We start from the raw sequence: 72,089 nt of genomic DNA on the forward strand, positions 1-72,089 counted from the left end.
AATAGCCAAAAAAAGGCTCTGCACAGGAGGGGGAAAAGGCCTGGCAGCGAAGGGGTTAATTAGTGAGGGTAACTCAGAAAAAAAAAAAAGGAATGACTCATGAGTACCATGACCCATACATCCTCATTGCTTGCATGTTTCAGTCTGTAGTACTGCCCACAGAGGCAGAGGCATTCATCAGGGCTAAGTTAAATCCTTACCTAGCCTCTACATGTGCTTGTGCACACAGGGTCCGATTAGAGAATGCTTTCTTTTTTAATCATACTTTACTAGGTTAGACGACTGCAAAGGATGTATCCTAAAGAGGTATATAAATATAGTGAAATAAAAACATATTAAGTATATGTACACCACTTGCGTGCACAAAAATACAATTTTTGTGCACACTAGTGCAGATCCTGCAAATCAACAAGGCACGCGTGGTGAAAGGCACTGTAGTCACACAGTTGTATGGGTAAAAACATTGGGAATCCAATCTCAACATTCATGAGCTTTAGTGAGTCTGAATATGATAAGTATACTCCGTCTAATCATGGTGACTACCACAAATTTAGCTTCATCCATCATCTTTAGTAATCTGGTAATTATCATTTGTCATACACTCAATCAGAATTGTATTAATTGCAAACAACATCTCTCTTTCTTTGTGCCATTATTTAGCCTGTAAAAAGTCATATAACACGCTTTGTTGTGTTGTTTGGAACAATTTAAACTGCCCATCTCAATTACAGTCATAGTAATCAGGCCACTGCGGTATTCGTAACAAACACACTTAAACAACATTCAGATAACTTACTTCATCAAGAGGTTATGATGGTCCTGTTGCCCCCGCAAATCGCCTGTCGTCCTCCATAATGATGACTGATTGTCAGACTGACTGGGCGTTTTATATGGTTGGCAGACTGGAGTCTCCAGCGAGTTGCATTGTTGCACGTCACACTCTACATATTGGCGTATAGCATCTGACGTCCTTGTGGTGTAGTTGTTGCAGTAGAAATAGGGAAAAGTAGCTTCTCAAGTTAATACGTATCCAAGATCCCTGGTTCACTACCAATTGACTGAGAGGTTGGAGACAAAAATGATGTATTTTGAGACCGGTAAGCAAGACATGATGTATTATGTCTTGCCTATTGGTCTCTGCATCAAGAATAGGTTAAGGTTGATAACGCGTCCAGCCCTTATAAATTACCTGTACCTGGACACGTTGGAGGTCGGTGAATATTTTAACCGAGTCGGGCTCTCCTCATCCTCAATAGTCGAGTCACTCAGATCAATAATCAATAACTGTTGTAATCGGTAATCAGTACTCAATTAGTAGGTCAGTATAACACATCTGAAATCAATAACAGTTGGTATTTCGGCGCACCATAACCTTTCAGTCATGAATAACCACACCAGTTTATTAAAAGTTAGTGAATTTATTTCCCTATATTAACAAAGCTAGCACGATATATATATGTCTCAAGACCAATTGATATATGTATATGAACATTACTAGCTGTCCATAACGGCGGAAGAAACGCAATCTACGCAAAATCTGAATGATGATACACTCTGTTATAGCAATGCAAATCACTAATGTGACTAACTGTATTTGACTAATTGCATACATTCGGTCAGCATAACAAGATTTCAATTCTTCATGATACATTGAATGAATACCTCGACTAACCTCTAATTAGCATTGGCATGTGGGACTTCATGCAAAACGAATTTAGTCAACACAAATTTGGAAAACTTCTAGCTAGGACTCTATCAAAATAGCAGTTGGTACCTAAAAGGAAAAACACAATGCATAATACATTTATCCTTTCATATTTACCAAATACAATCAGCATTCAAGAAAAGTCTTCGTCCTTCAGGTACCGGTTGATCAGCATGGGGCAAATTTCAAAGGGGCAAAGTTAAGGGCAAGCTTCCTTGCAGCGGCAAGGAGAATAGGGCAAAGTTACTGCATGGGCAAGACGGAGCAAATCAAAGTTAAAGTCTCTAGGGTGAGAATTCTTAAAGTCTCTTTCTCTCAGATAGAGAAAAGGGCATCAGGGTGTCGTCCAAAATGGAGTCTGGCATCAGGCTTCAAACTGGCATCAAGGAAAATGGCTGACTTCTCTTTGTCCGGTGGGTTTAAGTAAGAAACATTCCAAATTCTGCAGGGTCTTCCATTGGAGGGTTCATAGGTTGGCTTCAAATTGTCCAATCAAAATTGTCTTTTACTAGCGCCCATTTATGCATACACTGTCCTTGGAGCCTTGGAACACAAATTGTATCATGGTTTGCCAATTATTTTACTATCTGTACCTTCATTGTCCGCACCTGCAGAGACTGACCTTGTATCAAAGGGGATGTAACCGGCCTAGCACGAAACCTTGGAGATAAGTGTACCAGCCAGTTTCTACTGGAAAAATACAACTTCAAGCAAGAATATATATTTCATTAATTCAAGGAAAAAAATCACGCAGTTAGAATTTGAAACCAAGCAACTAGGCCAAAGCCTGTACTAAATTTAAGCTAAGCAAAACAGTTTTCAAACAAGAAATCATGGCATACATTTGCGATTATGACGGATTACTACAATTTTAATACTTCGTGATTAATAAAGCTTGTTTATAATGATGGCGAACTACCCTGAGGGCACAATTTCCCTCGTACATTATTTCTTTTACTAAAATCACACTACATTACACGTATTGATTACACAATTTATATGAATATATGTCGGACCTTCTTTTTCTGCGTCATCAAGGTTACTTATTATGTAGCATGCCACAATAAAGTGGTTGAGGTTTCTTTATCCAAAAATATGTGGTTTCATTCAGACTCATTAAGACGGTTGCTAATACAGTTTGTTGCACGTGTTGCGAGATATTACATTGATATGGAGGTAGTTAGATGTGGACATAACTGGATTAATTTGCTGTAGTGTAATTACAAAAACATTATGCAAGATTATGTGGAGTTACGCGAGGAGCTTAACCCTGCAGTTAGCTTTATTTCCTTCGCACAAAATGGACCCGAGAATGCATTTTGTAATAGGAAGATGCAGCTTTGCTCTAGAAAAATACAGCTAAATGCAACAGAGAATGAATAGCAGCAGCCAGCAGGCACTCAAGCTCTATTCCTATGCTCTTGCAGTAGGTATTTTTGCCACAAATTACTCTAAACAACATAAACAGGCATAAGCATGTTTTTTTTTGTAATTTCACATCTAAAGACTAATATGAAATTAGCAAAGTTCCTCTGATTACTCCGGTATGATTAAAATGTCGCCACAGCCTAGCAATAATATCTTCTTTTCCCCTCACTCTCGTTTGGGTAGATCAAGATGATTACATTTACACTGATACCCCTAGCAATTCTTTTGAAAAAACTCTCATTCACCCTACACAAAATGTCTTAAAATTCCATTCAGTTTTTAGGCAACGTGATTTAAAACATTATTTGCCACACACATATTCCCCAGTATTCCTCAGAAAGAATAATACTATTTTCTTTTTGTAAAGCCATAGAACCCCACCAATTTTCACCCTCCCAGCCTGAATCTTCCCTCTTGTTGTCACCACTGGGGGCCATGGCCCCCAAAGTTATTGTTGCTAGCTACGGCTCTGGATACAGAAATGGCAGAGCCTGGATTGTACGCATCGCACACTAGCCATTAGCACGTAATAATCAAGGAAAAGATGGTTGAAAAGACGCAAGTGCTGCAATCATAGAAATAAATCATGGTCAAAAGTTGTGTCTCTAACCGTCAAACATCTGACGTGAATTTCCGAGTCTCTCAATTTGTAAATTAAAATTACAACAAACATTCCTTGTGCAGGAGATTGCAAAAGTACCCATAATCCATTTACCCATACCCATCATATATTTGAAAAAGTTGTTAAATAAACGTGCTAACATTGAAAAAACTTGGATTGACGGCAAAAGCAGATCCTCATACAACGTATTGTTCCTTCAAATTGCACTCATTTTCTATTAAGTTTCTGATAAAATTAATTGTTAAATGAGTAACCTTACCCCTTTAAGATGGCCACTTCAGTTATACATATCTGAGGGCAGGCTCCATCAGCATGTCTTTGGAAGTCCTTCACTGTGTTATAAAAGTTGCTTCACAGCCAGGAGCCTTAAATTATCATTCACCATGGTGCCTATTCCCTGTGTCTCTACACAAGATCCACAGATTAAACCCACAGTAACCCTCCTAAGGAGAGTATTAATGTGAAAAAATACTGATTACGCTTTTTCTACAAGGTGAAATGTAAAGCGCTTCTGATAGACAAGGGTGTTAATTCCCTAAGGGGGTTGCTGCTCCTCAACTGGACTTGATCAACACATTTAAATGCAAATTACAATGTAAATAGTAAAGTACATTAGGCTTCACAATGAAAATAAGGCCAATATAAAAAATGACCAAGGGTCAAAAAATTACAAAAGGAAAATAAATGGTTAGAATCAGTCAGTTAGTCACTTTAAATCAAGAGAGAACATTTAGCTCAGAATAAAGGGCAAATAATAAAATAGCAGAATAAAGCATCGTTCGTCTCAAATAGAATGAGTCATAAATCGGAGGTCAGATCGACACAGTGGCGTAGCGTGGGTTGTCAGCACCCGGGGCAAGGCAAGTAATTTGCGCCCCCTAACCCGGGGCAAGGCAAGTAATTTGCGCCCCCTAACCCGTGGATTTAGTCTCTTCCAAGATGTTGCGCCCGGTGCGGCCGGCCCCCTCTGCACCCCCCACGCTACGCCACTGGATTGACATAATGTTGCCATTTAAAGTGCGGTGGAGAGTGGAGAGAGTGAGCCCAATCAGCACTATCCCTCCGATTCACGTAATGCAGTTTCCATTCCTGGTGCCCTCCAGGCACCTAAGTTATTAATACAGATGCTACTACTTAATATACAAGGGCATGTTCTCAACAGAAACCACTGTTTCCAATAAGTGAGTTCTTGGGAGCAATCGCATTCAATTAAACAGTGTGACACAGAACTCCAAAGGAAAAAACATCATTCTGTACCTGGAAAAGTGATGTTACAACTCAAAGCAGTATTTACCATGTTGCAGGTGTGAATAATCTGTATGCAGGGTGAGACAGGAACAAAAATAATTACATGTTGAAAAGATGGTTGCAGACAGCACTAACCATTTTGAAATTAAGGTAAAAATTAGCTAACGTTTTCAAAAGCAATGTTCACTCAAACAATGTTATTTCTTCTACATGTTACTTTTCTTTTATCATTGTTAATGCTATTATAGATATAATTATAAAACCCTCTTTCAAGCCCATCTGATGATTTTTGAAATCATCACAATCCACATTTCTTTAGCTATATCCACTTAAGCTATAATTTTCTTTGATTTCAGAATCTTACTTCTGGCTTGCTCCAACTTGTTCACTTTATTATACATCTTGGATCAGATGTCTTCTAGCCCATGATTTTTCAGTTCTCTTTTTTTTCTGTCCACTACTGAAAGCTTTGTCAGACACCCACGATTTGGCCTCCCTTTGATAGAAGGCATCGAAAACCTTTTCTCTGCAAAATAACACTCAATTAAAAAATGTAAACAATTATTGCAGGGTTTAATCTGGTACTATACTCCTATTTTATCAAACAACTCACTAATTTTTTAAAACTCTTTCCCAATGACATCAAACTATAAACTAAGGGGCATATTTATACTCTGTTTGCGCCGAATGTGCGTCACAAATTTTGACGCACAATCGGCACAAACCCTGCCCCATATTTATACTTTGACATCCGACCCCGCGGGCGTCAAAATTCCACCATGTGCGTCATTTTTTGGAAGGGGGAACCAGCCTTGCGTTAATTATATGCAAGGTAGGCGTTCCCTTCCAAAAAATGACTTTAAGGCCTGTGCCCCATATTTATACTCTGATGTCATTTTGACGCACAGGAGGGGGTGGGCCTTAAAAAATGATGCACAGTCTGATGTGCGCCGTTTTTTAACGCCTGGGTCAGGGCAGGTGTTAAGGGGCCTGTGGGCTCGGAATGCCACTATGCCCAATCACCATGCCCAGGGGACATAAGTCCCCTGGGCATGGCCATTGGGCAAGGGGGCATGACTCCTGTCTTTGCTAAGACAGGAGTCATGTCAATGGAGGTTGGGCGTAAAAAAAATGACGCAAATCCGGTTTGAGGCCTGAATTGTGCCTCAGACCTGACTTGCCCCATTTTTTGACGCACAACCCCCATTTTCCCATACGCCGGCGCTGCCTGGTGTGAGTCATTCCATAAATAATGCGCCCACATGGCGCGTTGGCATGGCGTTAGCCGGCGGTAATATTTTTGACGCACAACTGCGTTGGCGCAGTTGTGCATCAAAAAGTATAAATATGGGCCTAACTGTTTTCCATATGAAGATAAAGGCCACAGTTCCTCAAGAACCCTTACCTCACGTACAATGTTGATGAGATTTAAAATAACTTTGTTAGTCTGATTGCTGTTATTGGGTAAACATATGCAACAATTATGTATCCTCAACATGTGGCACACTCTGCCTTCTTTCACTAATAATACTAGAACAAGTCTATTTTGCATAATCATGGCTTGCATTTCCATTATCTCCTTGTTAATGGTTTTTAAGGCACCAACAACAAAAACAGCCGACTGATTCACCAAGATAGATTGTTTTCTGATTTTCCCTTCATTCACACCTATTTCAATGGATAGAATCGTAGCACCAAATTTATCTCCTAACATTTAGTCAAAGCTACACTCTTTTCTCTTTACTATTGTATCATCCCTCTCACAGAATTCATCCATATGACAAACACAGGCAAAATTAAGCCTAAATAGAAGCTACCCCCCAATTATGAGGGAGTTTAAAATGGGCAGTACAACCACATGCATAATAACTCCCCTTGCTAACGGGCCCTCATCCAGTCAAAATCATATTATTTGTAAATAACTTTCTTTACACTCACTCCAAACCATTATGAATTGTTTTCCTTCTGTTTCTTTTCACCTACCTTACACATTTGTCCCTGAATTTTGGGTGCACTCTTGTATTTCTAACCATCTCATCTTCCCTTTCTAACTTAATCTGTCTTTCCACCTCCCACATTCCACTGAAGTTTGTCTTCCATTTATTAAACTCTTCCACAAACTCCTTCTTATCTCTATTCAACCTAATTGTAAATCAGTTAAAAACATTGTTAATTTGATTAATTTGTGTAACGTGTGTAATGTATCTAGACATAGTCCCAGGCTTTCACTTCCATAATAGGAAAGCAAGGCTCATTCTCCAAAGGAACATCATAATTTGAACAATATAATTGAAGAAAATCCTTTAATATAATATATATTATGAACACACTGCATGACAAGGAGTAGGCGCTGGATAGATAATCGTATGTCATGCCTTCAGCAGCAGATGGAGACAGAAAGGTAAATATATTAATAGGATAACTACCAAAAGTAATTGTAAAAAGTTTCAGTAATATTCTTGCCATTAATCATGTTTGTTCTATGAAAAATTCTGCAAAAAATAAAATCAAAACCGAACTACAACATGCTAAGTGTAAAATCAAAGAACTCTAAATTTCATCAAAATGCTTAGATGTTATTCAGTTTATAATTCAATAAAATAGGAGCCAGCTATTTTTACCCAGATTCCTAAATGCAAATCCTAAAATATTCAACTGAATAAATAAGGTACAAAACAAAACAGATTTTAATTTTAATCTCAGTTCAATATTTCATCAGAGCACATGATTATTCAGATATGATAGTTTCTACTTTGATCAGTTCATACATATGGTTGCTTTTTAAAAATGATTGGTTAGCCTGTTAGAATTATGACTTCTTCATCCGATTTTCCAATTTGTTGGGTATGAACTTTATAACACCATTCAGGAAATGCATACTTTCTGTTAGACACACTCAAGCTTTTTTGTCTTTTGACTTCCTGCTGTTCACTGTCACTTTGTTCTACTTTCTCAGTTTCTTCTTGAATTGTTTTGGGTCTTTGATCTTTCTGTTACTCTTTACCTTTTTCATTAACCTCTTGAACAAATATCTTCACAAGACACTCTTTAACTTGAAGTGCTGATGACCATCTGAGATTTACAGTGCACATTTTCATCTTCAGAGCTGTTTTCGACCACTGTGGACACCCTTACTTCATTTGCCACAGATTGAGGATGGTTTTCCATGTGATTATCTTTGCCCATCACATTTAATCAAGACTCATCAAGTGTTCATGAGATATGGAGCTTTAGTCTCAGTCTTTATTTCTTAATCTTGATTTGAAACTCTTGACTATCCTCATCTTAATCTTCCTCTTTTAGCCCTAAGGCTTGATCAGGCCAGACCTGCTGACACTCATCTTGCAGAGACTCAACTCGCATTTGTTCTCCTTCAGTGCCCACACATCAGGTTTGGGATTCGATTTGATGAATTTGTGGCTGCTGTCACCATTCCTTCATCAGCTTGTTTTACTCTCTTTGTGTGCAACTTGTGACACCACTGTGGCAATGTGGCACATTTAACAGTAGTGTGGGTCAAAAAGATCACTTTGTGCTGCCCCTTCCAACAGAGCTCCAGACAGGTCTTGGAGGCATGCTTTTCCACCAGAACCCAGTCTCCAGGGCTGAAGTTGTGGCACTGTTCCTGCCCCACTGGTGTTGTCTCCAAGTAAACTAGATAGGAAATACAATGCACCACATCAGCCAGCCCTTTGCAATACTCTTGTCTGTAACTGCAATGGAATTTCTCGTCAGTTATCAAGGCTATAAAGAGTAGCTCCATGATATTATCCTTAAAAAGGGTGCCACAATCCAATTTGAAAGAAACTGGCATGCCAAATCCTAGGATTCACTCCTTTGATAGTAGTTTGGCTATAGTTAGGCTATTATGTCTTCTATTTGGGTATGTCTTGACCTACATGGAGAAAAGACAAACTACCACTAAAATATACCTAAGCCCGTTACACACAGGCATCACCACACAATCTAACTGCATTTGAATAAATGGGGCAACAAACTTTCCTATGTGATTCATGATCACAGCTGCTTTCTTGCCAACTGCTAACAGCTGTCAGTGCATCACTGCCACACACTGACAGCCATGGACGTAAGATCTATGTTAAAGCAATATTTCAAAAGGTATGAATTATCTCATCCCTTCCCAAAATGTGGAAGACCATGGAGGTGTCTGAATATTGCAGGCTACTGAGTATCTTGCAACATAGACCTGCCATCCTAAAACCCAAGTATCTCTTGCATCTTTGGTACTTCTTTCTCTTACTCACTTTTCTTCTCATTTCTGGGTGCTTCATATTGGAGTCCTCTGAGCTCACTGAATGTCTGAACTGTTGTCCACACCATACTGTTCACATGGTCACTGTCCGTTTTACATGGTTTGGCTACATTGAATGAGCTGGACTCAGAAATCCAATATTTAGTCATCTGATTGGCACATGTGCTGCCCAATTAGATCATGTCATTGCTACTCTTGTGTTATGCACATTTCACAACAGAAATGTATCTAGGTAACTGCAATGCTTCAAAAAGATCTAGAATACAGATCCCATTTCATATTGGGAAACCAGAGTATGTCACTAAACCCCCATGTGACCATAACTGGCCAAAATCATGGATCACGCCAAACCTATACTGGCTTTTGGTATAGATTGTAACACTCAAATCATCAGCCACAGAGCATGTGTTTGTTAAGGCGATCAGCTCAGCTACTTGTACTTAGGTTACAGTGCTCAAGTAGGATGCTTGCATAATACCAGGTGTGATGAAAACTGCATATGTGGCTCTTAAAGTTCCACAAGGATCTCTCAAACAAGATCCATCCGCAAATAGTGCCAAATCTGCCAAGTCAAGTGGTACATCTAATATGTCAGGTCTTGGCTTGGTGCATAATTCGGTGACATCCACAGTCATAGACAAACCTTCCTTCCTCAAGAATCATGATCTGGAATTGGCAAACGTGTTATGGGATTCAGAACATTGCACCTTCTGATGTAAATATTTTCAGCCGCCAATATAATTTGTTCGAACTTGGTCAAAAGGCTTTTAGTCATATGCAGAGTTTGAATATGAGTCAGTAAAATCTCAACTGAATGAGGAACCACCACAATAAGAACACAACCCATTACAATGCCTTCCCTCTGCTGGATCCCCACACTGACTGTTGTGACCCATTTGAGACAACCAGAAAGTGCCAAGGTCACAGAAGCCAGTATAGATGAAATGTAAGTCAATGCTGTCTCACTTCTGTATGATCTGTGCCACCAAAGACAGTGCACACCCATCACGTTTGTGACAGATGAGAAAAATCCTCCTCAAAGTCTGGCATTCTTACTGTTGGTGAACTACAGAGATTGTCTCTGAGCTCTAGGAATGCATAAATGCATTTGTCATCTTAGGGGATCGGATCATTTACATCATTGTAAGTAAACCTCTGTAGAGGCTTTGTCATTAGGAAAGATTTTGGAATCCACTTACGACAGTAGTCAACTATTCTCATGAGCATTCACACTTCTCTATGGGTTGTGTGTGGATTCATTTTCAGAACTGTTGAAATGCACTCTTGGGACACCTTTCTCACTCCCTTCTCAATGTAGTGTCTCAAATACAGGACCTCTTTTAACAGTACTGGAGTTTTTTATGAGACACTTTGTGCTCTTTTGTTTAGACGCCACCAATAATTCCTCAGTATATTGTACATGTACTGAATTACAGAGCAACTGTAAGGTCTCCAGATTTTTCTTGAATATCTGATTAAAGATTGAACAGCTTTCTGTATACCTTTGAGGAAGCCTAGACCATACTGAAGTTTTGTTCATAATTGTAAATGCATCTCATGTAGGAGAATGGAGAAAATGATTGGCATAAGCCTATGCCTGAGAACCACTGCACATCTGATGGGATTAGGAAAAGGATTGTAAGAGGATTCTGTACCACAGGTCAGCATGCAATAACAATTTTATTAATATTTCTATGGACATGTACTATTGTCCATTTTGTAATTTGCTTTTTAAAGTCCCATACTTGAGGAATTACAGGGGCTGTCCAATACATCCTTTAGAATTTCCTGATCTATCATTTGTTTAATCATTGGTGTCATTCCTTACATTTACTCTGGAGTAAGATCATAACGGACCGTTCAGGAATAAACTGTGCCTGGTTTCATTTTCTTCCCACTGGCTCAAAATCTTTTATCAGTTTAATGTCCTTGTCCACAAAATCCCAAACGTCCTCCTTCACTCTACATTTTAAATCAGGAGGGAATTCTCCTTTTGTCAAACAAGGTACAAACAGATCTCTGACTCTTGTGATTTTATTTTAAAATCATCATGTTTATCTTGGGTCTGAATTGTCACTCTATCTGATGTACAGAAAGTTGGGAAATTAATCTTGCACAAAATATCCCTTCCTAATAGATTGTGTCACTTATTAAGAATACATGTTTTTTTTCAATAGATCCTATGTGTACTGGGACATTTCCTGAAAACTGCTTTGTTATCTGCTTATTCGAAAAGCCTACAACTTTAATTTCTTTTCCCAAGAGGGGTAGGTTTGGAACCTCCATCGGACAAAATGTGGAGCAGGTAGTGCCCAGATCAATCAAAACTGATACTGGCTGGCCATTCACTCCACTTTCTACATATTTGCTACTCTGGTCTACCTCTAGGATTGCACCAACTGTGCAATCCTCCTCCCTCCTAAGGCATGGCCATTGTGATTAATTAGGGACAAGTCCAGTTAGGTTTCAGGCTTTGCTAAAAGCTGGGGAAAGCTTTCGTCAGTTAATAAATGGTTCTGTTGGAATTTAGAATTTAGTTGAAAATTATATCCTTCATTTTGCATGTTTTACTGCATCACTGGGGATTCTGCTATTCCTGCATTGTCTGGTCTCTGATTCTGAATGCTCTGCACATGGGTCAGTCCGGCTGTGGTTACCCACTGCATCGCCCTATTCTGACAAATTCAAGGTGTTAAATTGAGGATTCACCAGACCTTAATTCTGTTGGGATTCAGTCCACAATCTAATTTTCAATATGTTATCTTGTTTCAGGAATGGCATGACATGCACTGTTTCAGAGTGCTAATGCTCACATTCACATTTGAATTATCAACAAAACCTCTACCACGATGAGAAAGAACATTTACTGTTTGCTCATGCTGAGCACAACCCTGAATACCAACTCCAGTTCTAGAACACCCATTTTTGTGCCTGACTCTTCAATAGAATCAGTATCAGAGTCTGACACAAAAGAACTTCTCTGCCACTCCTATGTGCCATTTTCGTTTGCACCAACATGTGTTACTGTAATACTTCACATACTTCAATATTTCTTTTACGGACTCTGTCTGACAGCACATCACATTTTGTTGTATCTGAGAGAACTGGGTTCTGGGTGCAAACCACTCACGACCACTGAAACAAATCTACTAAAGTTTTCGCTAGCTTGGTCATCAATTCCACTGCACGGTCGATAGATCTGCATTAGCTTCTAATAATAGGCACAGGCTGACACTTTCAGTCCTTGCATTGCCCTCATACTTTCAGATTAGTTCCCCTCTCTACCTGCTCAAATTTCAATTTTAAATGCTCAGTTACTGCTTGGTATTTGTTCATCACTTCTAGAGACGGACTAATATTTGGGACAGCCCTTGTTGGTTCTTCTGTTAGCCAATTCCCAACCCCTTTACATTCCATTTGAGGGCCTTTGGGAACCACAATCTCAAACAGGGTGTTGAGGTGACATCGGGCTCTCCCATAGGACTTTAGAAGCAGTAACAAGTCTTGGGCTCTCCCCTATGCTTTGTAAATGAAAGTAAATCTGATTGACTCCAAGACACATGGGCCCATATTGATACTTTTCTAGCGCCACATTTGCAACGCTTTTTGACGCAAAAGCAGAGCGAACTTACAAAATACAATTGTATTCTGTAAGTTTATGCCGCTTTTGCGTCAAAAAGCGGCGCAAATGCGGTGCTAAAAAGGTATAAATATGGGCCATAGGGGCATATTTATACTTGTTTTGCACCAAATTTGCGTAATTTGTTTCACACAAATTTGGTTCAAAACTAACTCCATATTTATACTTTGGTGCTAGAATCATAAGTACAGGTAAGTATTTTTATTTTTTAAGTGCCACTGGGGGCCCTGAAATGGTCCCCCCTACATGGCACTGGGTGCAATGGCCATGCCCAGGGGACCCTGGTCCCCTGTGCTGGCCATTGGGGTGGTGGGCATGACTCCTGTCTTTTCAGAAGTCATGTGGTATGCATGGTTTTGCATCAGAAAATGACACTGTGCTGGTTAGAGTCATTTTCTTTACTATAACTTGCCTAATGTCATTTTTTGGTGCAAAACCTCCTTTTCCCATACCGGCACTCCCACCCGGCTATGTCATTTGTTTTTACGCTAGCCTACCCTTTGCGCCGGCTTGCACCATTCCATGAATATGGTGCCCTGCTGGCACTCAAGAATGGTGCATGCCGGTGCAAAACCTTTTGATGCAAAACTGGGTTAGTGCAGTTTTGCACCAAAAAGTATAAATAAGACCCATGCATTAATCCAAGCACTCCTTCTCTCAGGGAATCCAGTAATCACTCCAGTCTCAGGCTTACTGGCATATGTCTCCCTCTCAACATCACTCACTACCTTTTTCTTTTTCACTATGATCTTTCTTTCCTTGACCAATTGTGTTTCTTGAATTTCTTATACTTTTCCCATTCTCAAATGTAATTTACTAATTCTTTAATGTGCAATCTTAAACTTGGCAATCTCATCTACTTTATTTCTTCATCACCCATTACCATTCTGAAATGTGTTCACAAATATTTTCTCCCATTCACGTCAACCTCAATTTCTTCAGACACAGTTTCTCATATGTCTCATGGGCATGCCTAGCAGCTTCTTTCCTTAAATAGCTCAACTCAGCCTCATCACATGTATTCAATTTCCTGATGTCAATCGTGTCCCTCAAAAGTTTTTCAAATTCTGGGCCTGACTCAAAAAGGTAACCTTACACTTTTGTGTAAGTTTGCTAATTTTGGTATTTATGAACTATAAGACTACTTTTACTAATAATAATTTTAGGACTGAGGAGACTCCACACTTGAAAAGTTAGGCCTTGCTAGCAGTCTTTAATCTTACTAATCTTTCTGTCTTTCTTGTCTTTCTCACTCTCTTTAACAATTAGAGGGTAAACACCTACAACTTCAACCATACTTACATGCCATTTTTGCTGTCTCAAATTCCATCTAACCAATTGCTAACAGTATGTCCAATCTGACTTTTCATTCTCTTTTGTTTGCCTTCTCATGTGCAACATGCTCCCATGCATGTAATGCTGCAAATTGAGCAGGTCTAGGGTGGGGTTTCATTTCATACATCACTTATCTCAAATTCACAAGCGTTTTCATTTTTAAGGTACTACTTATGAGGAATTAAATGTTCTTTTAACAGGAGTGTCCGTGTTTCAATCTTTAATCCATAGGCAAGTGTTTAAAACCTTGCTAAATGCCAAGTAATATGAGCTTGTACGTTCAGGTGATAATTTGTCTTCCTTACAAATGGTAATAAAAAGTTTCCTAAATGAAATTCTCATTTTCTTTACTGAAATACACCGTATTGAAACACATGCTACAAACAACAGTAATCCATTAATCTAAACAGAGCATTTAGTGATAAGTAACAAATCCCAGCTCAACTCTTGATACTAACCAACAAATCCAACTGCGGCAGCTAATGACATATGATAATGAATCACAGCACAACTCTCAACACAATCGACTATTTGCAGTGTATTAATTTCAAAGTTTTACCCAATCACAGCACACCTTTGCATAGTACCATACAACACAACCAATAAATCACAACCCGATTTGCCACAATTTAATATCTGAGTTCAGCCCATTTAAAATGACTAAATAATTAACAATCCTTGTCTGCTTCATCTTTAAATAAAAAAGGGAAACCAAATCTCTTCTAAAAGAAGCCACACAAACAGGGGAAACACTTGGCCAATGGTAACATACTCTGATTAGTGCATTTACTCCTGTGTACCAAAAAATAAACAATCACGATCTGAATTAAAATACATTTACAACTAGACCTTTAGTAAATCCCTATGATGTGCGGATGTGGCTCTTCAGAACATACCCTTCAACTTCAGCAGAAAAGCTTCAGCAACAAGTTAATATCTCAGGAATTTGAATTATTGATGAAATCTCATAATCTATAGAGCAATCACTAAAAGCACATTCAATAAACATGAATAAACGTCTAAAATATAACTGCACATGCATAGCCCTCTTGGAGACAAATAGTTGGCACAAAATAAGACAAAAACATCAAAACAACAAAAACAAGAACTCTTGCTATTCTGCTAATGAAAACTGCATTTCCAAGGAGTTAGACCTGTCAGCTTTAGGGTGGGCTTTCTCTAAATACTTTTCCTATTCCCCTCCTGTTTGCTGAAATTTGTTTTTGCTGGCTTTACGAGACGGTGCTCTTTGCCACTGTGCTAGTCAGTGTTAAAGTGCTTGTGCTCACTCCTCAAAACATGGTAATTTGGCCTACACCTCATTATCACATTTAACTTACTTATAACTTCTTAGAAAAATGGTACAGCATGAACCCCGGGTCTGTTTATTTAAATGCTACTAGTCGGCCTACAGCACCTGTTGTGGTACCCTAAGGCCCATAAGGCAGTGGCAATGTATTTAAAACGTTGGACAGGCACATTTAAGGGTTACATGTCCTGATAGTGAAAAACTCTTAAATTTGTTTTTCACTACCGTGAGGCCTACCTCTTTCATTAGATAATATTGGGTTACCTTATTGCAGTTAATAGGTGATAAGTTTTGTTTGGGTAGAGGTACAAATGCCATGTTTGCCCTCAAGAGATTTGTAATTTAAAATCCTCTTCAATGGTACAGTCCGATTTTAAGTCACAAGTTTGAAAGTGCCACTTTTAGAGTGTTGGCATTTTCTAACCATTTAGTGCCTGAAGCCTGTTTTCTGTGTCACATAACTGTGAACAGTTGGAAGTTGGTTTTTGTGTATTCTTCCCAGACAGTGAGACAAAGTGGGGCTAAGTGTTGGTAGGATGGGACATCCTGCCAGGATGGGAGTGGCCGAAATGTTCTCTGCCCGCTTACATTTCAAAGGATCTGCCTCAGCACATTCCCAAAGAACTTCACAACAGCCTTTTGTCACCCTAGACATCTCAGAGCCTGGGAAGGGAGGAAGGAAATTCCTGGACCATCTGAAGAAGTGAAAACTCTGAAGGTTTCTTCCTTTTCAAAGCTGGCACCAGGTATAAAAATAGGACCCTCAGACCCATTCTTCAGTGGAACAGCAGAGGACACTCAGAAGGCCTGGCTTGTAGTTCAGAGGACTGCCTTACTGCTTGAATCCTGCTTGGTACTTAGGAGGCATGCCATACTGCCCCCAGAGGACTGCCCTGCTCCTTGAAGCCTGCGTTGAACAATGAGAGGACTTTTCTCCTGCTTGAGGACTGCCTTGGTGCTTTAACCCAAGACTATCAAAGTGACCAGTAACCAAGGGCTTGTTGGCTGGCCTCCTGTTCAGAGTTAGAGAGACATGGAAAGCTCCAGTACTTGAACCCTGCACCTTTACCCTGTCGAAAGTGAATCCTATCACCCAGGTGGTGCCCACTCAGTCCTGGACCTTTGGAAGTGCCCTCAGGACTGAATGGGACTTACATTTCAGCCACAAAGTACTCTAAGAACCAACAGGAGACTAGGACCTACCAGCTCACTGATCCACCGAAGGTGTATCTCCAGTCAGGCTGACTCCGAGGTAGATCCCACTACGTTCTTCTCTGCAGCAGCAAATCCTGGTCAGTGGCTCCTTGTAGAAGAGCTATATGGCCTCATAAAGCCCCTTTCAGTTACAGCCTGTTGTCTTGTCACGCTAGACATTTTCGACTTCCACAAAGTGACAAAGTCAGAATGTAGAAATCTTCACCTCACCTTTGTTCAACGACTCCCTAATAATGATACCTCATCTTTGGAGACTGCTGGTCACCTTGTCATGCTGAATTTTACATTCTCAGACATTTTGTCTTATAATTTCTTCTAAATTTGAAGATAATCCAAGACTGGGCCCAATCCACCTCATGTATCCTGTAGGAAATTGGGTTACTAGTTGAGAGGGGTGAAATCCTTCTTAAGCAGCAATTCTTCTCAGGGTGAAGTCATAATCAAACCCTAAATTACCCTGTCGACCCTCAGGTAGCTTGGCACAGAGCAGTCAAGCTTAACTTAGAGACAATGTGTAAGGTATTTGTGCAACTTTGCAAACAGTAATACAGTGAAAACACACCCCACACCAGTTTAAAATAGAGAGTAAGTTTTAATAAATAAAACAAGACTAAAACAACAAAAATCCAATCAATAGAACCGCGGATATTCAATTTTAAAGATTTTTAGTAGAAATAGAGCCAAAAAGCACAAAGTACCAATTGTGGATACCTGGTGATGGCAGACCAGGACAAAGTCACAGGTTCAGACTGACAACGCTGGAGTGTGAACCAGTCACAGGGACCCACTACAGCCCATTTAACAAAGAACATTAAATCCTGGTTTGCAGAGTATTATGCGGGTCCACGTCGCAGATGTGTCGCACAGTAAAAGCGATGTGTCAGTTCCAAGATTCAGCAAGCCTCTGGTGTGAGGTTCTGTATCCTCATCAAGAATCCCATTAATGAAGTGTTGGAGTGCAAACATTATTAATAAAAATTGTGAAATTGTGCATTAATAAATACAAATGTGTAGCTGTTGTGCTGGACACCATAAAACGTGTATAAATATGAAAAATAACTGCCTAAAGACAATTTATTTTGTTTATTCATAATTAAATGTACTGAAATATGAATATAAAAATGTACTGAAAGGATTATTAGATTATTATGAAATATTTTATTCTTCATGTTTTAGCATTGGTTTTAAAAAGGCTTCATGTATTACTAATTTTCCAGAGGCAATGTTTGAAAAGTATAAAGTCTGCAAATAATGTTTCTCTAAGCATCCTGTGTGGCTTGTACTCTGTGGAAAAGTTATGTTCTTATGTTGTAACTTTTGTCTGTCTTCCTGGGATGAGATAATGTGTACCCAGTGACAATAGTCTTCAGTGCTCATGTATAACCTGCAACAATTGTATTCTACTGCAGAAACTGGTGACTGCAGTGAGAGATGAGGATCCAATCTTACATGCAGAAAATGAAGAAAATATATCTCTGAAACGTGGAATAGTTTTAATTGGTTGTGACCAAAACCACCCCATAGTCTGACCGATAGAAGCTTGGTTAGTTGCTTTCTGGGGATTTATTATAGAAAAACTCAGCTGATGTAAGCCCAGACTTTACTTTTCTCAGCTAGTGAAATGATGTGTTCCTGTTTCTTAGCTCTCTGTCTATGATTCTGATAGTTCAGATGCATTGAAGCTAAACTATACTGAACTGTTCCCTATTTTGTCATTGCCCAATGAAGAAGACCAGAAGATGCTCTTTCTTGCAGATTTTTATGTCTTCTCTTTTTAGAAAACCCTACTGCTAATTTTGGTTAGCGTCATAGTCAGATGTTTTCCAAATACATTTTTGTCTTCTTTTCTTTTTGCATACAGCCCAAATATGCATTTTGAATCAGAGTAATAGCCAGTGATGTCAAATTCTCGATTTGACTCTTTCATATAGTTTGATTGTAAACAATTAATCAGCAATAAATAAATGTATTCTGTGTTTATCATTCATCTGTTATTATTATTCTGAATGGTGGTTCTTTTACTGTTTAATGATAAATAGTTTGTCCAAGTTAAGATTCCTTCAAAGATTTGGTCAGCCTGTGTTGTTTCTGTACTTTTGGTCTTGCATTTGATTTATGTGATATTAGTATTGTTAATCTAAAGGGCAATACATGTTTGAACTGTATTAAATTGGTGTGGTGATTCATGGCCACATAGGTCACTGTGTGTATAAATTATTGACTCCAAAATTGAAAGTAATATTTATTGATTTGAAAATTGTCAATATTGATTGCTAGGATGACAAACACTCCTATCTGAATCCAAAGATTTGTGTCAAATATCGAATGAGTAGGTGTCAGAGCTAAAAGCCACAATCGAAGTATTCGTAAAGCTTCCGAAGTGATTGTGTTCCCTAGCTCTAGCAGGCAGACAAGTTGGTGTGTTGATTTTTCTTTAGTGCTCACAATATTTTGCATTTAGTTTTGTGTGAATTGAGTTTTGGAGGACGAGTCCGCAAGACTTTGTCAGCCATTGTGGAGTGAGGATGATGCCACTAGGTCCGCGCTGGGATAGGTCGGTTGGTGAAAAGGGGTTGTGAAAGGATTGGTGGACAACTGTGAAGCGTTATTGGTTGAGAGAAGCAAGGCGAAAAGGATTTTGGGATTTAATTGCTTCCTGATTTGAATTTAAATTATAGTTTTAAGCCTGATTGAAGTAAAAAGCGTTAAGGAGTGCGCTTAAGGGAGATGCTTTCATTCAAGTTAGATAGAGTAAGAGAAATAGCACTGCCAGATGGTAGATTTGCATAATTCAGAATAGAAGAGAAATGTTTTGCAGCATGTATTTGGTTGAAACAGTGGAGCAAAATTATAGAAAAGGGAGGGAGCTTAGCGTTTCCTGCCTATGGAATTTTTAACATGGGAACTTTAGAGAATTTGAGGAGAGTGCTATACAAAATGAAACCACGTCCTAGACCAGCACAGTTTGAAGCTTTAGCCATTTGGGAGTTAATGACCAGACGACAAGAGAAATTAAAATTTGAAAGGAGATCGAGAAAAGTTGAGAAGACATTAACAGAGGCAGGGTGGGACAATGAGCAGAAATTTTGGAGAACTGAACCGTTACAGGGTATTAAAACGTTTCCTGCAATTACACAAGAGAAAGAGAGGAATGTCAGACAAAAGACAAAGAGAAAGAATAAGGACCCTTCCAAAGAAGGTGATTTAAAGTCAGATGATTTTAGGAAATGGTTGACTTATGATGATGACTCAGAAGATAATGAATTTATAATGCAATTACTGAAAAGTCGATCTCCACCATATGCAGCACAAGAGACAAGTACAGCTACTAGTACTGGTCCAAGTGCACCAGTACCAGTTGTAGTAATGCAAAGTCAAGCGCAGGTTTCAACAAATGGGCAGAAGATGCTGCCTTAGAGGAGCCATGTGGAGCTCCCTTCATGCCCTGTGGCTGAGCCTTTCCGGGAGGACAGCAAGCTGGCTGGTCCGTGCGCATCTGAGTTGGCTCATAGAAAGTAGTCAGTGTGCAGCAATGCTGGGACCAGTGGAACTGTGCAGTAATGTGGCTTTGGGGGATTCTGGCTCTTGAGGAATGTTACCCTGGCCTGGCGATATGATTTCATTTTTGCTTCCAGGGGCAGAGCGTGCCGGCAAAATAACTATGGAGGAATCTGCCTGACACGCTTCATCACGCTGATGGAGAGGTGGAAGATCGCTGCTGCCCGGAAAGTAACAGTTTGAATGTTTGCTTCAATTTGTACTGATCTTGCTTGGCTTTACTTGGTCCTGCAGAGGGCTGCATGCTATAGAAAGAGAATCAGTTTAAGAGTCTTTTTATTTAGCCATTGCCAGCGAAGGGGGCAGAAATCTGCATTAAGTGCATTATCATGTAAGGTGCTAGACGGCTGGCTAATTGAGAGAAAAAAGGAAAAAAAAGAAAAAAGAAAGAGAAAAGCAAGCTTTTTCTTGAGTAGCCAGTGGGGCTTGGATATTTCATAACTTTGGAACTCCAGAACTATAGAACTGTGCTACATACTGGAGTGCTGGAACACAAGGATATAATTGGGAAAGAGCAGCCACCCCAGCATTTGGTGCACAAATCAAGAATACAAAGAGGTTGCAGCAAGCAGGCTCCCCGCATGCTTTTAGTGGGAAAAAGCTAGCCAGAGGCAGAGATGCTTATTTTTGCAGACTTTCAATTTATTATCTCTGCCTCATCCAAACCCTCAAGCCATTAACCAGTACACTCCAAATAGAACGCCCATCGCAAGACACATCTATGGCCTATCTGAATTCTCTTTCTCTCCATTACTCTCCCAAATATATCTCCTAAATATATCTAAGGTTAGCCTGCAAGAGCTTGATTGTAAGGAATCAAACTATATCAGCATATCCTGCTCGCTATGCTCTTTATGGCATCCAGGCACATTTGTCACTGCACAGTACAAGTACTCCGATTCAGGCATTGACATTTAAGTAGGAACTAGTTGACAGGATCTGCTTATTCAGTATTCCAAGCAACCTGTTCGGCCCCTCATGGACACGTATGGGTTGAAGTAGCCTGTCGAAGCAGCAGTAGGCAGCTTTGCAGGCAAAGTGTGGAACAGGAGTCATTGCGGAAGTGGTTTGTGGAGCACAGATGCAGCTTTCTGCGCCCTAGCTCCCCCAGCCTCCCTCTTCATAGCTCTTTGGTGCCCACTATGAAGCGCATTACTTGAGATGCAGCGTTCAGATCACCTATAGCTGGCTAAGTCCCAAAAGACCTCAAATCAAAGAACTTGAATCCTGCTACTGGAAGACAAAGACCAGCCTCCAACAAGCAAGATCATCTAGAGATCCTTTTAAGAGACTCCATGGGGCTCAGTGAATTTACAAATTCACCAACAACCCCTCTGATATGTTCATTTTTCAGTTCTAGGTTGCCTAGGTTGCTGACAAGGCAGGAACCAGCAACATTGCAGACACTGCAGATCACAAAATCCCGTTTTCACCGTTTTCTATTTTGTGACTGAGCAATTCTACCCTTAACAAGCAGCCAAGATCTTTCGCTCCAAGTATGGATATCTCTCCACCTTCTGCTCTGCCTTCTGCTGCTGATCATCTCAAAGAGACACCCTCATATCTCTTGTTTTCATTAGGCAACACTAAGGGGGATGAGAATGAGAGGAACAGAGCAATGCCTAATGATATTTGAAACAACCGACCCATCTTGACTCTATCGGATCCAGCTGTAAGAGGGGTGCTTTGTCCTGCCTCAGACATGGTATCAAATAGTGAAATTGATCGCACCCGGCCGTTGTTTACTCCTCCACCCATTGCAGACTCTGTTAAGTCTCCAGGGAATATACCTGATCAGTCATCTGTGGAAGGTATGCTTAGCCAGATCCTTGGGGAGCTACATGCACTGAAAGTTTCATGGGAGGAGGCTCATAGAAAGACCAACGAACTGCTGGGCCAGCAATGAATGTAAATTTAATCCATCTCTACGCATGGGTCTCTCAAGCAGAGCAGAGGATCTCTGATCTGGAAGATGCACAAAACTGATATAAGACAGCAACAACTCAGATCCAGGTAGAGCTCGAGGAGCTTCAATTTAAACTTGACGATCTCAAAAACAGATCTTGTCGTTTGAACTTGAGGTTTACTGGAATCCCCAAAGAGCTAGAAGCAACATCTTCAGTGACTAAAGTGATCTCAAATCTTATCTACAAGTGTATTCTTCCTGATAAAGCTTCAGCCAACATTGATCATTGCGGGAACCCTATTGCGGGTGCATTGGGTTCTCACAATGAGAACTGTGAGCTTAAAATATCCACTCACTATACTCATGAACTTTGACGATTTCAGGATCAAGCAACAGATTTTATCCCAAGCTATAAAATCAAAAGTTTTCAATACTGGTGATAATGTTACCTTTTTTTCTGATATGTCTATTGCAGCAGCATGATAGCATCATGAATTTGCTGGTCTCGTTGAAGACTTTAAGTATCTAGGGGCCCCAGCTGCTATTGTTCAACATACAAAACTCAAGGTGCTTCATAATGGGCAGGTTCATATTTTTCAAGACTACAGCAGGCTAAGGACTTTTTGGGTTCCCTCAAAAAGTAGGAATATGTGAGGAAACTCTACAATGTGTTCACAGCCTCAGACCCAATATCAATGTGGTGTTTACTCGCATGATCAGACTCTTAAAATGTTATATATGTTTGGCCCATCATCTGCTGTTCCTCTGGGAAATAGACACTAGTTTCAGGTTTGGGGGGAGGGACACAACGGATGTTTGGGTGTCACTGGGTGGTGGGGCCATGACGTGTTCAGCCTTTTTGGGCAGGTGGTGTGAGGTACTACTTGGTGGGGGGACCATTGCACTAGGGTGGGCACATAAAGCCGGTGATAAATGCAAGGATGCAGGAAATACTTAGGCCCATATTTATACTTTTTGACGCAAACCTGCGCCAGCGCAGGTTTGCGTCAAAAAGTTTAATGCCTGCTACCGCCATTCCAATGTGCCTGCCGGGCGTCATATTTAAGTAATGACGGTAGCCTGCGCTGCAGCCTGGTTAGCGTCAAAATAAATTACTTTAACCAGACAGCGTAGGCGTAGAGACACTGGGGGTTGTGCGTCAAAGAATGGTGCAAGTCAGGTTAGAGTAAAAAAAAATGACTCTAACCTGGCCCAGGCGTTAAAAAACGTTGCAAATCTGTCTGGGTGCCATTTTTTAAGGCCCGCCTCTTCCTGTGCGTCAAAATGACGTGGTAGGATAAATAAGGCGCACATGCCTTAGAGTAATTTTTGCACTGGAACGCCTACTTTGCATGTCCTTAGCACAAGGTAGCTTTTCAAGTCCAAAAAATGACTCATACTCCATAACTTTGGCGCTGGACGGGTCTGGTGGCAAAGTATAAATATGGAGTTAAGTTTGCGTTGAGTTTACGTAAAAAAAATGACTCAAATCTGGCGCAAACAGAGTATAAATATGGGCCTTAGTTCAAAACTGTCATGCTGAGGAAAGATGATATGTTAATTTTTTTTTTGTTAGGTAACAGCAGGAAGTAGTGGCAGAGGGATGGGATCACATTCTGGTGTGGAGTGGGGTAGAAAATATGCTTCCAAATAGGTTTTTAGGACATCCACAGGGAACAGGCCTTTTGTAGATTTTAATTTTCTTTGCTAAATGATTGTTAGCCAGACTAATCCATGCCCCTTCAGTTCTTTCAAAATCACCTCTTGTAATGCAAATGGGCTTAATAACTCCTATAAATATAGAGTTACACCCCACTGGTGAAGATCCTTACAAGTTCAAGTTATTTTATTTCAGGAAACCCATTCAAAGCAACAGGCAAATCTCCCTAGCATCCCTAGCTTTATCTCTCATTCTTTCTTTGCCTGCGCTAGCGCGGCTGTGCGTGTGATTGCAGTTCTTCTAACTCGAGATTTCCAAGGAGAAGTACTCCAGGTTTATCGTGATACCCAAGCCAGATGGATAGTAGTCAGTGCTAAAACGGGGAGGCAGCTAGTACATATCTCAAGCTTTTATGGCCCCATAGAAGATGAGATTGCCTCCCTGTAGAGTCTCTACGATCTTTTGAGTAGGCTCTCTGCTCTCTTGATAGTAGGAGGTGATTTTAATATAAATCAAGACATGAAACTCGAAGCCTCCTGCAAAAACCATACACAGAATAAACTGCGATCCTCCTGATTTTTGGCAAAATTTATCCATGCTTTGCCACTTCAGGATCAGTGGCAGCTCGACTACCTGCAAGCCCAATATTTTACCTGCTTTTCAAAAAGGTTTACCTCGGACTCAAGTATTGATTTTCTTTTAATCTCTCATTGTTGGGATAGGGTTGGCTCAGATATAATAGATATAATATTCAACCCCTTTTCAGATGATTAAGACCAGCTGGTCCAATTATCTCTCTCTGTCCGACTATTAGAGACACCTAGATGGTCCCTAGACAAATCTCTATTAACTGAGGAGGGTTGGATTTCTGTTTTGAGAGTGTCAGTTGCTAATTTCTTAGCCAGGAATGAAGCAACTGCCTCCATTTTTTCAATCTGGGAGTCATGTAAAGCACACATTACATGGGAAGCCATTGCATATAAAGCTCTTCTCAAAAAAATAACGAAGAAAAAAGTAGATAACCTTCAGCAAAAACTAAATCATGCTTAGTCGCCAGGATGTACCTAGCTCCTTCCCTCAGGCGGTTATAGTCATCTTCCTTAAAAAGGGTGAAAAACGGATTCCTGACGCCCTCTTAGCTTTCTTAGTAATGACTATAAGATTCTTATGAAAATCTGGGCAGCTCGTATTACGCCTCTAGCTCAGAACCTCATACATCAAGATCAGGGTGGGTTTCTCCCAGGGAGATATATTTTCACTAATTGCCTTCAAGAAGATTCAAGCTTTCTCTGATTAAGGGGGCTATCAGATTAATAAATCGAAATCCGAGACACTACTGCTCAACGTTCATGGATCAATAGTTGCAAACTAAGGCCCATATTTATACTTTTTTAGCGCCACATTTGCTCCACTTTCTGATACAAAAACGGTGCAAACTTACAAAATACAGTTGTATTTTGTAAGTTTGCACCGTTTTTGATTCAAAGAGCGATGCTAATGCGGCGCTAACAAAGTATAAATATGGGCCTAAGTATCAGGCTTCCCACCCAATCAGATATCTTGGCATCTATGTTTCAAAAAACATGTCAGACCTCTACTCGCTTAGCTATCTCTCCACTCTTAAGAAAGCACTTATGTGCAAGTGGCAGACTTCCCCATTAATGATAATTGGTTGAATCGCATTGGCCAAAATGATGATACTCCCCTTATTTTTATTTAAATTTTCAAATATTATGATTAAGGTTCCTCAAAACATTTTCAAGGATCTAAATTCAACGCTTCTTGAATTCATCTGGGCAAGTAAAAAACATTGTTTTCAGATGGAGTCAATCCAGCTGAGAGTCAAGGATGAAGGCCTAGACTTAACCCATTTTAAGAAGTACTATGCATATTTGGATTGGATTGTAAATGCTGTTACCACGCATCATGGCGATTGAAATTTCGACGTGTAACAGATGCTCCTCAAAAATAACATCCAATGATTTCATTTTCTCAAAATGCTGTGGCTCCCGAAATGTATTAGATATAAGATCCCAAATTTGCTTTGTTCCAGAGGTACTGAGTTACAACAGTTTCATCACTTTACTCGTAGTTATAGATGACTGGGCTGAATCGGGCTTTCTTAAGCTTCAAGATTTTTTAGTAGGAGACAATGTTGAAACATGGGCACAACTCAGTGGCAATAATCCTGTGATCCCAGATTTTCTAAGCTTTCCATTTTTTCAGATATTTTTATTATATCCAGCCAATGGGCTTTGCAAATCCCTACCCATCTGAATTACTTTCTTTCAAGATTACTCAAGCATTGTGGATTCAGAAACAAGGGTCGGGCATTGGTACTGTATTCTTCAGCAAAAGTTGTCAACAAAAAGTCTGTCTCCTGCTTTAAGTAGGATGACAACTGCAACAGCCTGTGTGGTCGATTCTCAGTCCTGGAAGCAGTATGATATCTTCTCTATAAGGCTTTGAGAGGTGCCAACTTTAAGAGGATGGCTTTTTTTTTTACAAAGTAGTTGCTTTACTGTACACCTTTGCAGCTCAGCAAGATACTTCCATCAATTTCAAGCAAATGCTTTAGATGCCATTGCAAAGTTGGTGACTGGCTTTATATCTGCTTCCTTTGATCTGTCATCACCAATTTCTGGGATAAAATCTTCCAGTCGATTAGTGCGCGACTCCAGGATCCGCTTGTACCAGAACCTATGGGGGGCCTGTTTGGAATATCTAGCTATCCTGAGTTGTCAGTAGAATCAAAAGCAATATTTTTTATTGCACCTTTGATTTCAAAATCTTTCATCTTGCAGCTATGGAGAACACACTTGCCTCCATCATATGATCTCAGAGAACACAAAATGAAATCGGTTAAATCTAAAGAACGACTCCATGCTCAAAGAATCAGAGCCACTCGGAAATGTCATCGTATTTGGGATAATAATGTTCTAACCTCAGTCTAAATAATATATAAAGAAGCGTTAGGGACTCAATGTTTACGTTAAGAGTAAAACAAAGTGGGAATTAAACTTGAATCTGTAATTTTGATGTATCAATATGTATACCTGGTCGTATATGCACATTACATAAAATGTATTAAAAAAAAGTCACAACTAATGTTCCTGCTATTCCTGTAACTCAGATACCTGTGACTCAGCTTGAGCTACCTTTAGCCTCTCCTACAATTCCTGTTGTAAGTTCTGCAGATTCAAGCTAGTCTGGCTGAAGAGGGGTGATACCCCCAAACCGGTCCCCGGATGCTTGTTTCTGGTCCAGGGAGGACCTGTCCTGGCAGTCGGGCTGGACTGTTCCCATGGGGAACAGGGTCAAGACTGATTTGCATATGGCTGGGCCCAAACTGGAATGGCATGGTGAGCAAAAAAACTGATGGATTAAACCCAGATCTGTGACTGGGGGTGAATGTTTAATTTGGTCTACATTCCGTCCATAAACTGTTCTTTTTGCGTAAGTTCTGCACTGAGCATGACAGTACCAGTGGTGCCATTGTCACAAATATCACAGATTTACCAGAAACCAATGATGGTTAAGGTGGAGTGTACACCTAATTCAATGGCTCTAGTGCAGGTTCAGACAATGCCGAGGTAAACACCGGCAACAATATCACAGACAAGTTCTACAATGCCTTCAAGTCGGAATTCTGGAGTAGTTTACTCGAGAAGTCAGACTGTTCAATCAAGTCCAGAAGCATTAACAGTACCTGTTACTATTGGTCCTGTTGTACCTTTTTTGCCTAGGAAATAATGAGAGTAGTGTACAAAATATTTTCATTCAAATGCAGAAATAGAAAGACAATGTTACTGCAGGAGTCATGTCTCCAATGAATAAGACTTTTGAAAAGAAAAGTCCATTAATTGATTTAAATTATTGTAGGACTTCACAGAATTTGGGAAAGTTAGATTTGAATTCAAATTAGTTTCTGAGGACTCCAGAGACTCCAAGGCCCGTATTTATACTTTTTTAAAGCCGCATTTGCGTTATTTTTTTTACGCGAAAGTGGCGCAAACTTGTAAAATACAATTGTATTTTGTAAGTTTGCGCCGTTTTTGCGTCAAGAAGCGGCGCAAATGAGGCGCTAAAAAGTATAAATATGTGCCCATGTATTACTTCACAGAGTGTCCAATGTAAAAAATTACAAGGTCAGCAGTTAACAGACTGGTTAGAAAAAATAAGCAAAGTAAAATCAGATGCTGAAGTAAGAAATTCATTGAACCTGACAAGACTTAAATTAGAATTAAATTAAATGATTGAGGGAACACTTGAGTTAAATAGAATTGACTCATATAATGAAGATGAGTTTTGCTTCATGTGTAAAAATGTTACAAACAGAGCAGGATTGGTACACCAGAAGTTAGCAGAACTTGCAGAGAAATATGAAATAGAAATTGAGAAATCAAACCCACTGAAAAAAATGTATAGGTTAGGGTTTGATTCAAAAGATATTGAGAATATGAGAATACCGGGAATGAAAATTCATATTAAGGAATTAATTCAGAATATTCAAACATGCGGAACATTAGACAAAAGGGAAGACAGATGGGTAAAGAAAAGTGATCAGAAGAAACAGGAGTCTGCAAATTCAAATGCTGATGCCCAGCAAACTGATAATCCAGTAAAGATACTACCAAAGAGAAATTCCTGGAGGGAATTATGTAAATGGCACTTAGAGCAGGAGTGATATTTTGTCATTTACAAATAACTACAGAGATTAAGAGAGAAACCAATGAAATGGTACCAGCAGACAGATAGATTTGTGGAGCTCGCAAAATGTCTGTGGGAGGATTCGAATACCCTGTTATAAATAGTGGTTGCACCTGATTTGTGGGTGGAATGCAAAGGAGTGTTGACTGGCCAATGTGAGAGCCTCCACGAGATTCAGTTACAGGTTCACCATCACCTGAGTTGATGAAATAGTATTACAAAGTTTTTTGAAAACGAGAATTTCTCCTAAAGTGTTGATTGGCAGAGAAGTGATAGGTTAGCTCAGAAAGCGAAAGAGTCAATACACGCCTAGTATGAGAGATTATTGCAAGTATTAAAACAGAAAAGTGATCAGAAGAAAAAGGAGTCTGAGAATTCAAATGCTGATGCACAGCAAACTGATAATCCAGTAAAGATATTACCAGAGAGAAATTCCTGGAGGGAATTATGTACATGTCACTTAGAGCAGGAGTGATATTTTGTCATTTACAAATGACTACAGGAGATTAAGAGAGAAACCAGTGAAATGGCACCAGCAGACAGATAGATCTGTGGAGCTCGCAAAATGTCTGTGGGAGGATTTGAATACCCTTTTAGAAATAGTGGTTGCACCTGATTTGTAGGTGGAATGCAAAAGGAGTGTTGACTGGCCAACAAGAGAGCCTCCACAAGATCCAGTTACAGGTGCACCATCTCCTGAGTTGAGGAAATAGTATTACAAAGTTTTTTGAAAACGAGAATTTCTCCTAAAGTGTTGATTGGCAGAGAATTGATAGGTTAGCTCAGGAAGCGAAAGAGTCAATACACGCCTAGTATGAGAGATTATTGCAAGTATTAAGACATTACAGTGATACAGAAACAATTGAGCCCAAAGACATGATTTATTTTGTGTCCAGATTTGTTGGGAGGGTTGAAACCTGAAATTAGCCAGATACTTAAGAGTCATTTGATTTGATGGCAAGCAAAAGCGGTTGATGAGGTATTACAGTTTGATAAATACTGTAGTGATGAGATTGAAATGAAGCAGAAGAAATTGAAGGTAAAGACGATGGTGATGCAGGTTAAAGCGGCACAATCTGGAATGCAGGGAATTGTTCCACAACAAGGAAACATGCAAGCATTACAAAAGCAGGGACAGCAAAAGGTAGACGTCATGGTAGAATCAGAAATGGAAATTGTGGCATTGATTTGAATACTATTTTCAATCCAGGTGTAATGGAGATAATGAAAAGGATGTTAACGTGTCACACTTGCTGGGGCTTAGGGCATTGGAAACAGGAGTGTCCAGTGATGGTACAGGAAGGTGTTGTTACGTAGAATAATGAAAACAATCTTTTTCCAAAATTGAGAGGACCGAGAATAAGGGGTCCCAATTTAAGGGCCTTATTTATACTTTCTGGTGCAAAACTGCACTAACACAGTTTTCCACCAAAAAGTTTTGCACCAGCTTGCACCATTTTTTAGCACCAGCTGGGCACTAGATTTATGGAAATGTGCAAGCCGGTACAAAGGGTAGGCTAGCATAAAAAAAAATGACGCTAGTCAAGTTAGAGTCAAAATAAATTACTCTAACCAGATTAGCTTAATTTTTTTACGCTAAGGGGCATATTTATACTCTGTTTGCACTGAATTTGCGTTATTTTTTTCTTTTTACTCTACTTCGGTGCAAAACTAACTCCATATTTATACTTTGGTGCTAGACCTGTCTAGCGCCAAATTTATGGAGTTAAAGTCATTTTTGGGATGTGGAAACCTACCTTGCCTTAATGAGATGCAAGATAGGCGTTCCCGTGCACAAAATGACTCTATGGCCTTAACGCCATATTTATACTCCCATGCAAAAATGGTGCAAGGGAGGGAGGAGGGGTAAATAATGGTGCAAGGCTTGCTTTGCCCCATTTTTTAAAGCCTGGGTCAGGGCAGGCATTAGGGGACCTGTGGGCCTATTTCTATGGTGGAACACCATGGAATAAGCCCACTGGTGCCCTCCCCAAGCCCCAGGGACACCCCCAACCTCACTAGAGGGACTGCGGAGGATGGGGGACCCCATCCCAGGTAAGTACAGGTAAGATTGCATTTTATTCTTGAAAGTGCCATAGGGGGGCCTGAAATGGGCCCCCATACATGGCATAGGGTGTAATGGCCATGCCCAGGGGGGCCTTGTCCTCTGTGCTGTGCCATGGGGTGGTGGGCATGACTCCTGCCTTTTCTAAGGCAGGAGTCATGTGGCATGGTAGATTTAGCACCATAAAATGACACTAATCTGGTTAGAGTCATTTTTTTTTACTCTAACCTGCCTAAATTCATTTTTTGGTGCTAAACCCTCTTCTTGTATACAGCCAGCCCCACCCAACTAAAGTCTTTTTTTTTTTTTACTCTAGCCTACCCTTTGCACCACCTTGCACCATTCCATAAATATGGTGCCCGACTGGTGCACAGAAATGGTGCAAGCCAGTGCTAAATGTTTTGGTGCAAAACTGAGTTTTGCAGCAAAAAGTATAAATAAGGGCCAATATGTTGTAAGTTTGCACCACTTTCGCATAAAAAAATGACGTTAATGTTGCGCAAAAAAAGTATAAATCAGGTCCTTGGTGCTAGACGAGTCTAGCACCAAAGTATAAATATGGAGTTCATTTTGTACCGAATTAGAGTAAAAAAAATGACGCTAATTCGGTGCAAACAGAATATAAATATGCCCCAGAGTATAAATATGCCCCTAAATATGGCGTTAAGTCCATAGAGTCATTTTTTTGCACGGGAACACCTACCTTTCCTTTCATTAAGGCAAGGTAGGTCTCCACTTCCAAAAAATGACTTTAACTCCATAAATTTGGCGCTAGATAGGTCTAACACCAAAGTATAAATATGGAGTTACTTTTGCACCGAATTAGAGTAAAATAAAATGACACTAATTCAGTAAAAACAGAGTGTAAACATGGCCCTAAATGTCCAGAATTTGAATAATCAAATGCAGATTCCTCAGCAAATGCATAGTTCCCAACCAATGCAACAGATGCAGGTGACATGTTTTCAGGTGCCACCGTCATAGTAAATGCAGCCCCAAATGCAAATGATGCCAAGGCAACAAATGCAGATACCTCAAGCTCCAATGGCACAGCAGCAGGTGATGCTTCCTCAGCAGAACAAAGGTCAAAAGTTTATTCTAAGGAATCAGACAGTACAGCAGTTTATACTTCACAGTGTGGATGAATCAAATGATGAATTGATGAGTGAGAGTTCAGATGAAGAAGAATATGTGTTAGCAGCTCACTAGAAGTAGATCAAAAGGGTTCTTATGTAAAGGAAAAGTGAAGGGTCATCAGGTTTCATTACTAGTTCCTACAGGAGCTACACGCTCTACAGTAAGAACTGCAAACATTCCAATGTGCCACTTTCTGGGAAAACAGCGCAGACTGTAGAAGTTGCAAATCAATTCCTTACAAGCCCGATTGCTAAACCGGTAACTGTTAAAATTGGCAATTTGGAAAGTTTGCACAAATTTGTAGTCTGTGACTCAATTCCAGTTTCCTTACTGGGAAGAGATCTGTTGTGCAAAACAAAGGGCCATATTTTGCATCCAAAATATTACCGCCGGCTAATGCCATTTTGGTGCGCTGTGCTGGCGTCAAATGTATACTTTGACGCACGGCGGCGCAAACCACAGGTAGGAGTCATTTTTTTTTACGCACACCACAGCGAAAAGTCATAAAGAAAAACTACGTTAACGCAGCGGAAATGACTGTGGGTCGATTTACGACCCCGCAAACCGGATATGTGCCATTTTTTGACGCAATAGCGTAAAAAAAAAACGCAAACACTGCCATTTCACCAGAAGAGAGCCAGAATGGATACCAGGTGCCACTACAGACCCCAGGAAGATGACAACAGACCAGGAACCAGCCAGGAGGACCCACACAAGAACCAGGACACTTATAAGAAGAAAAGAAAGTGTTGCTTCAGTGCAGAGGAGCAGGACATTCTGGTTAAAGAGGTGACAGAACACCAGCACCAACTGTTTGTCACCTCAAAGTTGACAATCAGTAGGAAAGAGGCTATATGGCAACAAATTGTTGACAAGATTAACAGTGTGGCAGAAATACGCAGAACAGTCATCGAGTGCAAGAAACGCTGGCATGACTGCAAGCGCAGGACCAAGGAAAAGATGGCCAGGAACAGGAAGGCAGCACTGCAGACTGGAGGTGGGAGTCCAGCACACCAGGAGGCCCTGGACCACATGGAGGAGATGGTCGCAGCCGTCATCCCTGAGGAGATCGTCACAGGGATTCAAGGATAGGACAGCGCAGACTACCAGGAGACAACGCACATGCAGGGTAAGTCACATGGGGAATTGAAATGCACTAATGTCAACTTCAACCGTGGGGGGAATACCTACTACACATTGCATGTAAGTCATCAAATACATGGAGTGGCATGGGTAAAGGGGCACGACATGGGGGCATGGCCTGCACAGACAGAAGCTGGGGCACACCATTACACTACACCATCAACAGTCCCATGGGGGCATGCTGTCATGCCAACGATGGAGCAAAGGGAAATCCACGCCAGGAGGGAAGGCCACAATTTCAAACTGACATCCCGGCACACGTCAGCCACCATACCCCCCACATTAACTAGGGCCCTCTTAACAACCTCTAGCCATACCCACAACTGGAATGTAACTGCAACAACAGTTGCCACTACCACTTCCGCTCTGTGTGCAGCTCAAGTTGCCAATGGCAGTAACCTCCCCATGGATCATACACACCTAAATTAGGGGATTGAGGATAACAACTTCAACAATCCCCTGAAAAAAGACAAAGGCCCCAGTACTGTCAAATGTCAAAGCCCATAGTTGTTGCAAACATCAGCCAATTTCAACAACAATAGGAGCTACACAGCACTAAGGACATACCCATGCTGCATATGTCGGGGTCCATCCTGTGCCTGGGTCACAATGCAACATCCCAAATGTCATACTGCTCACACAACAGCATTGAGGGGGAGGACACATGTAACTGGTCACTGACATACACCTGCACAGTCAGAGGAGGAAATAGGACACTGATACGACAATCAGGGCAATCCAATGTACCACACATTCACCAACATCAGCAGTACACATTACCAATGCCAACATCCATATAGTGTCATAAAAATGCTATACATAGGATATGCTACATGTCAAATACATTTAAGTGGATGTGAAAGATCAGAGATCGGGGCAGGTCCAGATTGTTTAAGTGTGCTGCCAGTGCCATCAGAACACCCACAGCCAGTGAAAGGTCTCACCATGAGAAAGGATGTAGACGGAGGGTTGAGTAGGACAAGAAGGTGGCAATTCACTATTTGGCCAAAACCAACACCTAGAAGAGATGATGCCGACAAGTCTAATAACTTAATAACATACATATGACATGCAGGTGGGCCATAGGCCTGGGAGAATGTCCATCTGAAGGACTGGAGCAATGAACACGAAACAAAATCACTCATGCCACAACACAGACACATTAATTGTACCCTGTTTCATTGCAGAGGAAGATGGATCTCCTGCGGATATGCCTGTCCCAGATTACCCTGATGACATGGATGACGAACTGATAAACAATCCTCAGGAGACTATCCAAAAGGTCCTTGAAACCCCCCAGACCCACCTTCAGTCACAAGGAGGAGCACAGAACAAGCAGCCATTACAGAGGATCCACCCACCACCCCAATTGTAAGACCTGCCAGCTCCAATACAGCTGAGGACTCAGACGACAAAGGCACCAGCTTTGAGAGAACTGTAGTAGGGTATAGCTGGAGCTGGCCAAGGAGGTGCGGGTGGGGATGCAAACTATGGCACCCAACCTAGAGGGGGTGCGTTCGTGCATGATGTCATCTGCAGATCAGGCAGCAGCTATGCAAGCCCTAACATCTATCTTGCAGGAACAGCAAAACACCCAGAAAGAAATCAGCACAGCTGTAATACAGTTGACCCAACACCTGCAACAGCAATCCTGTCAACGCGTGCACAAATGCAACATTGAACCCCTCAGGGCCGACCTGGCTGCCTACCATCGTGATGTGGCTGCTATTCTCAAGAACCAGCAGATCCTCCTTGCTGCAGTACTGCCCTTAAGACCTTCACAGAGAGCAGCGACTGGGATGTCTGACTCCACGTCTTCTAACACTGAGGTGTGTGTTGCCCCTTCACAACCACCACCACCAAGAACAGAGGAGGCAACACACACATCAGAAGAAGAAGACATGGAACAGATCACCTTCACACGGAAAAGTACCCGGAAGCACTAGTCCCTGCCACATGGCCAACTATTACCAAGGTCCTGCGCTTTGTAACATGCCAGTCTTGCAACAACTCTACTTAATGACTGTTCTGCTTACCACTGTATATCTTGTCAGCCTGCCCAGTGATTGTCTCTCTCCTACTCATTGGCAAATCCTGTCCCTCTGCACTGTCTGAAACATCACCCCAGCATGTCAAAAGCATTTCCGTAACCCCTTGTGTAGGATCACAATGTAAGATGTCACTCTAATGGACTCACAATCATGGACAATGTACAGATAGCACTACAGCACTTTTCAATAAATAGCACTTACACAACAAATCTGTCTCTGGGTAATGTGACATATCAACTGTGCAGTAGATAATTTAAATTTGCCTACTGTCTGCTATTGGCCTTCAAAGGAGAAATGTACATAATATATGTCATTTACAGTGTGTGTGTATGTGACCATTGTCTGTTACGCATCACATTAGCTCTAGGATTTTCAGTGTCCTAATCAGTATATCAGCAATGCTCCATGAGGCAACACTCTTATTCTGATAGTTAGAGATGAAGGTGTGCAAAAATGATTAGCGAGACCATGATATGGTGATTATTATAGGTGTTTATTTAAATTAGTTCATTAAAGTGGTGATTGTATTTAAAAGAAGTTGTTTACGATATGTTGCCGCCTGCGTATACCAGCGGCCGTGTTCTGTAGTTCCCCCTCATGTTGCAGGCCAGCATCCTCCTCTACCTCCTCTTCCTCCTGGTTCCAGGAGGGGAATGTTCCTTTTGATGCAAATGTTGTGCAATATTGCACTTGTTAGGATGATCTTACAGACCATCTTCGGGGAATATAGGAGGCTACCTCCAGTGATGTTGAGGCACCGGAACCTTGACTTGAGGATGCCGAAGGTCCTCTCGACTATGGTGTGTGTCCTCCTATGTGCGTCGTTGTAGGCACGCTCTGCTGCAGTACTCGGGTTGCCAATAGGTGTCATTATCCATGGCTGGATGCCATACCCCTGATCAGCTGCAAGAGAAAATGAATGGGATCATGTTAAGGTAGCTAGCCCCATTGAAATGACCTTTCATGGCAGTAGTTGTCTTGTGTTGTCTGTGACTATTTTCTGTTATTATGTTGCATCCTAGGCTTGTAGGATGTACCATCTGCATCGTGTTGTTTCCTTGGCTGAACAAGTGTTTGGCTGCTGACCGTTTGTCAGCAGTATGTTTTGGGATTTGCAGTACAGTGTGCCCTCCCTAGCATTGTGACTTGTGATACAGGTGTCCGTGTGTCTTCACTGGGAGTGAGATGATAGTTCCATACACAAAATCATTTTGACAGTGTTGTTAACACATTCATATCAATGTACCCTGGACATCCCATACATTTAGACTTATGCAATGGATTAATGTAAACGTCATTGGGACACTTACAATTTGCAAGGTGACATTTAGGCAACCCACTCCACACGTTGTGATCTTTGACGTCTTAACATTAGGCTGTACAGTAATTTCAGATGTGTGACAGGTTCAATGGTGACCTAAGAAACATAGCTAGCGATGTCATGACCTCAGTGTGTTCCTGTTCACAGGTTGCTGTTGTTGTGTATGTGTTGTGTGTCCTAGAGGGTTGCTGTGCAGTGTGTATATAAGTAGGTTTTTGTACTTACCAACAAGTAGTCCATTGCCATACCGTCCATCCTGGAAGTGTTCATTGATGGCGCAGTGATGGAAGATGAAGGAGTCATGGACACTCCCAGGATATTTAGCCACGATGTTGGTGATCAATCCTTGGTGATCAACTATGGCCTGCACATTGATGCAATGTGTGTGCTTCCTGTTGCGGTAGAGGTGTTCAGATGCGGCAGGTGGCACAAGGCGTACATGTGTACAGTCGATTGCACCAAGGACGTGTGGGAAGCCACTAATGAGGTAGAACCCCTGTTTTGTTTCCTGCTGCTTCTGCAGTGTGTTAGGGAAGCAGATGTGGTGGGTTGTAAGTCCAATGATGGCATCCCTACTTTGGGCAAAAAGGCAGAGAATGATGGTTGTGATATTCCAGCAACCAGGGCACCAGTTGTTTGAAAAGAGCCACTTGCCAGCATTTGAAGTACGGCAAGCAGCTTGGTTTCTGTTGGGATGGTGCGGGGTGTCAGCAAAGTGGGTGCCAACTGCGGTTCAATGTTTCAAGGCAGCTGCTGAATGGCCTGCCAGTTCGACCTGTTACTCTGGATGATGTTGTGTTCCCTGAGGCCATGAAGGGTTGTTCTGGGGCGGAATATCCTCTCCTGCCTTCTGCGCTGCCTTTGGGGTCCCTGTTGGTGTTGTTGTAGCTGCTGGGCTCTGCGTCTGCGTGCACGCTGGATGAGAATCACCTCCATGTCTCCCTTTTGCTGCTCTGCTGCTCTGCTGTTGCTTCTGTGTGTTCTGATTAACTACAGGTGTGTTTGCCCCATTTTAATGTCTGCCCTGACCCAGGTGTTAAATTTTGACGCAAATCAGGCTGAGCGTCATTTTCCGTCTCCGCCTCCCGGCCGTGCGTCATTTTTTCGCAAAAGCATAAATACGACGCACGGCCGTTTAAGTCATTTTTTGGACGGGAACGCCTACCTTGCATATCATTAACGCAAAGCGGGTTGCCGCATCCAAAAAATTACGCAGACTGCGGGCTCGGGCGTCAAAGTTTAAATACGGGCAATGTTTGCGTTGAATGTGCGTCAAAACTTTTGACGCACATTCGGTGCAGGCGAAGTATAAATATGCCCCAAAATGTTTGATTACTTGTACAAATGATGGAATTGCTATTCAGTCAAATAGTGATGATGATGATGATTCAACCATGCAAATTGAATGTGATTCAATTAATGAAGAATTGTCACTGATTAGTTTCTATCCATTTACTGTACCAGGCCTGCCAACTGACTTACAAGGTACAGTTACTTAAAAAGTGTTGGATCTTTCCAGGTAAGTCACCTGTCTGATCCAAGGAGTTGAACCAGTTAAAGTCACAGTCAAAGCTCATAATTTGTTTCTGCAAACTCCCCAATATCATATGGCACCAGATGTAATTGGAGGAGTTACTCCTGTAATTGCAGATTTTGTGAAACAGGCAGTTCTAAAAGAAGTGCCGAGGAGCCCATATAACTCTCCTATAATGGGCTTGCGAAAACCAATTGGGAAATGTATAATTGTTCAAGATTTGAAGAAAATAATGACATAGTAGTCAAATGTTGGCCAGTGGTACCAAATCTAGCAGTGATTTTGTTTCAGATCCCATGTGATGCAGAATGTTTCACAGTGGTGAACTTCTCACAAGCATTTTTCTCAGTGCCTTTTCATGAGGATAGTCAGTTTTTTTCCAGTTTTAAATTCTGCAATCATATATACATTTCTGTTGTAGGATCCTGGTTTCAGAATCTCCGTCCATATTTAATCATGTGTTTAAAACAAATTTGGAAGCATTAGATGTGCCTTTCCATTCAGCATTAGTTCAGTACATTGATGATCTTTTGGTTGCTTCAAAGATGAAGGAAACATACCGGCAAGATTTTATTGCCTTATTGAATTGTTTGGGTAAGAATGCACATAAAGTGCCCCCCAGGGAAATTACAGTACTGTCTGAAAGAAGTGAAATACTTGGGACATCGAGTAGAAAAGGGTGCAATGAAAGTTTCCAGAGAAAGAGTTACAGCTATTTTGCAAATGAATCTTTCAGTTACGCTATTTTTCAAATGAATCCTTCAGTTACACAAAGAGATGTCAATATGTTTCTGGGAATGGTGACCTACTGTTGTCAATGAATTCCTAATTTTTCTATTGTTTCAAAGCCATTGCAGATACTGACCCACGAAGATAGAAATGGCCCATTGTCTTTTGATGAAGCTTGTATGAAAGCTTTTACTGAGTTGAGAGAGATTTTGTGCAGAGCACGAGCGTTGGGAATGCCTGACTACACAATTTTTTTGTTGTTGTTTTGTCATGATGAACATGTTGTGCCCTTTAGGTCCTTGTACAGGTACAGGGTTGTTGTAAATCGCCCTGCAGGATATTTTTCTGCTACTTGGGACTCAGTTGCAGCAACTTTACCTGGCTGTTTGTGGACTGTGACTGTGGTTGGTTTGTCACTCACTCAGTGATTGTAATGTGATGGGACTTTCTTTAGCTGTTCTTATCCCATGTTCTGTAGAGGTTTTACTCACCCGAACAAAGACCCAATATTTGACAAATGCAAGGCTCACGGAGTATGAGCTTTTGATTTTAGCTTCTCCATATGTTACTCTGAAGGGGTGTTCTGTGCTCAACTCAGTAGCCTGGCTCCCAGTAGACCATGTTGAAATTGAGAAACTGAAGAAGTTGAACATGACTGTCTGGAGGTTATTGAATTGTGCACGAAACCCAGACCTGCTATTCAGGATAATCAGTTAGAGGAAAATGATCAATTATTTTTGTTGATGGTGCCTGTCTAAGAGATAATTGGGAACATTGGGAACATTGAAATCTGGATATGCTGTGTGCAGAATTTCTGGCATACTCGAACCTTAATGGCTTCATGTATTTTCTGTGCAAGTGGCTAAATTGGTGGCTCTGACTAGAGCATGCTGTATTTCTGCACAGCTGAAAGTTACAATTTTCACAGACAGTCAATATGGATTTGGTGTAGTGCACAACTTTGGGCAGTTGTGGTCGCTGAGAGGTTTCATGACCTTTTCTGTATCACCAATTAGAAATGGTGATAGAATTCATGATTTGTTTTAAGCCCTACAATTACCCAAGAAGACTGCTGTGGTTAAATGCAGTGCACACCAGAAATCAAATGATTTTGTTTCAATGGGAAATGCTTATGCGGCTCAAGTTGCAAGGTTTTGCGCATTGAATTATATTTCTTTTAATGAGGAATGGAAAGAAAGAAATGTTGATTAAGTAAACCCAAGTTGTACGTTAACAGTAATTGATACATGGGAGGAAATCAAAAGTTTGCAAGAAAATGTTTCTGAAGATGAAAAGAAATGTTGGATAAAATTAAAATGGTTTCAAAGAGACAATGATGAAATATAGGTTTCAAATGAAGGGCAGGTGGTTTTGCTAAACTGTTTACTGACGCAAATAGATACTGTCATGGTCAAGTACACATTGGCAGAGATACAATGATTCACACATTTAAGCAATCCTGGTTCAATCCAAAGTTTAGACAGGTTGCGGAAATTTGTCACAGATGCATTACATGTCAACAAATGAATGTGGGGAAAAGAACAATTGTCAATTTGAGTCACATTGGAAGAGCAAGAGGTCCACTCAACTGAATGCAAATGGACTTTATTGAGATGCCTGTGTGTGGTGGTTTGAAATACATGCTGTATTTTTAGTCACTTGATTGAAGCTCACCCCTCACGTAGAAATGATAGTCTCACAGTAGCAAAGCTTTTACTTAGGGAGTTAATTCCTTGCTTTCGGTTTCCAGCCTCTTTAGAATCATATAGAGGAAGTCACTTTAATACCGCAGTGATTAAATTACTATGTTCAGCCTTAAACATCGAATAGAAGTTGCACTGTAGCTATCACCTTGAAGCCAATGGATTAGTAGAGCAAATAAATGATACTCTGAAGGCACAACTTACAAAAATTTGTGCATCTACAAATCTGAAACAGCCAGATGTGTTGCCTTTGGTTTTTATGAGCATGCAAAACACACCTGAGAGAAAGACTGGACTTTCTCCACTTGAAATCCTTATGGGTAGAGCAATAAGATTGCCAGCTTCTCTCTAGCAAATGCTCCTGTGAATGTAACCAATGATATGGTGCTGGATTACTGCAACAGTCTGGCTGATGTAGTTCACTCTTTCTCTCACCAGATGGAAGCTACAGCCGTGCCACCATCCCAAGACCAGTGACACGGTTTGTGAGCTGGTGACTGGGTGGTCGTCCAGAAGCACAAGCAGATGACTTGTCTGGAACTTGGGTAGAAAGGCCCTTACCAGATTGTGCTCATAACAACGACTGCTGTGAAGTGTGCTGGGATCCAAAACTTGATTCTTGCCAGCCACACCTGAAATGTAACCTAGCCTCTGGATGATGAAGAAGAATTGTTGAGAACACCAATAACTATTGTACAGTCTCAAGGAGCAAGAAGGGAGACTATGGAGACAAAAACAGAACAGTGCAAACTGGTGAAGATCCAAGTACTGCTCTAAGAGATGAGGCAAACACACCTCTGAGAGTTTAAATAGAGGATCCTTGAATTCCTGAAGTTGCTCAAGCATCAGCAAACATAGCTGGATGGTCAAGTCAGAGAAGGACTTTCCCAGAAGCAGAAGATTGGGAAAATCAGTTGAAACAAATCATGTTTCCTGAAGCAGCTGAGGATGAGTTGAGTTAAATCAAAGTAATACACATTTGACTCCTCCTTAATTATCTAATGTTGCAGGTACATCAAGTCTAAGTCAAAATCCTCCAGAATTAAGAACAGTTTCAATCCAGTTTTGCAAACAACACTGTGAAAGACAGCTGTGAAAGACAACAAGTGACCCAAGCTGCAAACAAATGAAAACGTTTCAGATGTACTATCAACTATAAACGAGGAGCCAGACACAACAACAAGAGCAGATACAGATGAAGATTTGAGTGAAGGAAAAAAAGTGCAAATTGGCGATCAAATAGAAAAAGAGTTGCAAGTCGAAGATACTCAAGTGCTGAATGGGTGTATTTTACCACAGATGAGTGGCAACGTGAGTTTTTGTGTTTTTGTTTGATCATGAAACTCCAGCTCAATATTTTGTAACTTGAAATTGCTTTTGAACCAAAATTTGAAACTACAGTGGTAACTGATCAAGAGAGACATTACATGCTACAAGTTATAGTTACTGAACAATAGAATATGATCTACTGAAAGAGATTTTGAAAACTGATTTTTAACAAGCTGCTCAACAGATTTTTGACAAAGTTCTGGAGAAAAATCTGAAAGCTGCTGTAACTAACTGCAAATAAGACTGAAGATTATTTTTGTTTTTGATTTCTGGCTGCATAGTTGAATATTTTTCTTTTTCTTTGACTTTCTGATTCTTTACAGGTCATGGATACCTATCACAATTGCATTAAAAATAATAGGTGTTGCAAGTGTATGTGTGTTCGATTAGCAATTGTAGGTGTGCTAGTAAGTTTGTTATTGATTTTGATTGTGAGTGTGAGTGTTTCTAGCAAGGCAGAAGCTAATTATACACCTTCTTTGGAGACTGCTACACTTTCTACGTTAGATAAGTTTAATAGGGATGAGAAATGTTTGATACAGACAACTCACAAGGAGATCTTTCTTCTAATGTTTTCTATTGCTTGCTGTATGAATATGTTGAGACAATGAATGTGAGAGAATGTTATGTTTGCACGCAGATTCCTTCATCAGTGCAGGAAGGAATTACTTACAATAGCTTGCCGCTAACATATGGAATTAATTGCAGTCATTTACTAACATGGCTTTATAACCAAAAGTGAATACAACATTTCTATATTAAGTATGATCTAATGTTTTCTTTTGTTCTGATTAATCAACATGTGAGTAACATAGCTAAAGAAAGAAATATTGACATTGTATGATGTTTCTTTGAGCCTGCACTAACATTTGGTAATGTTTATGCTCACAGAAATAACCTCACATGCTTGCTTTCACCAGTAGAAAAACCTTTTCTAGATAGAACTGATGTCAGTAGAAAAGCATTGAAAGAAAAAATAGAGAAAGGGTTAGTGGAGGGGACATTTAGAAATTATTATGTATTTAGTGAGACTCAAACACAAGGAAAGCTTGCTTTATATTTTCAACATGTAAGAAAGCTTGCATTTACAGACCTCAATCCAGAACTGATACTTAGTTTGTGGTGGTGAGTGAATGCAGACATGTATTTCTTTTCAAGCATACATGGGATTTTATGTTAAATGATGGGCAAGATCCTGCAATTCCTGGTATATATTACATCTGTGGAAATAATGCTTATTATCATCTCCTAAGGGGATGGTATGTCACTTGTTATTTGAGGATATTCCTGAAGATTTACTAGATTGACAGTATATATGACACACATGAAATGAATGAGTTGCAAAGACCAAGATCAAAAAGAACAACTTATTCTGAAATAATTGGTGATATGTTTGGAGCAATTATTCCTTCTGTAGGAGTTGTTCTGAATGCCATGAAAATTAGAATGTTATCCACTATAGTGGATCACATACTGACGGGTTTGTCTGGAGCCATAATTTTTATGGATACTGAAATGGCTGCAGTCCATTTTATGGTTCTCCAGAACAGAATTGCGTTAGATATTATTTTCACAAAGGAAGACGGAGTCTGCTGGATGGGGAAAATAAAACAGTGTTGTACATACATTTTATTAAGAACCTGACAGAGTCAAATTCTAACTTAAAAGATCTGAAAGAACCAGGGGTATGGGAAAATATTGGCAAAGGTGTCACTAAAGTGAAAAATTGGCTGGGTAATCTTGGTTAGGGTATTGTTAGAAAAATATTGAAACCATTATTAATTGTTGTTGCGTGTGTCATCTGTATAATCGGATTTTACAAACTGTGCATATTAATAAAAAGAGAAAGAGTGAAAAATGAATAGGGGTGAGAAATTAAACTAGAAAAAAGGAAAAGCAGAAGATTTCATGATCTGAGAAAAACTGAAAACTGGAGAAAAACAAGAAATAATAGCTATTCTAGACAAACTAAATTTTGAATTGACTTACAAGTATTAATACAAGTATTATATGAAAAAATATGAAGAAAAAAATGTCTAATGAAAATGTATTTTGTTTCTTCATAATTAAATGTACTGAAAGAAGAATATAAAAATTTACTAAAATGATTAATAGTTTAAATATTATGAAATATTTAAAACTTCATGTTTTAGGATTGTTTTAAAAAGGCCTCAAGTTTTAATAATTTCCCAAAGGCAATGTTTTAAAAGTGTTAACTCTGAAAATAATGTTTCTCTAAGCATGCTGTGTGACTTGTACACTTTGGAAAAGTTATGTTCTTGTGCTGTAACTTTTCTCTGTCTTCCTGGAATGAGATAATGTGTACCCACGAAAAATAGTCTTCAGTGTGCATGTATAACCTGCAACAATTGTATTCTACTGCAGAAACTGGTGACTGCAGTGAGAGATGATGATCCAATCGTAAATGCAGAAAATGAAGAAAAGATACTTCTGAGATGTGACATAATTTTAATTGGTTGTGACCAAAACCACATCATAAGTGGACCAATTGGACCAATTGAAGCTTAGTTAGTTGCTTTCTAGGGATTTAATATAGAAAAACTCAGATGATGTAAGCGCATATTTTTCTTTTCTCTGCTAGTGAAATGATGTGTTCCCGTTTCATAGTTCTCTGACTATGATTCTGATAGTTCAGCTGCATTAAAGCCAAACTAAACTGAACTGTTCTCTATTATATCTTTGCCCAGAAGATGCTCCACTGATGAAGGCATCGCTGCTTGCTGATACATTTAGGAGAGGTATAACCAAATCTGCATTTGTCTTTCTTGCAGATTTTTATGTCTTCTCTTTTTAGAAAACCCAACTGCTAATTTTGGTTAGCGCCATAGTCAGATGTGTTCCAAATTCATTTTTGTCTTCTTTTTCTTTAGCATGAAGCCTAAACATGCATATTGAATCAGAGAAATAGTTAAGGATGTCAAATTCTAAATTCTACTGTTTCATGGAATTTGATTGTTAACAATTCATCTGTGATATTTAAATGTATTCTGTGCCTATCATTCATCTGTTATTGTTATTATTCTGCATGGTGGTTCTTGAATGTGTAATCATGTATATTTTGTCCAGGTTAAGGTTCTTTCAAAGATTTGGTCAGCTTGTATTGTTTCTATACTTATATCATTTGGTATTGCATTTGATTTACATGATCTTAGCATTGTTAATCTAAAGGGCAATGAATGTTTGAACTTTATTAAATTGGTGTGGTGATTCATGGCCATATAGGTCATGGAGTGTATAAATTATTCAGTCAAAAATTGAAAGTAATGTTTATTGATGTGAAAATAGTCAATGTTGATTCCTAGGATGTTATCACATTCCTATCTGAGTCCAAAGATTTGTGCCGACCTCTAAGGGTAATCAATGGTAACTCCATATGTGTGCAAATTACAACATAGTAAAATACATTAGGCTTTAAAATGAAAACAAGACAAATATAAAAATGAATCCATGAAGGATTAATAAAGGTTCGTAATGCATAGGTACTGTCACCTTAAGAGCATGAGAAGGGAAACCATTAAGTCATATCAGACACACCATCCTGGCCACTGTATTAATTGAGTTAGTGATTCTCTTACCAAGTAGGAAACCATACTCAAATCCACCCTGTGCAAATTGGTTGTGTATTCCACTGTGGCAGGACATTTATGAGTTGTGGGTGCTGCCTGGGTATTTGGCCTCAAGGTCCGTTCTGATGCAGGAGGCATCACATACTATCTGCACACTGAGGCCCATAGTTATACTTTTTTAGCGCCGCATTTGTGCCTCTTTTTGACGCAAAAAACGGCGCAAACTTACAAAATACAATTGTATTTTGCAAGTTTGCACTGCTTTTGCATAAAAAAATTATGCAAATGCGGTGCTAAAAAAGTATAAATATGGGCCTGAGTGAGTGTGAGCTCTTCTTGTTCCTGTAGATTGCTTCAGTTGCTGTGGGGGAAAATTTGGCAATATTTGTTCCATCATCACAGTCAATGGTATTAATTTGGCTTGTTGCAATGATTGTTTTTTTTTGGAGAACTGTGTATGTTGGGTGATTTTGCTCACCATAATGCCCACGAACCTGCAGAAAAACCTGGACAATGCACTTTGGCACTCCCACACCACTCCCATGACCCCCTCATAACAGCCAGAAGCTAGGAGGTGTGGACAACACAATACAGGCACATGTGGTGGGACTGCATCTCTTCTGAGGTTGTAACTCAGCAATTAAATCACTTATTACCTAACTACTGAACCTGTACGTCTCAATAATCTCCTCTGTCTGGTCAAACATGGTGCCCCTCACCCTAAATATCCCCTACTGTCTCCTCCTCCTTCTCTGCCTCTCCACAAAAGTCCTCACCCTCTTTGTCAGAATGTACAAAGCCGCCATTGTGAAAGGTCCTGATGCATTTTGAGGGCCTTTTTATAGTTTTTATCTGTTACCACCATACATTGTACGAATGGCATAGTTACGTTTGGATGCAGAGCAGAATAGAGTCACGTCTGTCCTAATGGTTAAGGCCTTGTGCTGTCAATAATGTTATCAAAGATGGCATGAGTGCTGTAATATGTGGGGTAATTAGCAGTGCATGGTGAGGGTGCGAGTTATGGTTAAGTGAATTTCTATGTTTTTCTTAAATTATATTTCCTAACTATGACTTTTCTGTAACCTTTGTTTTTTTCAGTGAATGTCTATGTTTTTTTAAGTAAAGTAATTATAATTACTGTCCATTAATCCAATGACCACTGGGCATGGCCTGGCCTTTGGCCATGTGTGGCAGGGATTGGCCACAGGGCCTGGCCTGTATTAAGGCCCTGTGGCATACCTCCGAAATGCAACTAAACTCATGCCACACACGGCTGAAGGCCATGCATGGCACAGGGTTTGGGGGGTAAAGGGGGCAACATTAAAGATATATATTTAGGGGAGTTTCAAGGGCTCCCCAGGCCCCAGAGACTACCACCTCTCCAGGGGTACTTCAAATACAATTGTTGGGGGGCCACATGGACCCCTCCAGGCCCTGAGTACCACTACCTTTCTGGGGTTACCTAAAGGAAATTGTTGGTGGGTCACGTGGACCCCCAGGCATACAGGGACCACTCTCCGGTGCAACAAAATAAAAATAGTAGGGCACCCAGACCCCCCCAGACTCTGGGAAGCACCACCTCCTCGGGGCAAATTAAATAAATATATGGGTGGGCCACATGGCCCCTACAGGCCAAAGGACCACCACCTCCCCAGGGCTACATAATTAAAAACATAATTAAAAAAGTTAGGGGGTGCACAGACAACATTAAAATAATATGGGGGCTGCACAGACTCCCCAGGGCCCGGGGAGCACCACCTCCTTGAACTACATAATATGAATTGGTAGGTGGGGCAATGTGGACCTCCGCAGGCCCAGGGGACCACCACCTCTCCAGGACTACATTAATTAAATATAAAAGGGGGGGCAATGTGGACCCCTAGACCCTAGGGACCACAACCTCCCTGTAGATACCTATGAAAAGTTTTTTGGGGGTCACATGTGTCTCCCAGATCCTGATGACCACCACAACTCCAGGGCCAGTTTGTCTATTAAAAAAGTGAGGAGGGTCACACAGCTCCCCTCTCTAGGCCGATTTCTGCCCCGGTAACCCTATCACACAGGGCCCGGCCATGTCCTCCTGGGTGCCCTGCCCCCATCCATGTCACCTACTTTTCCTTGTTGGGTACCGCGGGGGGAGCCTCAAGGCCCCCACGGTCCCAGCCAGCTGCCCACCCCCTAAAGGAGCCTGCATTGCTCCTGCACACAGGGAGCTGCTGAAAATGCAGCTCACTGCATGCAGGAACAATCTTTTCATTTCTTTCCCTGCCCACATGACAGCGTGCGGGGAAAGAAATGAAAACTCTGCTCCCAGTAAGCAGGAGCAGTTTTAATGCTCCTACTTCCTAGAAGCAGAGTATATTTGATTTTGCTTGGTGGGATTTATCAGCTCCCACCAAGCAAATGCAACAGCTACTGCCTGAGTGTTGGCACCTTAGGAGGAAGTAGGAGCTGGCCCTGGGTGGTGGCAGTCCCCAGGGCCATATATGGCTCCAGGAGGGGGGCAGTGCAGCCCCCTCCTTTCTTCTTCATGTGGCTGGCCTAGAGTAGGTGGTCGTCCCCGCGGCTGTATGTGGTGAAGGATGGGGGCTGCATGCCAGCCCTTTTTAATACACATTTGGCTCCAGAGAGGTGATGGTCCCCAGTGCCTGGGGGGTCCACACAGTCTCGTCATCTTTATTTAACTAGAGCAACAGCGAGTTTGAGGTGGTGGGTTCCTGAGGCCAGGGAGGTCTCCACATCCCCTGCTTTGCTTTAATATTGTAGCCTAGGGTAGATGGTGGTCCCCAAGATCAGGGGGTCTGCAGGGCCCCCCTTTTGTTTTCATAATATTTAGCCTCAGGGAGGTGGTAGTCTCTGAGGTCCATGGAGGTTCATGCGGTCCCCCGCATAACTATCTGATTTAGCCTGAGGAGGTTGTGGTCCCTGGGGCCCAGGGAAGTCTGCAGAGCCCTCCTGTTCATTTAATTTTTTTTTAGCCCCAGGGAGGTGCTGGTCCCTGGGGTCCAGGGCGGGAACTGCATGCCCCCTCCACATATTAGATTTCCCTGAAAATTAAAAAATATATACTTTTTATCCCTGGTGGGAGCCCAGGGGGACCCCTGCATCAAGGCTAGGGGCTCAGAATATTCCTGCCCTGGTCCCTTTTTGTTTGTATTATTTTTTTTTGGGACCTGGCTAAAGTCCCAAAATGACTGCCAACACTTCTTGTTTGAAGTGTTGGCAGCCAATTAGATTTCAGCAATTTCAGCAGGAGATAGCCCTGGATCCAGGGCTCTAGGTATACAGATTTATTTTCCCTTTATTATCTCGAAAACTACTTAATGGATTTACACCAAATAGGAAAAAGCATGACCTGTGGACCAAAAGCTACCTTTCTGCCAAGGTTGGTGTAATTCTGTTCAGCAGTTCATCCTCCACTTGACAAACCAACCCAAAACTTTTCATGCACAACAATCCCCTCGCATTGTCAAATGGTGCCAAAGATATAAGATAGAAATCCTCTCTCCTCCTCCGTGATGCCTTTGTTCACAGCAGCAGCTGTGAAGAAAAACATTGGAATGTTGATGCTCCTATATTGGCCATTAGAAGCCTAGTGCACTCCATTGTTTTCAATCAAGCTCCCAACATTCTAGTATTCTAATGTAAAGTAAGATCTTATTAACTGTAATGTCACTGGCCTGTGGCAGATGTGCCCTGCACCCAGCTCCGCCAGGGTCAGCCAACCCAAGCCCCCGTGCATGGCCAACCAATGAAAGTGCTCTCCACAATATAAAGGGGTGTCATTTTAAGGCAGGTCTACTGGCATTGACAAGGGTTACCACATTGATATAGAAAGGCAGGCCTATTAGCTTTGTCTTGGGGTAAACATATGAATATACAAGTCTCTATTAAGGGTTTATCACATCATAATATGTATGCAAGTCAAATGTCCTTGTCAAGGGTCACCACATTATTTCATCAGGGCAAATGCATTGGCTTTGTGAAGACAAGACCACATCAGCATATAAGACAAGTTTGTCATGTTTGCGCAGGAATAACCACATCAATATATGAAAACAAAACTATTGGTTTTATCAATAACAATAAACACTGTAAGAATATTTGTTTGCCATTCCCCAAAACACATAACAGAGTTATAAGACCAACCACAATGAATCACTGGCATCTGTAACTAGAGAGAAAAAGCTCTAACTTTGGAATGCCTAGGAAGAACATAAGTGTTTCCTGGGGTCAGGCTGTATACACGCCAGGAAATACATGGTTACTTTTACTAAATGATTTCAGAGGAGCTGCTACACTCCCTGCAGCCCCCACAACAGTTTTGTAACACTTTAGTGGTGTACCTGCCTAGACTGGGGCAATACAAAGCAGGAACAAATATGCAACTTAGCCCTCAAAGGGCATTATGGGGCATTCCTTTCAGAGAGCAGTGAACAATAAATGAGTGCCTCCAGCCACTCATTTACTATTACTTTGGTGTGGTTTTTTTTTGTTTTTTGTTTTTGTTTTTCCTGGACCCACTCAGGGCACCCACACCTTGCAATATAGTTCTGGGCTGCAGGGGAGAGGGGGCCCCGGCACCCCCTCTGGCTCCCCCGCCAGCACTGATCCTCGGGAGTGGGTGGGAGCTAACCTCTCTTTTTGTTATTTGTTCTTTTTTTAGCTCCCATTGGGGAGACAACTATGTCTCCCGTAGGGGTAGCCTGTACGAGTAGGCCCAAGGCATCCACTTTTGTCCCACTGTGGAATGTTCTCACCAACCCACTGGCACCAGCAGTAAACTCTGGCCAAAGGCAGGATGCCTCGTAGCAGCACACCCAGCCCCACCTGTTACCTTCATCAGGAGAAGCCCACCACGAGTGGGGCGTGTGGCATGACCTGAATCCTGGGAGAGTGACCATTCCCGGGGATCACCGCCTCTCCCATAAGACTCGAGTTATGACGATTGGCCTACCAATGCTGCCATCCAGTTCAACATTCCTCTCCCTGGGACCATATTTGGGGGCATGTCTCTCTCCTTAGTGCATCCACTTCCCAGAGTGCTTTTCTCATGCCCCTGGGAAGATTTAAAACTTGTCAATTCAAGGGTTGAAGGGAGCTGCCTAACTTAGGATTGCATATTTTGCATTTACTGTTTTTTTTCCTTATGTAAGGACCACAATACTGGTTACTTAATGCATTGAAACCTTTTGATCACTCCTGTTATAGTGTTCCTGTTCTTGCTTCAGCAACACAAAAGGATGATGGACAGAGTGCTGAACAGAGTGCTGAACAATGCAAACACTCACCCCCAGTCACAGATCTGGGTTTAATCCACTGTTCTTTTTCTCACCATGCCACCCCAGTTTGGACCCAACCATATGCAAATCAGTCTTGACCCTGTAACCCATGTGAACAGTCTAGGCAGAATTTCCAGACCAGGTCCTCCCTGAATCGGAAACAAGCATCCTGGGACAAGTTTTAGGTTCTCACCCTTCCATCAGCAAGGCTAGCTTGAATCCAGTGGCACAGTGAGCACAGGACCCACATCTGGGCATACCCTTCCCACTTAGGGCAACTTTATCATCACAAAAGGATGATGGACGGAGTGCTGAAAAATGAAAACACTCACCCCCAGTCACAGATCTGGATTTAATCAATTTTCTTTGCTCACCATGCCACCCCAGTTTGGACCCAGCCATATGCAAATCAGTCTTGACCCTGTTCCTCATTGTAACACTCTAGTCCAACCTGTCAGACCAGGTCCTCCCTGAACCGGAAACAAGCATACTGGGACCAGTTTCAGTATATCACCCTTCATCAGCCAGGCTAGCTTGAATCCAGTGGCAATGTGAGCCGGAGACCCACATCTGGGTACACCAAGACGTGGGTCCCTTGCTTTCTTAAAATTCTTCAGCTTTTTAATTGATCACAGAAAGTAACATTAAGTTCAATATGTCACACTATGTAGAGGCCATAGCTTAGATAGATACATGATTCCTTGTATTGGACTCAGGAGCATAATAAAGTAAAATAGTGCAAGACAGCCCCTCCATTTGAGCAGAGGAGCGTTGTCCCGACCAAATGTTCTGCTTTCCTGCTCTTATCTCATAACCAAGCTTACAGAACCTCTCTGGAATGCACTTCTGAGTTTAAAGAAGACATTTATTGTTATTATTACTTCACCACAAGGTTCCTGAGAGACGAAATTAGTAGATTGGCAGCACACGTTCAAAAGTAGTCGCAGCAATGAAAGCAAACTATATCAAAGTAATTCTCAGTTGCAATGTACACAGCAAATACATGTGATTATGTTATAGCATAACTTCAAAGCAAAGCATAAAAGTCAAAATTCATCACCGTAGGGCAAGGCTGTAGGGCCTATATTCAGCTTCATCTTTCTGGGGTCTGCAAGTTGATGACTCCGGTCAACTGCGAGAAAGAGATTTTCTACCCAAACAGGAGACAGGCAACTGACGTCTCCGTTCCTGTCTGAAGTCAAGACAGATTCAATCTAACTAACTCTGCCGTTGCCCAGAGCCATCGTTCCAAAAACGTGCCCCCTCCTCTCAGACGTGGGAAAACTAAGCAAGCCTTTGGAGACTGGCTAGATCTCCTGAATCCCTCTTCTTCCCAAGGCTGAGCAGAAAGGAAAACACCAAATGTACTCTCTCTTATCAGCTATAGTCTGGTGTGAAAAACAGAGATTGGTCTATCATGTGGAAAAGCACAGCTTGGAAAAACACAGCTTGGAAAAACACAGCTTAGAAAAACACAGCTCATCTGCAATGTCTCAACTGCAATGTCTAACTCCACGTTAAAGCCAATAGGCAGCTAACCTAAATACCAAATGTTATGTCTAATGCCATGTCAAAGCCAATAGGCAGCTAACCTGAATACAGAATGCAATGTCTAATGCCATGTCAAAGCCAATAGGAAGCTAAACTGAATACAAAATGTAATGGCTAATGCCATGTCAAAGCCAATAGGCAGCTAAACTGAACAAAACATATAGGGGGTCATTACAACATTGGCGGTAAAAGGCGCTTACCGCCGTGCAGAAGACCGCCTATACACCGCGGCGGCGGCAGCATTCCGCCACAGCTATTATGACACACATCTTGGAATCCGCCGAAATTCAGACACCCACACAACACCGCCACACCAAAGGTCAGTGATAAACTGGCGGAAACAAATCCTCCACCTCCACGCCAACAGAAACACGCCCATGCTATTACGACCCAAAAATCCACGCGGCGGACTTTCAACTGCGGTATTCCATTGGCAGTACACACCGCCGCGCTCAAAATACACACACATCTCCAAAACACCTCCACATTGGACAATTCAAAATACACACACCTGATACACATACAAACAACACTCCGACACACCAAACACAATATAAAACACACACCCACAAACCCCTACGACCAAAAATTAGACACAAAGGCGACAGAGAGAGAGCACAGAATAGACCACCCCACTACACAGAGGCACACAACACCATCACCCACACAACATCCACGCACAAAACACCACACACCACTACACTCACCACAACCATCACCACATACACTACCCTACACATCACCCACACCACCCCATGGCACGCCAAAGACACCCCCGCTTCTCCGAGGAGAAGCTCAGGGTCATGGTGGAGGAAATTGTCCGGGTAGAGCCACAGCTATTTGGCTCACAGGTACAGCACACATCAATAGCCAGGAAGATAGGAGTTATGGCGCAGAATAGTGGACAGGGTGAACGCCGTGGGACAGCACCCAAGAAATAGGGAGGACATCAGGAAGAGGTGGAACGACCTACGGGGGAAGGTGCGTTCAACGGTCTCCAGGCACAACATCGCAGTACAGCGGACTGGCGGCGGACCCCCACCTCCTCTCCCACAACTAACAACATGGGAGGAGCAAGTCTTGACCATCTTGTATCCTGAGGGCCTCGCAGGAGTCGGTGGAGGATGGGACACTGGTAAGTCAAATCTTAACTATCATATCCCCCACCCTACCTGCATGCTATCACACACCCCCTCCCTCGCCCCCTCCCCAATCACTACAACTCCTCACTAATCTACCCATGACACAAACCACCCATCCCAACACCAAGCCCTGCATGACACAACTAAGCATGGACACCCCTCACTAAAGCATGCCCACTGCACATACCCAGTACACCCCCCCAACCATCACCACACAAACTCACACACAGGAATGCATGCACTGGGGTACACAAACACCCACCCATTGCACACCATTACACACACACATGCAATAATCATGCTCTTATGCCCCTGCAGGAACCCGAAAGACCATCACCACACCAGAGGGTCCAGACAAGACCACTCCACCCCCAGAAGAGGCCCACAGTGACAAGAGCAGCTCTGCCCTACTGGATCCTGATGACCAGCCCGGACCATCGTGGGCCTCTGGACAGTCGGTTCCCCTTGTACAGGCACAGCCCAACACCGACCTTCCACCCTCTGGTAACACCAGCACAGACCCAACCCAGAGGGCCCAAACCTCCCTACCCAGGACAGGTCAATCAACGGTGTGTTCACCACTACAGGGAACCCAGGCTAACCCACCACCCCAACAACAACAGGGACCTGGGGGCAGTGGTAGTGGGCACACAGTCCAGGGGACGGAGGCACAGGAACACAGGGGAACTGGGAGGGCTGCTGTGCGACAGGGGGCGGACAGGCCAAGGGAACCCACTCTCCACAAGGCCCTATCCTCCATCATGGGAGCATACCACCACTCCCAGGAGATGATGGCGATGGTTCTGGACAAAGTTGCAGGAGACCCTGCGCCTGCAGGATCAACTGTATTTGGGGTTCAGGGAGGAGCTCAGGACCATCAGCTCCGCCCTGGGCACCATCGTAGGGGTGCTGAAGGACACACAGCAGACCTTGAGGGACACCGTGGCACTCCAAGGGGCCCCTGACACTAGCCAGGACGATGAAATGCCCACCACCTCCGCCGGCGCTAGTGGACAGGACGCCCCGCCAGAGGACCAACACACCAGCACCCCACCCCCTGCAGACGGACAACCACCACGCAAGCGGTCACTGAGATCCAGGAACAGGACAGAGCAAGATGGCAAGACCCCCGTGAGGAAATGACACCACCCTGATTGTCCTCCCACTTTCCCACTTTGTTACCCTGTCCATACTTTAACTGCCCCAGCTCCTCTTCCTATGCCCAGATGGGCAGTGCACCTGTGAGACTAATAGACTGGACTCTGCCATGGACATTCCTCCACCATCACCCATCCTCATTTTACAACCCCCTCCCATTTCTGAGCACTTCAATAAACACCCTTGAAACACAAAACTATCTGGAGTCAGTCTGTGATTTAGTAAAAATGTATTATCAATGACAGTGTCATAATGGGTGTACCATTCTAAAGCTAACATACCTATGTCACACATCACAAGCCCTTGAAGGATGCAAGCAGTTGACACGTAGGTAACCACACCTGTGAAACCGTAATGGAAGGGTACAACTCAGTTACCAAATGTTGACTTAAATAGAAAAACAGGATAGAGGTAGACGTGTGAAAGTTAATGTAATGCTAAAAATGTAAAATGTTCTCACCTGTGTGTCACTGGAAATATTGCTGTATGACTGACTCCCTGTTGTCGTTGTCTTCTTCATCAGCTTCATCCTCATCACTGTCCACAGGCTCCACAGGCTCCACAGCTGCTACAACACCGTCATCTGGATCATCCTCCTGCAGAAAAGGCACCTGGCGTTGCAATGATAAATTATGGAGCATGGAGCAGGCAATGATGATGTTGCACACCTTCTTTGGTGAGTAGAATAGGGATCCACCTGTCATATGGAGGCACCTGAACCTGGCCTTCAGGAGGCCGAAGGTGCGTTCGATCACCCTCCTAGTCTGCCCATGGGCCTCATTGTAGCGTTCCTCTGCCCTGGTCCTGGGATTCCTCACTGGGGTCAATAGCCACGAAAGGTTGGGGTAACCAGAGTCCCCCAAAAGCCATACACAGTGCCTCTGGAGTTGACCCATCATATCAGGGATGCTGCTATTCCGCAGGATGTAGGTGTCATGTACCTAGCCAGGGAACATAGCATTTACCTGCGAGATGTACTGGTCTGCCAAACATACCATCTGTACATTCATGGAATGATAACTCTTCCTGTTCCTGTACACCTGTTCACTCCTGTGGGGGGGTGACCAGAGCCACATGGGTACCATCAATAGCACCTATGACGTTTGGGATATGTCCAATGGCATAGAAGTCACCTTTCACTGTAGGCAAATCCTCCACCTCAGGGAAAATTATGTATCTCCTTACGTGTTTCAGCAGGGAAGACAACACTCTGGACAACACGTTGGAAAACATAGGCTGGGACATCCCTGATGCCATGGCCACTGTTGTCTGAAAAGACCCACTTGCAAGGAAATGGAGCACTGACAGCACCTGCATGTCAGGGGGTATTCCAGTCGGATGGCGGATTGGTGACATCAGGTCTGGCTCCAACTGGGTACATAGTTCCTGGATTGTGGCACGGTCAAACCGGTAGGTTACGATGACATGTAGCTCTTCCATTGTCAACAGGTCCACCAGCGGTCGGTACACCGGAGGATTCCGCCATCTCCTCATATGTCCCAGCAGACGGTGCCTACGAAGGACAACAGCGAAGAACCAGTCATTAGTCCTCCAGGTATGTACCCACAGTCACACACAAGACTACACCACTCACATAACCCTTCCTGTATGTGTGTTGAGTGTAGGCCTAGCTATGTGTGACGCTGTATGAAATGAAGCCATGTGGGCCCCTGAAATGGTGGCTGCCTGACCTCTAAACTGGGACAATGGGATTGTGGGGTAACTGCACTGGCGTTACACACCGTCGCAGTAGGCGGTCGTAGACCGCAGCGCAATGCTGCATTGGTTAACATTGGACCCTATGGGTCCCAGGAGCCAATGAACAGGTGCGCTGGCGGTGATGATGCGCACCACCACGGACGTCACCGCCGCGGACGTCACCGCCGCGGACGTCATCTCCATTTTCTAGCTGTTCACTCACTAGATACCTGACCTTCGACAGGAGAGGACCTACACTGCTAGTGCTGCTAGTGCTCTGGAAGCGACGATGGCTGCTGCGTCTGGGGAAAGGGCCCATGCCTTCACTGCACAGGAGTTGGAGAAACTGGTAGACGGGGTCCTCCCCCAGTACACGCTACTCTACGGTCCTCCAGACTAACAGGTTAGTACACAGGGAGCACGTTGTATGGGCTAGGCCTGTGTGGAAAGGGCTTGTTGGAAGAGGGAAGGAGGCAGAGTCCATAGAACATTAAGGCATGGGAATGAATGCGCCACATGCCCAGAGTAGGGAGGGGGCCACTCACAACGACGGTGCAGTTGGTAATGACTGTTCCTCTTTCCTTGTGCATGTCATGTAGATCAGCGCCCACCAGAAGAGGGACATTTGGCGTGCCATTGCCTAGGAGGTCCGGACCCTGGGGGCCCACCAGAGACGGGACACCCACTGCCGTAAGAGATGGGAGGACATTCGCCGCTGCAGCAAGAAGACAGCGGAGGCTCAGCTGGGGATGGCCTCCCAACGTGGGAGGGGTGCCCGTCACACCATGACCCCCCTGATGTTCCGGATCCTGGCAGTGGCCTACCCGGAGTTGGATGGGCGCTTGAGGACATCACAGCAGACACAAGGGGGTGAGTACAACCTCATTCTGCGGACTTTGCGTGCAGTGGAGGTGTCTGGGTGGGGGAGGTGGGCTGTGGGTGTCCCTAGGCCAGGGCGAGTTAGGTAGGCAAGGCCCCTCCGTAATGTAGCCCATGTAGCACTCTACCCCACCTCAGCAGAGTGCCAAGTCGAGGTATAGTTGCCCCTGTGGCATCTATGTGCGCCGATGTCCACCATTGCCATATAGGCCATATCCCAGAAATTGCATCTGCAGAGGGCAGGAGCACGGCGTTATGCAGGGGGCATCTGCGTTTGTCTTGTCCGCCAACGGTAGCGGTATGTCATGCACTAAAACCCTCTTTCTTCTGTCTCCCCCCCTTTGTCTGCTCTCCCTGTCCTTTTGTACATCAGCATCAACAGGCGGAGGTACAGTGGCACCGGAGCACGAGGGAGCTGCATCCCACATGGCCATGGAGGGCCACACCACAGACTCTGAATGCACCAGTGGGACGGAGGGCGAGGGGAGCTTCACGTCGGCCACCGGATCACCAAGCAGCGACACGGACTCATTCGAGGATGGGAGCTCCCTTGTGGTGGTGGCACCATCTGTGCCCCCCAACTCTACAGGTACAGCCGCCACCTCCCCTACCAGCACCACTCTCCCAGCAGCCCCTCAGCGTTCGCTCCGTGCCCGCTCACCCAGGAGGGTGGGCATCACCTTCGCCCCAGGCACCTCAGGCCCTGCCCCAGTCACCCCTGCTGCCCTCAGTGAGGAGGCCATTGACCTCCTCAGGTCACTCACTGTTGGGCATTCTACCATTGTGAATGCCATCCAGGGTGTAGAACGAGAGTTGCAACACGGTAATGCATTCCTGGAGGGCATTCATTCTGGTCAGGCTGTCCTTCAGCGAACCCTGCAATCTTTTGCCTCAGCACTGATGGCAGCAATTGTCCCTGTGTCTAGCCTCCCCCCTCCAACTTCCTCCACCCAGACCCAATCTCCTGTACCACCCAACCCATCCCAAGCACACCTACAGACCAGCATGCACACAAGTCAACACACCCAAGTAGCTCAAGCAAACATAGGCACCGCACACACCACAAGCACTCACGCAAGCCTCACCCACATACAGACACAACAACATCCACTGCCTCCACTGTGTCCCCCTCCTCCTCTTCTCCCTCCTCCCTCCCAGTGTCGTCTACACTCTCACCTGCATGCACTACATCTACAGCCACTAGGACTCGCACCAGCACACCCAGCACCACACCCCGCTCACCTGCACTCACCACCTCCACTGCCATTTACACGTCCCCTGTGTCCTCTCCCAATGTGTCTGTGACGCTCCCTCCCAAAGTACACAAACGCCGGCAATCACTCACCCAACATCCATCCACCTCACGACAGCCTCCAGTACCTGCACCTGCACCCAAAACACTTAAAGTGACACCTCCGACAACCACCTCCTCTTCCTCCACTCCCAGACCCCCTCCAGCTACCCAGCCCAGTGTTCGTCAGAAACTGTCCCTCTGTAAAGTTTTTTGCCCCCACCCCCTCCAATTCATCAGTCCCGTCGTAGCGCCTCAGCCAAAAAGCCTCCAATACCAGTGGTGCCTGTTCAAGGTTTCTGGAGTGCACTGGCCGCCAGGGCAGGCAGTAGGACCCGGAGCCAAAGCACTGGCAGCCCACCCCCTGTAAAGGCAATAAAATTGGAGAGTGGACGACGGGACGGTGTTAAGACTCCAGGTGGGAAAACAACTGACATGGGTTCCAAGGGGATTGGAGAGTCAGCTGTGACTCCACCAAAGGTGGGGAAGGGCCAGAGGAAGTCTTGCCAGCCTGTTGTGAGTGTCACGGCGGAGAAGTGCACCATCATTTCCAGCGGGCGAGACACAACCGCCAGCACCGTCGTTACTGGTCCAGAGACCACAGCCCAGGAGGGCCCCACTATCGTCACTGGTCAGGAGACCACCGCCACCGCCGGAGTCAGTGCCCAGGAGGGCCCCACTATCATCACTGGTCCAGAGACCACCGCCAGAGTCACAGCCCAGGAGGGCCCCACTATCGTCACTGGTCAGGAGACCACCGCCAGAGTCACAGCCCAGGAGGGCCCAAGTATCGTCACTGGTCAGGAGACAACCGCCAGAGTCACAGCCCAGGAGGGCCCAAGTATCGTCACTGTTCAGGAGACCACCACCACCGCCGGAGTCAGTGCCCAGGAGGGCCCCACTATCGTCACTGGTCCAGAGACCACCGCCAGAGTCACAGCCCAGGAGGGCCCAAGTATCGTCACTGGTCAGGAGACCACAGCCAGAGTCACAGCCCAGGAGGGCCCAAGTATTGTCACTGGTCCAGAGACCACCGCCAGAGTCACAGCCCAGGAGGGCCCAAGTATCGTCACTGGTCAGGAGACCACCGCCACCACCGGAGTCAGTGCCCTGGAGGGCTCCGGCTGCCACAGCCCCGCTGGGCAATGATGAAACGTCATGCAACACACCAATGTCCTTATCAGAACCGCCATGGCAAAGCACCGCTGAACTGTCCTGAACCGCCATGGCAAAGCACCGCTGAACTGTCCTGAACCGCCATGGCAAAGCACCGCTGAACAGGGCAAAGACCGCCATGTCAATGCACCGCTGAACAGGGCAAAGACCGCCATGGCAAAGCACCGCTGAACAGGGCAAAGACCGCCATGGCAAAGCACCGCTGAACAGGGCACAGACCGCCATGGCAAAGCACCGCTGAACTGTCCTGAACCGCCATGGCAAAGCACTGCTGAACAGGGCAAAGACCGCCATGGCAAAGCACCGCTGAACTGTCCTGATCCGCCATGGCAAAGCACCACTGAACAGGGCAAAGACCGCCATGGCAAAGCACCGCTGAACAGGGCAAAGACCGCCATGTCAAAGCACCGCCGAACAGGGCACAGACCGCCATGGCAAAGCACCGCTGAACTGTCCTGAACCGCCATGGCAAAGCACCGCTGAACAGGGCAAAGACCGCCATGTCAATGCACCGCTGAACAGGGCACAGACCGCCATGGCAAAGCACCGCTGAACAGGGCAATGCACCGGGTAGGAATGAATGGCCCGCCACATCAGGCATTCTTATCCCATGTGCACCTGGAACAGTGACAGGACACGACCTTTCACAGGGAAACTCATCCAGTCTGGGCACCAGTCCCCCCCAGTACCAATAGAGACCTGCATCAACTTGAGAGACTGTGGCTTTGCACTCCCCAGGATGGCACAGTGGGCAAACCACCCACTGTATAGACTTGAGAGACTGTGGCTTTGCACTCCCCAGGATGGCACAGTGGGCAAACCACCCACTGTATAGACTTGAGAGACTGTGGCTTTGCACTCCCCAGGATGGCACAGTGGTCAAACCACCCACTGTATAGACTTGAGAGACTGTGGCTTTGCACTCCCCAGGATGGCACAGTGGGCAAACCACCCACTGTAGAGACTTGAGAGACTGTGGCTTTGCACTCCCCAGGAGGGCATGAATGGGCATGGAGCCCCGTTGTGGATCTGGCTTTGCAGTCTTCCGGCTGAGGTGCCCCCCCTTCCCTTCCCCCTGAGGTGCCTGTAGAATTTCTATCTGATGCCCCGGCAGTGTTCTCTCCGATTGTGGTCAGGTATCGTTTGTGGTCCTTGCCCATGTATTTTTGGACTGATGGTGCACGGACATTGTTATGTACATATCTGCACTACTTCTCGTCTTGTATATAATTCTGACTGATTTTCAAATATATATCTGTATATTTTTGCATGACATTTATATTGGCACATTACATTGTTTGACCGATTTTCGCTTTTTGTATTCATTCTTCTGGGGGGATTGTGGGTTGTTACTGTGATTTTTGTGAATGCATTGGTGTGTATGTTGTAATATGCGAGGGTGGGGGTGTTTGGTGTGTGTCCCCCTAACTTTTGCCTCCCCCATGTCGTAGGTGCAGTACTCACCGTTGTCTGCGGCGCCTACGTAGCTGTTGGTCGTAGAAGAGCAGAAACACAAGGGCAGGGAGTATTTGGAGTTCCGGCTCCATGGATTCCTCGTTCCTCCTGGGATATGTTAAGGTGAGTGTTTTCCCATAGCAAAAGCTGTTTCCGCCGTGTTTTTATCCACGGTGAATCCGCCCCGGAAAAGGTGGCAGATTGGCAGGTTGTAATAGTGTGGGCGGTACATTGTCTTCCGCCTGTCTGTTGGCGGTGACCACTGCGCTGCTTGTCTGTACCGCCGTGGCGGGCGAAGTGTTAAAGTGGCTGTCTTTTTTGGCGGTTTCCACCAGGGTCATAATTCCCTTTTTTTGTCCTCCGGACTGTTTGCGGTATTTCCGCTGCTTTAACACCATCCGCCAGGGTTGTAATGACCACCATAATGTGCTACTGGTGAACATTGAGCAACTAATGTGCGCAATGGTGAAACACAAAGTCATTGGTCAAACACAATTAATAGCATCACACCAAGAAATGCCCCCCTCCATTACGGAAAAATTAAATGGTAATAAACTTTGTTTATTGCCATTTTATTTTTCAGCACCCCATCCTGAATCGAGTGTCAGGACGAGGCAAGGCATTGGCTACCAAGTGGCAGCATGGAGCTGTGCTCTTGTTTAAAGTGTGCATGTCCCTTTGGCTGGCCTTCTTGCAATGGCCAGCCAGACATGCTCATTATAAACATCTCTAACCCAGATGTCTTAAGACAGCTGGGTTAGAGAAGGCACAGGTCTCCAGCGCTCTGGTGAGTGCAAGAGAGCCCGCTTCCACCAATCCTGATGCTGCTTTCATGCTGGTTACAAGCATGAAAGCAGTGTCAGGATTGGTTAGTAATGTTTCCTGGTCTTCTGTGTGGAAGCTTTCAGAAGCAGAAGGCAGCCGACGCGAGGAAGACGACTGCAGGGAAGTGCCTTATTTTCTTTCCTTTTTCATTATTATTGTGTCCCTCTTCTCCACCCCAAGCCACCTGCCCCCCCACCCCACCTCCGCCGTAAACATAAGCCTGCCACCACTGGAATAGTGACATTAATATGAGCCATTAATATGAGCTACTGACTGTACATTTCCAGGAATAATAGTTCAAAAGAAAAAGGTGAAAAGCGCCTTATACTAATGGATGTTTAAACAACTGCACTCCTGCTCAGTGACTTGCCTTTCACATATTATATGCTGGCTCCACCAGAGGCACCTTGGCATTAAAACTCCACTGTAATTAATTATTAAAGGTGTGTAACGATTTAATTTTCTGATTACAGGCGAGGCATGAAATGGCAGATTGGCTGCAACAGGAAAAAGGGAGATGGTGTACAGTACAGACAGCCATACCTTATTGAATAACTCGTAGTTACCCATTGTACATCATATTCATATTTTTAATGAACTTCCAAAGATAGTCTTTTTCTTCACTTTAAGTACATAATTCCCGGACTCTTTCTGAACTCGCATTTTTTACATGTTTCTAACCTCCTGTAACACCCCTTCCACTGTACTTTTATAGACCCTGTTAACCGCAGGGAGACACAACTTGTTGCGAGAGAGATCCCGTAGCTTCCACTTTTCCTTTTCTTGTTGGTCAGTCATTATTTGGGTGTCACCTTGATCGGAAGTGGTAACTAGAAACATGTATGGGACTATTGCTCAATCCTTGCTATGTTGCTTACATTTTCCAGGGTCCGACATGTATTGGTCTCGTTTACCCTGGCCCAGGTGGGTGAAGGTCAGTGGCGGCTGGTGAAATTCCAAATTGATGGCACACAAACACCAGCTCAAATTTCCACAGACCGAACAAGTGAAGCAAGGGAGCCCCAGTCCTGCAAGAAGGAATCAGGGACATTCCCTCCCTGATAATATTATTTAAAGATAATGGGAAAATGTTACGTTTAAATCACATTTTCTTAAATAAACTACCTACTGGTGGAAGGGCAATTCTGCCACATGCTCCTAACTATCTTCCAACTTTCTCATTCACTCCTCACTCAGCATCTTCTGAGCCCATTTGCTATTGTCTATTCTCCCATGTTCTTTCTTCTCTTTCTGTTCTCAAGCTCCACCTTACTCTTTTCACCTTTTTTTCCCCTTCATTCTAGCTCACATAGGGGGTGATTCTCACCCTGGCGGGCGGCGGAGGCATGGGCACTGCAGGGGCCCCCAGGGGCCCCGCGACACCCCATACCGCCATCCTGTTCCTGGCGGGAGAACCGCCAGGAACAGGATGGCGGTATGGGGTGTCAGAATCCTCCATGCGCCGCCATGGAGGATTCATTTGGGCAGCGGAAAACCGGCGGGAGACCGCCGGTTTTCCACTTCTGACCGCGGCCGAACCGCCGCGGTCAGAATGCCCAGCGGGGCACCGCCAGCCTGTTGCCGGTGCCACCGTCATTTTAGCCCTGGCGGTCTTGGACCGCCAGGGTTAGAATGACCCCCATAATGTCCATATTCCTTCTACGTCTTTTACTTTTCTTACTCCCTTTTTACCTTTTTCATCATTTATCACTTTCTCCCTCTGCCTTCTAACCAATCTCATATCTCTTCCTTTCAATCTTTTCCTTTCTAACTTTTGAGCTATCTTCCCACCACATGAGTTCTGTCAGCTCTATCACACTACCCTTTACGTTCCCCCTTTATTCACAACCACTTTCCTAATTTATTCTAATGGCAGTCACCAACACTCCAAATATTTATCTTGTGCTGTCCCAGGACAATGTGTATGCGTTGTTACTACAATGACACCTTAACAAGGAACACATATCTTTCCTATAAGCTGAAGGCATTCCTTGTCTGGATGGTCAGGAACTTTCTTGGTTTCATAATCTCACCCAATGATGTCCAAATCAAAGGTAAAACCATTACCATAAGAGATGTGTATAGCCAGGCAAACCTGTCTTCGACGCAGGGTCACTAAACTATAGGAGAATGAACGTTCACCACACAGCAATAAATCTTACAAGAAATACCAGACCTGGAACATACTATATGGTGCAGTCTTACACTAAGGTGCTCCTAAGAGCCACGTTACTGTAAGAGTGGCTTGGTCATTTTGTAGGAGTCTACTTTTTGCTCTGTATATTTAAATGGCAGACAATGTTAATGTGCAATCAAAAAATAATGTTCATATTTTGTCAATACCACTGGTACAAAACAAATAAGAGCAAAATAGCACAGGCTAATGCTAAGGCTCAGTACGATAACACTAGGGCCCTCATTACAACCCTGGTGGTCGGTGTTAAAGCAGCAGTAATACCGCCAACAGGCCGGTGGAAAAAAAAAATGGGATCATGAGCACGGCCGAAACCGCCATCATAGACAGTCACTTTAACACTCCGACCGCCACGGCGGTAGCAACAAATACCGCAGCAGTCACCGCCAACATACAGGCGGAAGACAATGTATCGCCCACCCTTTCACAACCCGCCAATCCGCCAGCTTTTCCGGGGCAGTACCAACGCCATCAAAAGCACGGTGGAAACAGTGTTCTGAAGGGAAACCACTCACCTTTCGACACTCAATGAAGAACCACGACGACATGGAGCCCGAACTACAGATCCTGCCGATGCTGGTGTATCTGCTAATACACCAGGAACACCAAAGACGGTGGCGGTGACGACCACGGTGAGTACTGCACCTAGCACACAGGGGAGGGGGGAGAAAAAAGAGAGTGACACACAGACACGCAACACCTACACCCCCACCCTCACCCACAACACCATACACACAAACACATGCAGCAACAGTACAATTACACCCCGTAGCCCCCTGGAAGAATGCAAGGACAAAAGGAATTGAGTGCAAATAGTGATATTTAGAAATATGCAGATAAAGTTAACGATTGGAAAAAACAGTATATACAAATATTTACAATATGTACAGAAGGCCGTACACTGTCCTGTGCAAATGTTTATGGCCCAGTGGGCAAAAAAATCATGGGCGAAGCCCACATTTGACGCCTGCCTCAAAACGGAGAGAACACTGCAGGGGCATCAGGTCAAAAACACACAGGCACCTCAGGGGGAAGATGGTACTACGCTACTGCTCCTGGAGGGGGCAACATGCCCACAGCGATGTCCTGGGGAGTGCAAAGCCACAGTCTTTCAAGTGGGTGCTTTGCCCACTGCTTGGTCCTGGGGAGTGCAAAGCCACAGTTTCTCAAGTATCTCAAGTGGGTTGTTTGCCCACTGCTTGGTCCTGGGGAGTGCAAAGCCACAGTCTCTCAAGTCTCTCAAGTGGGTGGTTTGCCCACTGCTTGGTCCTGGGGAGTGCAAAGCCACAGTCTCTCAAGTGGATATCTTCTTCCACTGGTTCTGGAGGGGACCTTGCGCCCAGTATGCTTCATCATGCCAAGGAGGGGGTGAGTGGATTCCTTCTTCCACTGGTTCTGGAGGGGGCCTTGTGCCCAGTCTGCTTCATCCTGCCAAGGAAAGGGATAGTGAATGCAGATCTCCACTGGTTCTGGAGGGGGCCTTGTGCCCAGTCTGCTTGATCCTGCCAAGGAAAGTGATAGTGGATGCATATCTCCACTGGTTCTGGAGGGGGCCTTGTGACCAGTGATGCTGCACCTGGGGCGTGGCAGTTCCCATTCCCTCACCTGGGTGTCTGAGGCACGAGATTTGCAGGGAACAGGTAGAATGATACTCCATAGAGGCAGAGCCAGACTCCATCCTGCGGCGGCTAAAGCTGCAAACTGCTGGTAGTGCCGGTGCTGGTGGAGGTGCTTCAAGTGGAGGGTCCAGGCTGCCTCCTGCATCACCGGACGGCTGCCCACTGGGGATGCTGTTGATGACAGATGTAGTGGCACCGGCTGGGCATGTGGTGGTGCAGTTGGCGGTGCTTGCGGCGGTGTCTGCGGTGGAGATGCTGCCGGTGCTGGCCGTGGTGCAGGTGCTGGTAGTGGTGGAGGGAGACACCAGGCAGTCTCCTGCAGCCTCGGACGGCTGCCCACTGGGGATGATGCTGCTGACAGTTGTTGTGGCAGCGGCGGTGCAGGTGGCAGTGCAGGGGGTGGTACAGGTGGAGGGGCAGATGGCGGTGCAGGTGGCAGTGCCTGCAGCTGTGCTTTCCGCGGAACAGGTTGCGGGGCTGTCGGTACTGATGGTGGGCACCAGTCCCTCACCTGGAGGCTCCGAGGCCTGAAGTGACTTGCCTTGGGTTTTCTTCCCCTTCCCCACCTTGGCAGACGCTGCTGGGACCTTGGCACTGGCAGATGCAGTTTTGGAAGAGGCCTTGCTGGGTGGGTCGTGCTTCTTGGCCGTGCTGCATGCTGGCACCTTCTTCACCTTGGCAGGTGTCGGAATGGGTTGGTCCTTTGCAGGTGTCGGTGGCACACTAGCAGCCCTGACGGGTGCCCCTTTGATCCCCTGGGACTTGCAGGTACCACAACGGACCCCGACTTGGTAGCTGAGGTGCTGGCCTGGGATCTTGACACCCTGGCCCGAGGGGAAGAACGGGGGAGGGGGTGGAGGCGTAAGGAAGAGGTCAAAATTTGCAGGGAAATGTTTTTTAGACACACTGGGATGGGAAGATGGAGAGGGTTTGGGAGTGGAGGAAGAGGGAGTGGTTGTAGGAGGTGTACGTCTGCTGAGTTTGGGTGAAGGTGCATGGGCTGGATGCTGTTGTGAGGTGGATGGCTGTTGGGTGGGTGCTTGCATTTGTGTACTTTGGGAGGAGGGGGTCACAGACACACTTGGAAAGGACACAGGGGACGTGTGCAGGGTTGTGGGGGTGGTGAATTCTCGTGAGGGGTGTGTTGTGATGAGCGTTTTGGTGATCGGATAGTGGATGAGTATGTAGTGCATGCAGGTGTGAGTGGAGACACTACTGGGAGGGGGTGGACGACAAGGAGGAGGGGGACACAGTGGAGGCAGTGGATGTTGGTATGTCTGCATGAGGATGGTGCTTGTGTGAGTGCCTGTGAGATGAAATGTGGTGCTTGTGTTTGCCTGAGCCACTTCTGTGTCTTGATTTGGGTGATTGCTGGTCTGAAGGTGTGCTTGGGATGGGCTGGGGTTGAGGGGATCGCGACTGGGTAGAGGAAGTTGGAGGGGGGAGGCTGGACACAGGGACAATGGCTGCTATCAGTGCTGAGGCCAGAGCCTGAATTGTCTCTGTTGGGCCGCCACACCAGAATGAATGCCCTCTAGGTAGGCATTTGTTGATTGCAAATGCCTCTCGACACCCTGGACGGCATTCAGAATGGTTGACTGCCCAACAGTGAGGGATCTCAGAAGGTCAATAGCCTCCTCACTGTGGGCAGCAGGCTGACTGGGGCAGGGCTGCTGAGAGGGTGGTGCTAGTAGGGGGCTTGGCAGCTGTGTCTGTTGTTGGGGTGGGCACAGAGGTGTCTGCCACCGCCAGGAAGCTTCCATCAGCGGAGGAGTCGCTGTCACTGGTCTCCCCTCCTGTCACCGTCGTGGTGCTCCCCTCGCCCTCCGTCCCACTGGTACCTTCACCTTCGGTGAAATCGGCCTCCAGGCCCAAGTGGGATGCAGCTCCCTCCGTCGCCGGTGCCTCTGCTCCTCCTCCAGATGATGCTAATGCACACAAGGACAGGGTGACAAAACAAAAAGGTGGGGGGAGAGACAGAGGAAACACTTGGCCAATGCCAGCAACAACACTACCGTTGGCGTACACAACACACACAGAGCTGCCCTATGCACTAGGCCATGACCAATCAGTCACTAAGGTAGTCACCATCCCATGGGGTACAATGCCTAATGCCAGCATCTGCACACCTGACACCCACAGGACCCTGCCCAGTAGTATATGCCCACTAACACCATTGGGTTTGGAGTGCTTCAGAGCCTGCACACAAGGGACCTACCCTGCCATGATCGCCCTGGCCTAGGGGTACCCACAGCCCACATCCCCCCCCCAGCTAGCTCCTAATGCACGCAAAGTCAGGATTCAGAATCTGTACTCACCCCATTGTGGCTGCTGTGATGCCCTCAAGCGCCCATCCAACTCTGGATAGGCCACCGCTAGGATGTGGAACATCAGGGGGGTCATGCTGCAACAGCCACCCCTTACACGTTGGGAGGCCATCCCCAGCTGGGTCTCCGCCATTTTCTTGGTCCAGCGGCGCAGGTCCTCCCATCTCTTGCAGCAGTGGGTACTCCACCTGTGATAGACCCCCAGGGTCCGCACCTCCTTGGCGATGGCACGCCAAATACACTTTTTCTGGTGGGCGCTGACCTAGAGGGAAAAGACAGCAGAAAAGGAAATGACTCACCCGTCCAGACCGGCATACTCATTGTCCCCCAGTTCCCACCCATGACCTGACGCACATACACTGACCACCTCTCATGCAGCACTCAGGCCAGGACGCCTCAGCACCCCCAACATGTGGCTTACATCCACACCACTCCAAACTTGAATTGCCCACACATCATGCTCACAGTGTACTCACCTGTTTGTCTGGAGGACTGTAGAGTAATGTGTACTGGGGTAGGACCCCATCCACCAGTTTCTCCAACTCCTCCGCAGTGAAGGCAAGGGCCCTTTCCCCAGACACTCTAGCCATTGTCGCTTCCAGACTCAGGTCACAGCAGCACTTGTAGTGTAGGTCCTCTCCCGTTGAAGGTCAGGTAGCAAGTGAGTGAGTAGTTAGAAAATGGCGGTGATGTCCACGGGGTGCGTATCGTCACCTCTGGCGTACATCGCCATTGGCTCGTGGAACTCATAGTGCCCAATGATAACCAATGTGAAGTTGCGCGGCAGTCATTGACCGCCTACCACGACGGAACACAACGCCAGCGCACTTATCTCATTTTCACTTGTCCCCCCGCACAGGTCAGGCAGCCGCCATATCAGGGGGGCACATGGCATGGCACCTAACTGCATCACAGCAGACATTGGCCCATCAACTGACTCTCGACTTCGCATACTGCTTCTGTGACCTAAATTCAGTAACAGTTGTGCATTCTATGTGGAAATATGACCTTCTGCTCACTGTTCTCCTCTATATGCTACAACCGCTGAGGCAGATGATGAGATGGTGGCATCCTCTGGTGTACAGACCCCTGGTGGACCTGTCGACAATGGAGGACAGACACATTATCATCACATACAGACTTGATCGTGCCACAATCCAAGAACTGTGTGCCCAGTTGGAGCCAGACCTGATGTCAGCTATCCAGCAGCCCAGAGGAATACCCCCTCTGGTGCAGGTTCTGTCAGTGCTGCATTTCCTTGCAAGTGGTTCCTTTCAAACTACAGTGGCCTGGCCATGGCATCAGGAATGTCTCAGCCAAAGTTCTCCAACGTGTTGTCCAGAGTGTTGTCTGCCCTGCTGAAACACATGCACAGCTACATCGTGTTCCCCCAGGTGGATGATTTGGCCACAGTGAAAGCTGACTTTTATGCCCTGGGATATATCCCCAACATCATTGGTGCCATTGATGGTACATATGTTGCATTTGTTCCCCCCCGGAGAAATGAACAGGTTTACAGGAATAGAAAAACCTATCACTCGATGAATGTGCAGATGGTGTGTTTGGCGGACCACTGCATCTCCCATGTGAATGCCAAATATCCTGGCTCTGTGCATGATGTCTATATCTTGAGGAATAGCAGCACCCCTTATGTGATGGGTCAACTCCAGTGGCTAATAGGTGAGCCCAAGGTCCCAACACAGTATAAGTAGGTGTCTGGGTATGGGGTTGTCCCTAAGGGTTAGTGTGTGTCTAATAGTTGTTCCCTCGATATTTAGAGGTGACTCTGGTTACCCCAACCTCTCATGGCTACTGACCCCAGAGAGGAATGCCAGGACAAGGCCAGAGGAACGTTACAATGAGGCACATGGGCATACAAGGAGGATTATTGAGAGAACCTTCGTCCTCCTGAAGGCAGGATTCCGGGGCCTCCGTCTGACAGGTGGATCCCTGTACTACTCACCCAAGAAGGTGTGCCAGATCATCGTGGCATGCTGTATGTTGCAAACCTGGCCTTGAGACCTCAGGTGCCTTTTCTGCAGGAGTATGAGCCTGGAGATGGTCTTGTGGCAGCGGTGGAGCCTGTGGACAGTGAGGAAGAGGAGGCAGATGAAGAAGATGTGGACAACAGAACAAACATTACATAGCAGTACTTCCAGTGACACACAGGTAAGAGACTGTAACTCAACTTTACTTTTTAGTAATCTTTTGGACATAGTACATGGCAGCCTCTTACCCTCTGTCAATGGACACTGACTGTACCCTTTGGATTCTCTATTTTCAGATCTGTGTGCCCCAGTCTGGATCCTGCTACATGTACTGCTGCCCACCAATGGTCCTCCTGTAGTATATGTCACTGAATATATACATTGCAATGCTTTGATAATGTTGTACTAATAATGTTTCGATTCATTACACTGATTCCAGTATGGTATTTGTTTCAAGGGTGTTTATTTTTGTGCCAATAGTATGGGGGTATGTGCAAGGGGCTGGGGTGATGGTGGAGGAATGTCCAGTTAGAGTCCAGTCTATTGGCATCACAGGTGCATTGTCCAAGGGGACATAGGAAGTGGAGCAATGGCAATTCAAGATGGACAGGGTGACATAGTGGGACAGAAGGGTGACAATCAGGAGAGTCTTATTTCATGGCAGGGGTCTTGGCAATGTTCTCTAGCTTCTGCCTGGATCAGAGGGACCGTTTGCTGGGTGGTTCTCCTTTGCTGGGGGTGGGGTGGTGGTGGCCTGTTGGTCCTGTGGTGGGGGCCTCATGTCATCTAGCGCCGGCGGAGGTAGAAGGCTGTTCTTCGGTTTGGCTAGTGTCAGGTGCCCTTTGTTGTGCCACTGCCTCCCTCATGGTCTTGCCCATGCCAGCCAGCACCCCTGCTATGGTGACCAGGATGGTTTATATTTTTGTTAGGTCCTCCCTGATCCCCAGGTACTGTCCCTCCGGCAGCCACTGGGTCTCCTGTAACTTGGCCAGTACTTGGCCCACGGTCTCCTGGGAATGGTGGTATGCTCCCATGATGTTTGAGAATGCCCCATGGATTGTGGGTTCCCTTGGCCTGCCCTCTCCCTGTCGCACAGCTGTCCTCACAGCTTCCCTGGTGTCCTGTGTCTCTGTCCCCTGAACCGTGTGCCCACTGCCACTGACCCCAGGTCCCTGATCATCCTGTGTTTGTGGGGCTGCCTGGGGTCCCTGTAGTGGTGGACACACTGCTGATTGATGTGTCCTGGGGACAGTGGCATGGGCCTGCTGGGGGGGTTCTATGCTGGTGTTTCCTGAGGGGGGAGTCTCTGTGATGGGTTGGGACTGTGGCAGGGGAACTGTTAGACTTTTTCATCCTTGGCGTGGTCTCCCTTAACTTTTTGCCTCTGTTCCCCAGGTTGTTGATGTGTGCTAGACTCTGATTTTGCTGTTTTTGGTATTCTGGGCACTTTACCACTGCTAACCAGTGCTAAAGTGCAAGTGCTCCTTTACAAAATGTGTATGTAATTGGTTTATCCATAATTGGCATATTTTATTTACTAGTAAGTCCCTAGTAAAGTGTACTAGAGGTTGCCAGGGCCAGTAAATCAAATGCTGCTAGTAGGGCCTGCAGCACTTGTTGTGCTACCCACATAAGTAGCTCTGTCATCATGTCTCAGACCTGCCACTGCAGTGTCTGTGTGTGCAGTTTTTAACTGTAAATTTGTGTGTAACCACTTGCCAGGCCTAAACCTTCCCTTTTCTTACATGTAAGACACCCCTAAGGTGGGCCCTAGGTAGCCCCAAGGGCAGGGTGCAGTGTGTGGTTAAGGTAGGACATATAGTAATGTGTTTTCTATGTCCTGACAGTGAAATATTGCTAAATTCATTTTTCACTGTTGCAAGGCCTGTCCCTTTCACAGGTTAACATGGGGGCTACCTTTAAATCTGATTAAAGTGTAGTTTCCCTTTGGGAACGGATGGACATGTGGAGTTTGGGGTCTCTGAGCTCACAATTTAAAAATACTTTTTTTTTATTAAAGTTGATTTTAAGACTGTGTGTTTGAAAATACCACTTTTAGAAAGTGAGCATTTTCTTGCTTATACCATTTCTGTGACTCTGTCTGTTTGTGGATTCCCTGTTTGGGTCAGTTTGACAGTTGGGCTGGTTGCACCTCACACTAGACAGTGATACAATGGGAGCTGGGGTGTAGTCTGCATTTCCTGATGAGCCATCTGTGCTAGGATGGAGGGAAGGAGTGGTCACTTACAGCTGAAAGGGCTGTGCCTGTCCTCACACAATGTAGTCTCCGACC

Source organism: Pleurodeles waltl, chromosome 3_1, assembly GCF_031143425.1.
Source record: "Pleurodeles waltl isolate 20211129_DDA chromosome 3_1, aPleWal1.hap1.20221129, whole genome shotgun sequence".
In the NCBI taxonomy this organism is placed as follows: Eukaryota; Metazoa; Chordata; class Amphibia; order Caudata; family Salamandridae; genus Pleurodeles; species Pleurodeles waltl.